Raw genomic sequence first — 72089 nt, 5'->3', positions numbered from 1 at the left:
AGGGGCTAGCATGCCGCCAAGTTGTAAACCTGGCAGTTTGATCAGGTGCCGAGCGACCGGGGCCCCTTGCCGGCCTGCCGTCTGCAGCCAAGCCCCCGTGGGGCCTCCATGGGTCAGCGCCGTTTACCGTGCCCATCTGGTCTGGGTTAGAGGGCCATTGCAAGCACAAGTACATATGGAAGTGCCTTTCCACAGCAGAGGGAGCCGTCCTCCAAGGCTAGCGGTTTGTGGATGGAACAACCCGCGCTCACACCCTGCGTGCATAGCACCTCTCTCCACGCATGTGCCAGAAGGGCAGGCGCTCACGGCAGTGGGGCTGCTGCCCGGACTGGCGTTTCACGGTGCTGTAGGAGTGCTTTGCACTGCAGGCACTGTTTTTCCTTCCTAAACATTCTTATTGGGTTAGTTTACTATGGCAGAATGTCTGCTGAGGTCATTTATGGGCAACCGTGGAGGTATGATAAACGCATTTATAAAAGCAAGACTTCAGCAGTCGGATGACGTCACCTTTGTCTTTTTTCTCTGCTCTCCCTGTATCACTCTCTCTCTCTCCCTCTCTTTCTCTCTGCCTCCCTCCCTCTCACTCTTACATGTTCCATGTATCCTGGTCTTTCCCCCCTTCCCCCTGGTCTTGCTTTGGCCCCAGTGGTGACTCCACAGGTAATGAAATAATCTGCTTGCATGTATATTTGTGTGAGGATACGATGGGGAAGGGAGCTGTGTAGCGGCTGCTCGGGGAGCCAGAGGTTAAGGGTCATTTCACACACACCGAGGCACCTCTCCAGCAGGGTTTTGATAACACAGCCAAGGAAACAGGTTGAAAGCACATGTTATGGAGATGAAGACGAACAAGCTAGGAACAATCGCACTGACAACTAGTGACATTCTAACAAAATTGAAACTGTTTAAAATATTTAGTGATTTAATAGCCTTATTGCATATTAGAAAAAAAAATACACATGTAAGGATTTTAAGAAAATAAATGTAGTAAGTTAGAATTATTAATGCTCCATGAAGACATCAAGTATTATTAATCCTTCAGAACGGGATACACTTTAGCAGCGGCAGATTTCTGTGTGTTGTTGCCTCTCTCTGTGGTGGAAGGCTTATGCAGGCTTGCGGGCTTCTGTAAGGTCCCTGTTGTCCCGCTGATGTTGAACTTGTGACCTCATCTCCATGGAGACACGTGGAGACGAAGATGGACGGCAGCGGAGAGAGTTGGCCGTCAGGCAGGAAACCTGTGTGGTCTCCAGAAATGTGCGGCCCAGTCCAACACACACATTCACGCCTCGCCTGAGACTCTGATTCATATGCCGGGGGGGGGGGGGGGGCGGGGGGGCATCTGCAGAAGCAGGCAGAGCAGCTGCATGTGGGCCCGACCACTGGAAGAGAGAGAGACCGGAGAAGGAGAATCCCTGGACAAGGACTTTCGTTCTCACTGAAGTCCCATGTGAAAAGCTGTTCGATGTAGAGGTAGGGGAGGAGGTGCCTAGTTCCTATGTATATTGAAAAGCAGGGCCTGGTTTATAAAAGTGTGTATGTTTTAAAGTTTTCAAGATGAGTAATGGCAGCATAGGTCATGGTGCATGTAGGGTTGGACACCTCTCAAACAAAACAAAAAGACGTTTCTCACATTTGCTCTCCCCCCAGCAAATTAAAACACAGGAGCAAAATGTGTTCTTGTAGTTGCAATAAATGCAACTGCATGGGGTTTTGTTCAGTCAGTCAGTCGTGCAAACACCGCCATTACTATATGTCATGTAATGTAGGCTAAAATATGAAATATGGTCTGCCTTTGCAAAGCGGTAGAACTTTCGTTGGAGCTCCATTCTTACAGTTGGAACACCACAGGACTGCAGGACACCAGCTACGAAGAGGAAATGTTACTCAGCACTCAAAGGCAGAAATTACCATCCAGCTTGCAGCAGATACTCTGGCCTTATGAGAAACAGCACCAAGGCTAAAGCCGTGGATTTTGTGCCCTTGGTTTGTGTTACAATGCGAAAAAAGGCAGCTGAGATGCATTAAAGTAAATGGCCTTGGAGAGAGAGACCAACCACAAGAGCAAAACATTCACAACAGATCTCCTGCCACTCAGTGTAGAGTAAGGGAAATGCATCTCAAATTCCTTCACTCAGTTCCTTATGTGTATGGCCTTCGCCATATGACTCTCTAATTACTGTAACACAGTTCATTTTATTTAATGGCCTTGCAGTCACTTCAAAGTCACCCCGTGCAATTTTTGAAGACATTTTGCCTAGGTTTGCAGTGTATTCACACTGATCCAGAAATCCAGTTTGAGTGCTTAAGAAGCTCAAAGCAGTCTCGTCCTTGTTTAGAACCCATTGTTTATAAACAATGGTGAAGTAAACAAAGCAAACGGCTTTAAAGTGTGTTTCTTCTGAGTGCTAACACTCATGTCTAGGAATTTAAAGTGGACCCCTTCCTTTCAACGTTAAAGAAAATCAGATCACAACATTTTCATTTTGATATTCTAAAGCCATAGTGTCTACTTACAAAATTCCATGCAAGATTAAATATTAAGTATTAAATATTACGTCTTCAATATTAACCTTAAAACATTAACAATTTTTTAGATGTGATCTTTTTCCTAAATCTAATGCTGAATACATGTTTGTATATTGTACTTTGATCCATGCGTATGTTCCTGTTAAAACCCCTATCTGTTTTGCGTTTTCCATTAAGCAGGCACATCATAAACTACAGATCAAGACAACCTTACTACAGCATGAGGCTTAGCCTGTCCAAACTCTGAACTGGCCTCTAACCTCTTACAAGGCAGCTGCTGGAAGCAAGCACTCTCCTGGCTGCAGGGGTCAGCACTGGGGTAACAGCTGCCATATTGTGCCTCCTTCTCCTTCAAGGCACTGATGTAAAGATCAACAAATAACCATAACCCAAGAGGCAAGTGAGAGCAAGAAAATGAATTATCCATATATATCATTCATATGGAAACCCCCCCCCCCCACTAAAACATGCAGTCATGTGCCACATAGCAGTTTCATCAAGTTAAATAAAACCCAGATGAGTGCAGTCATTGGCCAGATAGCCAGTCTATGGCTGGGTAGCACTTTGCAGGTACCTTGATCAGCAGAAAAGGTTTAAACTGGATTTGCCATGTTGACAGCAGGGAAGGACTGCGAACCACCCATATGGAGAGCTCGTAGATAGAGATAGCTCCAGTCACTGCACACCATCAATGTGCCCTCATTTAACAAATTCACTTTTTATCCAAGTAGAAATCAACAGCTTGTGGTTGAGCCTCGAAGAAGGAGGAGGACTACCATGTCAAAGGCAAACCGTAAGAAAGAGTGATGATATGGGGTGTGCTGGCATAACTATGGTAAATATTGCAGGCATTTTGAAAAGTACAAGGCTCTATATGCATTCATTTATTATGGGCTTGGCGCATATAGGTGATTTCATTTATGTGTAATTTCATTTAATCAAATTCTGTCCGTTTTCTTGATTAATAACTCTCAGTTGCCCTGAACTTTTACCATATTTCTGTATGTATACTTCCTTAAAAAAGTGGTCCTTTTTGCAATGGCAGTATGATTCTCAAAAATTTGTGAGGGTCCTGTTCGAAAACATTGGCAGGTGAACTCCGTGAAAGCCGTTTCTCACTTTCTTAGTGGGAATGACTGGGATGCTCTAATCCCTGGAATCTCCTGGCAAATAGCAGAGCTCTAGAATATCAAGAGGGTCTCTCACAATATTTGGTTAAAGGATTCAGGTAGGAAGCTTTTAGGGTTGTGTCAGCGTTGAGAGAAAGCAATCGTTGCCCTGGTGGGGCAGGTCACATTTTTTACTGGGAGGATTAGAGACTATAGCTTCATGCTTCACGCTTGCATTACTAATGTCCCCTTGATCAAATGTCATGGAGAGAGTATGACCTTCATTTGTGTTTGTTGACTTTATAAGCTGTTTTTTCTATGTTAGGTTATTTTATGCTTTGTTTAGAAGAACTTTTTAGTTTATTCTGTACAGGGACAGGGAATGTAACATCTAGTTGTTTTAACTGAAATATTATTCCATGTTTCAGTGACTGTAAAGACAAGCACTGTACAAAAGACACTGCTATTAATGAACAATTTCCATCTATGTGTAAAAACATTACAGTAGATGAACTGTCTCCTGCATGTTCATATGTGCTGGCTTCAGATAGAAAACATGGTGTTAATGGCCTAAAAAGCTTCCCAGACATCAGAGGCATGTCAAGACAGGTCCTGAATGGCAAAGAGTTTCTTTCAGCCAGCTCCTTATACTTCTAAAACCATTCCCCCCAGCATAATGCAACTATAAATACAAAAGAGTGGATGGGGTAAAACCCTTTTTTTTGTTTAGGATTATCAGGTAATGTATCCAGATGCAGCAATGTCGACACAGTTTTGGGGTTTTAGACTTCTCCATCATTAGATTTTCGTGCATCACTCAGTGAATAAACAAAATATCATTCTAGTGGTTATTTACATATATATCCTAATATGCTTCTAAAACACATATTTCCATAATTATTGACATAACTGAAGTCAGCACTGAAGTGCAGAGTAACAAGTGATTATGTCAGTAACCAAAATTACGTCGTCACATAATTCAATTAGCTCCCAGTATTATGCACAGCTGACACGGTGCCTTAAGCCATGTTTCACTCGGAGTTTGAGAAATCACGGTAGCCCAAACCTGTCAAAGTGCGATTAGTGTCATTACCACGTATATACACCCTTGGGGCAAAACAGGCCAAAAGCAGAGACTTCCCTCTTCCTCTCCTTGTTAAATCAATTGAGGTGACATAATTAAGCAGTCTTCAACATGACACTGCAGCAGTGTCTGGCTGACTGAGTGCTGTTAAGTTGCACGGCATCAGAGCAAAGATTTTTCATGTAATTTACTGACCAGGCTGCCACAGAAAGACTTAACTGCCTCAACGGCTATTAAACATTATTTACTATATCAGCATAGCGCACTGCTAACTACAGCTCCTCTGGCACTTAGTGTGATAAGGCCTCCCTGCAGAGGGGGGACCATGGGGACAGGGGCCATGGGGACAGGGTCCATGGGGACAGGGGCCATGGGGACAGGGTCCATGGGGACAGGGGCCTTATTTTGCCCTCTCAGGCAGGCTGAGATGCCTTTTCAGGATTCCAGTAGCCACCGGGCTTGCTTGTTCTCATTTTATGCGCTTGTTGCACACACACACACACACACACACACACACACACACACGCACACACGCGCATACACACACACACACACACACACGTCCACACATGCATGCTGCATAAACAAAACACACACATATACGCACACGCACGCAGGCATGTACACATACCAGCCCACGTTCACACACAACAATTTCTATCTCCACCTGAGATCAGAACGCAGAGAACGCAAAGAGAAGTGCAGCGGAGGGCCACCTCGCACACCGCATGCTGGAAGGGGGCGTGGGGTGGTGGAAGAATGCTCTAGAAGTGCCAAGTTTGATTTCAGTGTAGGTCCATTACGAGAGTAATCAGCGGGTGTGTGGCATTATGGAGGACGTCCAGATGGTTAAGATGGAATGGCCTGATTTGTTTTTGAGAGCTGAACCCTACCCTCTTTGACATGATCGCTATCAGTCAACACTCCCACTGAACAGAACCATTCATTAAAGATCATTATCGGGGGGGGGGGGGGGGGAAAGAGGGGGTTTTCAGGGGTAGCAGGCAGGGCAAGATCAACCACCTTTCACCTGTTATCTGACTTAACTCCACACCTCATGCCAGTGTCTCCACACAGGCAGGACTCAATCAAACAAGTACAGTATATGTGTGATGCAGTACTGAGTCACGTCAGAAAATTGATGAAGCAGTGTAATTAAGGTCTATATGGAAGAACATCAGTTCAGGAGAAGCGGTGTATCTACATTGGACCTACACAGGATCTGCACAGCTGAGGATCAAAAGGTCGCCAAAGAGATATTTATTTATTTGCTGGGCTGCCGAGCAGAAAGGCATTGCTATCTAAGTGAGTGTCATATGTACCCACGTCATTTTCCATCACTGACTTGCCTACTACATAATAAATCCAAGCACTGTTAAGATCTGACTCCAAAATGTATTCCTCATGGTGATTAGACCTGTTTCATTCAGCCTGGTTTGCTATAATTCATGCATAGACTTACAGGGAAGCAAACAAACTTGCAATCATTAAATACTGATTTTTCAATGATAAGAATTGGAGTTTCCTCAAATCATTTGTATAACATCAACAATCAGATTTTTTAAATTTGAAACAATAACATTACATTGCTGGTTTAAATTAGTTCCTATTAGTGAATGTGCAAATGACCTCAGTGTAGTAACTAGCATTTTTTATAATCATTGTATGTGTGATTACATCATACAAAAAGTGCTGAACTTAGGCCAAACAATTCAAATATCAGAAATGCAACTTTAGTGTTAAAAATTCAGTTTTAATCTATGATTAATTTGAAGAAGGCTGGTTGTTAGCTTTACTATGATCTGAGCGCAGGTCTTTGAGACCTGTCAATAGCAGAGTCACATTACTAAGCTAAACATTGACTAACCAAAGAGCCAGTTGACCTTGTTGCATGGATAGTGGAGAACCTTAGAACTTAAGAAAGTCACTTAAAAAAGATCTCTGTGTCTTGGTTCTTGTGTCTGCTTGACCCCAGAGCCAAGGTTTTCCACTTGAATTTTAACAGTAGGCCTTAATCCTTCACAGATGTTTTATGGGAAATTTTGTATATCCAGACCAGGAACCATGTTCCTTGTAGCCACTCTACTTTCTAGTGTACATTTGTAAACTTTTGCAAGCAGTTAACATTTTGACACAGGAGAAATTTAATGTTACCGGAAATTCTGTTAATGGCTGCATCGGATATCATACTTTGAAAGAATTTGTGTAGCTCTTCAGCTCTTTGTGGTTGTTCTTCCTCATACTTTCATTTATTAAATTTCATAATTGGCCCAAATTTCTGACACAGTGCTGTTTTTTTTACCTGGTTGAACGTACCGTACTGAAATAAAGCCATGCTTAAATTAATTTATATATTTGTAACTGAATAAAAGTAACTGAGAATAATGTCACCAACACTGCAAATGTCATAAAACATAAGTACCATATAAACTGTTGGTTAACACAATCTTTATTGAGTTGTTTTTTATATATATATATATATATATATATATATATAAAAGTATATACTTAAACCAACAAATGCAACACCAGATAAAGTTGTTACTGTTTTGATGTATTTATGTATCTCTATCCATGGACAACCTTGTTGCATATTCAACACAGTATTTCTCAGTATTGTGTTCCAATATTTCTGTGTCAGTCAGTATGTGGTAAGAATAAATTGACATGAAGACTTGGTATGACTGATCTTTTTTGCCTCTGTTCTGAGGGAGATTTTCAGCACTCTGGACATGAAAAAGGGCGAGTAATGATCTTGGTTTGAAGTCTGGCCACAATGCGGTGAATCTCCATTCGACTCTGCTTTGAATAAAATCTGATTTGCCTCCTTCTAAAATTAGGCTTCTAAATTACACAGTCTGAGGCACATCACATGAATGCAGAAGACTTGAAGGCTGTCCTGCTCCCCAGCTTCTAATGAGAAACTGCTTGCAGACAACGCTTGGTCAAAAAAGCAAGCACCTGTAGTGTGGACACAAGGGACATCCATCTTGCCTTATCCCCAACATCAACATCCACAAGAAGCAGTATTTACTCGACCTCTCCATTCTTTCCATATGCTGACAGTAGTGAGAACACTGTTAGTGTTGGGGAGGTGGGTGAAGAGGTGGAGAGGTGCCAGGTTTGGGGCTGGTGTGACCATTATATCTTTCCTTCATGTTACAGTATCTGTCTCACAAACAGCATTAAAGAGAACCATGACAAAGTCCAGCATTTTGTTTACTTTCCTCATAGAAGTGAAGTTCTTATTCCTGTCGAATCGCACCAAGACACAGACTAAGAAGTCCGGGACTTCAAAGTACATCTTCAACAGAGAATTATCTTTTTTTTCATCAGACTAGGCTTAAGCTGTCTATAGGCAAGAGCAGTCATGTTGTTTTGATTAAGTCCTGGATTCCTTCTTCAAGCACTGCTTTTTTTACAGGTGGCACAGAATGGGGTTGTGGGTGTGTAAAACAGGAGTAGTCACCTGCTGACACCCTGAACCAACAAACAGGGTCCATTCCCCAGTGATTGTTTGCTTTGCTTCTTGGGAGTGACAAAAAAAGTTGGAGGGCGGTCTGAAAGAGCGCCTTAGAATTTACTCTGAGGACGAGTGAACTTTGTTGGCCGGAAACTGATAGTACCCTCGGAGACCAAAAACAAGACACCTGAGTCGTGGACTATACGAGGAGCTTAAAAGCACTTCCTCAAGCTCTCTGACGAGCCTTTGTTCACTTGGAAAAGAATGAAGAGACATTTGCAAGTCAAAGATAAAAAGTGGCTAAAACTGTGACTGATGTATTCCCATTTCCCATGAAGCTGATGGTTTTGAGTTGGCATTCCCTGCTTTGTCATCTAACCATGAAATATGCCATGGGGAAACGATTGGGTTAGTTTAGGAGTTCAGTGATACAGAAGTGATAGTGTTTGGTGTATTAAAGCTAAAAATAGCAAAGGACACCCCAGATCAGCATAGTTCAGCTTAAGCACATCAAAGATCTTGATTGGCAGAGGCAGGCCAGAGAGAGGATGTTCCGGGTCTTGTTTGCATAGTCTGATCAGATGATTGTCCACACAAAGGCAAGGTTTGGTTTTGGCAATGATGTGCCCCCACTTAAATAAAAGTATTTGTTCTTGGATCACATTACATCCCCCATTACCATCAAGAAGCAAATGAGGTTCGACAAATAAAGCACCCCACTTTGAAGAAACGCTAACTAAAGGCACATGTAAACTATCTTTGTTTTTGTTTTTTTTGTTTTTTAAATGATGGCAGGTTTGCCAAAGAAAATGCATATAAAAATGTTAATTCTACAAAACTCAGAAATTAATTTAAAGCTGGAACTGTAAATACTATAAAAACAAACAAACAACAAAAAAATTGTTTTTAATGTTTAAAAGAACATAGTGTGAGTAACTGTTTTTATTGTATTTAAAACTGGTCATAACTTTAATATGTTACCATTTATGTTTGACGTTTTGCAAACGGGGAGGCAATGTGAATGCCTCACAAAGTCTTACAAAGAGGCTAGACACATGTTGAGGTCAAATGTGAAGGAACTCACACTGTTCATAGGTGAATCTCACATGATGAAATATGTAAAAAAAAAAAAAATGAGATGGACAAGGTATCTGAGATTAGTGTTAGAGGCTACAACATTTACAAAAGGTTAAAAGCTTAAAAGATCATTTTAAACCCCTTGCATTCTTAAAGGGATTGGAAAGCAATCTAGAAAATGCAACATATACATTTCAAATATCAAAGTAAATTCTGGTTAGAAAATTTTTGCAGCCTCACAAATTCACCCACCAAGATGTATTTTCCAGTGTGGAAAACCCAAATAACCCCAATAAAGCTTGAACCTAAGATGTTGTGAAATTCTACAAATTGGGTCTGGGTTCTCGGGCTTGACCTTATCATGGTTTATATCATGCTACACTGGCAGGCACTTCCCAGGCTGCAGTGGAGTGGCTGTGGTGAGATGAAGAACGAGACTGGACCGTGGAATTCAGGCGAATAAAAGGGCCAGAGCGCTTCTCCACAGCTGACTACACTTACTGCTCTTCAAAGACCCGCAGAGACATCTGTGTGCAAGCCTAAGGGACAGACTGCCCAACAGGCCAACACTTGAAGCCTAAGAGACAGACTGCCCAACAGGCCAACGCTTGAACATAGGCAGGATGTTCTGTCAGGCTGCCTTCATGCCAGTGAAATACTTGGTCAACTAGAAGTGACATGGCGAAATACTGTTTTAAAAAACGGCAACTGTATGTTCAAATTTAACCTATTTATCAGTACTTGCTGCAGTTTTTGAAGCCGCCTGAAGCAATAAGATGATGTTTGTAAGGGAAGATGAATGAGCATACACTCGCTTCCTTGTCCCGTCACTAACGCAGACATTAGACGAGTGAGTAGCTGTCTGAGGAATGATTAACGTACTTCTGCTGTTGTTTGTCTTTCATCTCTTAATGCTTTGTCTGTTGAGTCAATTGTGAGAAGGGTCATTCCAGGGCTCACTGTACATGGTGTCACTGTTTGAGATGCTGTTTCACCGGTTAACAGTTAGGCATGCGTCAGCTCGGTCAAACTCTGCCCACAGGCCTGGATACAGACGTGACAAATCGGTCCATACCAATATTTATTATGACATGGGGATGTGCTTTGTTCAAGGGTGCATTACCAGTAGGCACAGGCCTGGAAGCAATATTAGGACCTGTGATGACAGAGCTTCATTGTCTCATCCTACTTGTTAGAATACTTTGAGTAATTTAAACCCATGAACTTTAAATAATTATTTAGGACTCATAAATGTTGTTTTATATATCTATATAATGATAGCATATACCTCTTTGACAATGTAAAAGTGATTCAACATGATGAGAAGAAGCCCTTTTTTCGCTTTCTTCAGGAGCTATGCAGGAGCTATGGAGGGGTACAATAGGAAAATGTCTGTGCTATCATTGGAAGATTGCATGTTTAATCTATGATGATGTCACAGCCATTTTTGGCCAGGATTTTTTGTTGTGCTCTCAGGGAAGGAGGGGTGTCACACTTGCTCTCCCCTGTCAATTACAGCCACACTGGACATCTGTCTGGGAGCTCACACATCAGGACTGGGTGGATATTGTCATCTTCTGAGGGTGTTACACTCCCCAAAAAGATGTGGGGATTGTCTGCATGTGACTTGAAGGAAAACCCTCCTTGATTGGTACACATATGAAATAATGGGTCCAAAAAGTAGTAATGCCATAGAAATACCAATAACAATTCAACACAACTGAAACAGAACAACACAACTGGTCTTGTTCTGCTTTGACAGGAAGTTGCCCCAAAATGGTTTTATCTTCATGCACATATAATGACATTCAAGTTGGCAAAGACAAATCTGAAGTTCAAAAACTTGCAAGGATCTTCTGAATGCTAGGTTGACCTCTGTGTAGCCGCACCAGCCAGCTATTTGATGGCTTCATGAAACCAGAAGGGTTAGCAAAAGAGCCTGATCCAAAAACACGCTGCCAAGGAACAAACTGGAACACTTGGACTTCTTCCAGCTGATGGTTTAGATTATTTGTGCATGCAGTGCTAATTCTTTCATGTAGTCTATAGTTCTTGCTTTTGTAGCTAATAAATTCCTGAATCTGCTCAAATTTAATCGCCATATATACATTCTGCATATGATAAGAGTAATTATGAAAAGCTTTACTCCATTTCATACATTTAAATATTAATATGATTTTGTGGAATAAATAAATATGTGTTCAATGTTGTTTAATGATCCTACATAAATATATTATAAATATTGAATATCTTTATAATGTTTGCATTCCTCCAACTCACAGCAAAATACTTTAATGAAACTTAAACTTATTCACACCCCAGCGGCTGTTAGGAGAGAAAACTTGTGTCGTATCTGAACAAATTTCTTCCCCCAAACCAGCAGACAGTACAGTGGCTAACCACGAGGACATATTTCTGAGGGAAGTCATGGTCCTATTATCACCTCATAAGAACTAGGGCCAAAAATTAACTTGACAGAGCAGGCAAAATCCCATGTCATGCAGCTCAGTGGTAATGGTGATGGCAGCCTTGTTGCATGGGGCAGCATGGAGCACACGAGATATTTCAGCACGTTCAAATAAATCACAGATGGGTGTCCAGGCCGAAGATTAATTTGCCAGTCTTTGAAAATTAGGGGGGGAATCTTTCTTGTCCCACTGTCTTGTTCCTTCCCAGGATCTCACCACACAGATAGAAATCATTACATTAAAAGCCTTTGACATAGACCCAAGAACATTTACTCTCTCTCTCGCTTTCAAACTTTCTTTCTCTCTCTCTGTGGGATGCATATTTTCTACTAGAAAAGATCTGTGCCTGAAGTTGGAAACATAAAACATGACAATTTGTAGATATTTTCATACCCATTGCTAATATTACACAGAAAAGCGGGTGCAACTCTAGTTTACCAAGCACTCTGAAGGCTGTGTTCTAAAAGGAACCAATTCAATTGTGTATGCAAACATTAGTTCATGCTGCTTTAGTCATTACATACATCTGAATGTAATAACCAGAGTTCAGGCACTGCAGTCAAAGCGATCTGGTGGGTAATGCATGTGTACAGCCACATTGGTTTCGCCCGTAAAATAAATCCATCCATGGATCAGTGTGCGAGGCAGCTGGCTGGGGGTAGGAGGCAGAAAGGCCGTAAAATGGCTTGTTTTAATTGGAGAAGATAAATGTCATCGTCTTGTCTGCTTTTAAAGTAGCGGGTTGATGTGGTGAGTTGCCACGGCAAGTTGAAACACGGTAGGGTGCTGCTTGTTATCCTCAGTAGATCAGGCCTCTGCCTTTACAGAGTTATCCAAGCAGTGCTACACACTTTTAATAGATGGTGTAGCATTAGTTCAAAAACAGGTAGCAATAATTAATAGATTTGGTAATAGCTAATTCAGTGGTACTATATTTTACCCTAATAGGCTATGATAGCCATCATAGTGATGTATGAAAATGCTGAGTAGAACCTAGTTACTAGTCACATATAGAGTAAAACCCTGAAATATAACAAACAAAGGAGATCATTTTCATGAGGCTACTTAAATGCGATTGTGGGTAGTTGTGTATACTTTGTCTTATAAAGGTTTGGTAACGCATGGGCCAGTGAGAGCACTCAGTCAGTAATGCAGAAATAGTTTGTCAGAAAATCACGAGCTCTTGTCCCTGCAGAATTATTCCAAATTTTTCTTTACACACAGGAGACAGTGACAAATTATTCGGCTCTAAAGCAACAAGAGCTGATGTCCCCTTCCGACGCTGCAAAGACATGCCTCTTCCTATTGTTTAGCTTAGCAGATGAGTTTTGTTTTATCATCTGTTTAAGCTTGCGGCTCCAAATGGCCTTTAAGGCCAAAGCTTTCTCCTTCCCTTGGGGAATGTACATTCACTGACCCTCGCACATAAAACTCTCAACTCATATAAGCACCAAAAATAGTTAGATAAAGTAAGGTGATTTCCACGTCTAGGTGCTTAAAAATAAAACAAACACCGCTGTACTAAGTATTAGACTAATGTTATGTCTGAGTGTTATTTCAGACCAAGGACTTCCATTGGCTTTATTCGTTCTGGTTATCAGAAGTGTGATGATCGTCTGGAGTTTGGATGCCAGCTCCACTTTGCATGATAGTGCTGTGATGCTGTTAGGACAGACCTTGACTGTGGCTCACACAGATGAAACTTGACGCACCAAAGCCAACGCTGTTGACCTCCATGATCTGTAACTTCTATGAACATTTGCGACTCTGCCCCATCACAGGTGTGTATAAAAGCCAGCCAGGTGTAGAAACACATAAACCCTTTTCTGCATGTAAGTGAACAAACCACGGAAATCTTGTGGACTACACAGAGTCACCTAGGTTGACCAGCACTCTCTCAGTTTGGCTGCATTGTCTTACTGTAGTTTGGTTACATCCTCTTATGCTTTTCTTGTTTAACTACATTCTTTCTTCTACACCTGTGATTACCAGCTAAAGGAGAGTGACAAATGCATCCGTAACCTAAAACATGAGTTGTGTGCCTCTTACATCACTGGAGCATTAGCAGTTATACAAAGTGTAATGGCTGCATTGTGGCTTTGGCTATGTTCACACTCGGCCATTGTTAATCTTTTCATTAACATCTCAGTTTTGCAAATTTGCAGGCTCCTTTGTGTTTACAGATGATGTTTCATGGACAGTAGATCATTTCCATTTTAATAATTTGCCCTCATTTTAAAGCTTGTACCCTGTGGTATAGGATACAAACAAATGTAATATATTCCTTCAATACTTTAACTATAAATGAATTGATTATTTGGTTCATTTGCTAACTAGATAGCTTCTTAGCTTGCTTAGCAATCAAATATTTCATGTAGAAAACATTTCATTTTATCTAAAATGGGCTCACTAACTTTTTAATTGAATCATTTGAAAATGTGAGGTCAACAAACCAGAGTTAACTTGAAGAAATAATCTATTTCCACAGATACTGTCCCTGCTTCGATACTTTTTAGCCTATAGAGTTTTAAAGCCTACAGAGTTCATGCTAGAATCTGTTCTAAAATGCACTAGACTTTATAACTATCAAACTAACAACACATATCTACTCTTAAGCTTGATTGTTAATGTAAAAACAAACAAACAAAAAAACGAAGTACTTTATACATTTGGCATACAAATAAAATCCAGTCAAATCACCTTGATATTTTCATTTTGTGTATAATAAACCAAAACTCCATTGTAAAAGATATAGAGCTTGTTCTCCTTCCTTGAAACATTCTTGCTTTTGACATTTCTCGTGAACTCAACAGAACTCCATGTGACAGAACTGTACTACACACTAGTATGTAAATATACAAAAATCATTTAAAAAATATTTGAATGGCTGTGCTGCTGTGGTGTTGGCAGGCGATTTGCCTGACAGTAATAGCAACTCCTCATTGGGGCCACGTAACATGTTTGATCTGTTATCTGCGTGGCTAACAGGTTGTGACTATGGAGTGGCCTTGAACAGCTGCACTCTCAACACCCCTTCACAGTCCCCAGGACCCAACCACGACATACAAATGAACCGCTGCATGAAATAATACAAGATATTGCAAACCCAGCAGAGCCTACGATGTTTTCCACTGTGGACCGCAGTAGCTTAAACTAGAATAGAATATGATTAATAGAATATAACAAATATAATATAACAAAAGACTTGTCATGCACCAAGCATTAGTTTTTAACTTGAAGCCACCAGTCAGGTCAAATATTTTCCTTTACATTATTTTTTTTAAACTAATTTTAAGGTCACCGCTACAGCTACATGGCTACGTGGCTACATGGCTACATATAGACCATACCATCATGCTCTCTCACCCAAGCTCTCTGATGCTGTATTTAATGTATGGCATTCCACCTCATTAATGTGAATGTGTGCTTTCAGTAAAATACTTTCTCATTAGTACTTGCTCATAAAAGTGCAACTCCGTCCTCTTCCTCCCTTGAAACCATTACATTAAATAATTATTAACAGAAGAAAAAAAATTCCTGAAACATTATGTGCCAAAATTGGCTTTTTAGCTTCTATGCCATGGATAAATACTGTACAAAGACTTAATCTTCACCAATAAATGTATAACCAGTGCAATTTAAACTCCAGACAGGGACAGCTCAACACATTAGAATACAACACAGCTCTTGTTATATATAAAATCAAGTTTGACATTGCATACATAAAAGGCAATTTAGGTAATAAAGACACATTTAGGTCTACTTATTTGAAAACACTGTTTAAATAATGTTCCAATTTACTGAAAAATTTCATGCTGTGGACTTTGTGTTTCTTACTGCTTAAGGTGCAGGTTTATCACAGCCCACACCTTCCTACAGAAAGACTCTCAGTCATACATCTCTGGATCACTGCTGACAGGTTACCTGTTTACATACACCCCAGCCCTAACTTCCAAAGATGCACTCAAAGTTTCACATATCTCACTTTAGTTGTACTGACTCACTGAAAAGTCAGTTCGATGTACTTGAACTAATAATTTAGTGACACTTATGTACTTTATTACTAGCGATATAAACATTAAACAACGCACACGCTTCGGCGCACTTGTTTGCAGCAATGGCTTTCAGATTCAATTAGCCTCTGAACACCATAGAATTATTGCACCTACTGCAGATGAACTTAGACTTTTCCCTATCCGCGTGTTTTAATATTAACCGAATTTCCCAAATAAAAAAACGTAGACCAAAGAGTTCTCACTGGCGTAGGGGAGGGGCACGCAGGGCACGAGGCACGGGGGTGGGGGCCTCGAGCTGAGATTGTAATTAAAAAATATTAACAGAAATAAAAGAGTGGAATCCACCCTACGTCTCGAGGCGTGGCTACGACACCGAGAGTGCTTATACAACTGAAGTGACATTTTCGCCACGTGGTGCTACATATTACACCTTTGTATTTTATTAACAAACTTTTTAATACTTGTTTCTTTTAAATTTTTGCAGTGTCTGTAAAGTGACTGTAGAGTGTAAAGTGACGACAAATTCTGCACAAATCTGATTTTCCGTAGCTTATCACGATGCCGTATTAAAATTAAACCAACATTTTACGTACTAACAAAAGGAAGAAAGGGAAAAACAAAATCTTTCATAATTTAAAGACGCCTCCACAAACGGTTATACAATATTGTTAATTGCTCGGCCAGTCGAATGTATTGGATAGTATATTCCACTGATTAATTCAATCATTAATTAGAAATGTTTCAGCTGTAACTTTGTAAAATTCTTGAGTTGAACAAGGGCTATTGACATGTTGCAGCGAATACCTAAATGCCATTAAGGCAGTAATACTAATAAAATCTAGACAATTTTTAAGTAGGTCCAATAGACACACTTTTCTTCGTTCATTTACTGAAAATACAACTCAGACTTTGGTAAGGCTCTTCCAGTTTAGCCTATTTATCAGTTGTTCTGTGTCTTTTAGCCTGTTGGGATACGTAAGATAATGCTATCGGGTTATAAATTAGCGAGATGATGCTTGCGAATTAAAAACGCACTCCAGTCTAATGAAAGAAAAAGAAAAGAAAACAAGACAACATACGTACTGCGCCAGTTTTACAAGTGTCATAAGCAGGTGCATCTGAAGATGTTTTATGTGTATTTTATTCCTTTATTTTAAAAAAAGCATTAAGACGAATGCCTAAAATGTCATTCAGAAGCCGTTTAAATACGTCATCTATCTATCTATCTATCTATCTATCTATCTATCTATCTATCTATCTATCTATCTATCTATCTATCTATCTATCTATCTATCTATCTATCTATCTATATGTTCCTTACGCGGGTGTGAAACAGACACGTAAAAAAAAGTTATGATTTTATATGTACACACACACGCGCGCGCGCGCGCACGCGTGTGTGCGTATGTATGTGTTTATATTCCATCTAAATATCAAAGTTTCACACAACAGTTTTATGTTCGGAAGTGGGTGTACAATAGGACAATAGGAAGTATAATATTACCTTCTTTTCGGCATAGCATATTCATGGTAGCATAACTTTTCCCACGAAGCCTTACTTAGCCTTCCTCATCTCATGCATAGACTTTGGGTTGTCTGCATATTTGTCGGGAAATTTCCCATACAACAGACGAACACGAACATAAAATAGATACAAATAATCCCATAGCTCGATACTCATTTAATTTTGTTTTGCAGAGATCTAGCGAATCTACCAAAGTGTTTCCTGCAAAACTAAAGATCAGGCCTCCACTTTAACAAAAAGAAGTATAACTCGAGTGACATGAGCAATTCTAAGGAAATTGCGCTTTGCATAAACATATGAATCCAAGTGATTCATTTCCACCTGCCAAATGTTGCGGAGCAAAATCTTTGGAAAGTACGCCATTTCAAACAATAACTAACATGGAAGACCAGCAGCGCACTGTTCTGAACTGTAGGCATTGTCGAGAAAATAATACATAAGTCATGTATAAATGTGCATTATATTGAAATTTAAATTTAGTACATTTTTGTAACCCGGGAAAAAAGTTAAACAAAACACACAAAAAGTAGGCCGTGGACATACATATCCATAAAACGGCTGAACTGTTCCTTTCATTAGACACATGTAATCTACCTGGGCTGTTATGCCCTATTATCGCATGCATATTATCTAAAAAAAATAAACCTGGTTTTCTGCTAAACGTGCTATTTTTCATTCTAATAGTTCTTAAGTGTAATTTCACTAACTAGCAAAAACCGCTTAAAAGACACGACCACTGGCTAGAATTGTATCCTATAGTGGGTCCCAAAGCAATGCTAGGCTCTAATAATCATTGAAGGTGATCAATCGCATACCGATATTCAATATTTTACTGACTTTGTGGCTTTGTTCCAGTATAAACACCGATAGCATCACATTAGGTGCCAAACGCTGCTAAGGACCATTAAGCATGGTAGCGCACTTGAGAGGAGCGCAAAATAGGCTTATCGCCCGCGTGTTTCGCGCACGGCATATTACGTTTAACTGTTTCGTACTGGAATAAATAGCAGCGCTTTTGTAGCTAATTGTGGTTGTAGTAGGAGTGTACTGGGATACCACCAACTGGGAGGATGGATAATGATCATGGACTCCGTAACACATGACAAAACAGAAAGGCAAGATTTCAGCATCCAAAACTGGGGCTAAAAACATTTAGCCAGTCCTTTACAGTACAATCAACACAATAATGATATAGACTATAGGAGTGTACTTATACCATGCCTTTATTCAGCATATTTACAAATGAATTTATAAAAAATATATAACTAAAGAATTTGTCATATTTACAATAGTAATTAATTACTTTGTTCACATATTTGAGAGTGATTAGGGTACTGATTTTTTTTTTTTACTTAAAAGTTATTGCCGAGATCATGTAACCAATAACAATACACTACCGTCAAAGTAACCCTTGCCAAACCTCGCAAAATATGTTTTGCATTCGCAATGCAGTCGTTTTCTTAAATAGCACAGACATACAAGTAGCCTGTTCAGAAGAACATAAAACAAAATAACCAACCACCAAACTACGCGGCACAAGGACAGTGAGAGCAAAGTAAGACATTACATTCATTTCGTTTCGGAAATATTGCATGGCGGATTATAAAATATGCATTGATTGTCACAGAAGGCTAGGTAAAAGATATGACCACGACAACGCACTGTGAGGAGAAGTAGCATTTTAACTTACTGTTTGAGTTCTTGAAATGCGCTCAACTAAATGTGCGGCTAGGTTTACAAGACAACACTCTGCGCTTGGCAGACACAGCTTCCGGGGCTATGACGAAGAGGTAGGAACGCCGAGTCCGTGTATGCTACTCAGTGCCTGGTGCTGCGGCTTACTCAGGGGACTCGGCGGTTTTCTATCTCCTGTGAAGAACAAAGAGGGGACATTCAGAGAGCAAACACGCTGCGATCATTTGCTCTAGTTGTAGACTGGGATGTTAGGACTGGGATTAGTGTAAGATATCGAAGACAATACCTATTTTGAAAAGGTCTTTTTTCTTCCCCGATGAATGTGTTATAATGACATTACTGTTACAGTGCAAATGAACGGGAATGTACACCGAGCATGCAGAATTACTGTTCTATACAAACAATATATGTGTGCCCCAAAATAAGACCAAAGTATAAATAACGAATAAATACAGATAAAAATAGAGAACTAACCCTTAAGTATAAAATAGTTACATGAGCAAATCAAACAGATTTTCAAGGATACAGCAGCCATTCATGAAACCGATTTATTCGAAGGTGGCAAAACTTATTAAATTTACGATGTTAAAGTATACTCTGAATTCGAACACAGTGACCCCGCAAAAAGCAGAAATGCCATTATTCATTAATAATGCATTTACAAGCAGCAAGATGTTTTTATGATGTCACTCCTTTTTAAATTACGTAGGCTACTTCGCAAGTTCCCGCTGAGCTCATAACACACCAAGCTAACCTGACATGAACCTTTTTAGTCTTCACCAAGCACTTTACAAACAGCCCAGGACTGGGAGTCTAATATTAATTTTCGGTGCTTGATTTGAGCACACCTGATCTGCACATCCATCTCAAGACACTTTAACAGTAAAAATAGATTAGGCTCACATATATGCTTACGATCTCAACCGCCATTCTATCCTCATAAATACAATGAATGTTGCGTATATTGTTGCTTGTAATTTTTTGCTATTTCGCTAAAAGTAGTAAATAAAATAATAATGAAAGATATAATTATTTGTTCTATGTCCAGAGTGTTCCTCACGCCAAAGCTTGAAAATCAAGCTATTATAGCAACATGAAGCCCTAAGCAAATATAAAGATGTATAAAACTTTAACATTAAGTCAGCTAGACTATTACTGACTGCCATTTTAGGATCCAAATCGCTTTGCAGTGTAAAGATCGTCTTGATAGGAAATACCTCTGATCAGCTTTGACGCTTTTTGGCTGGTGTCCAAGTTACTGTCGATAATCATAGTTGTAGCCTATAATATGATCATTTTGGTGTGGAATTGTCCATATTACATATCAACAAAAGTCTTACCTACCGTCTCTTACGGCGTGCTTGAAGGGCATAGAAGAATGGATGTCTCCCGAATGTATGGCCATTCCGCTGCCTGGATGGGGGAGGCTCGTTCCTTGGGCCTGCCAGTGGTGCCCAGGGCCTACATAGCTACCTGCTGGGCCGCTATAAACGCCATACTGATTTGAGGGAGAATAGGCACATGGCGGAACGTAACTAGAAAGAGTAGATGAAGGCTAAGAAAACAAGAGGACAAGAGGGTAACACACACACACACACACACACACACACACACACACACACACACACACACGCACGCACGCACGCACGCACGCATTTAGATATGTATCTTAACGCGCATCATTATACTACTGATTATTCAATCCCCGCAGAATTCTGAGATAAAGTAAGACCACCATACAGACTTCCCGTAATGTGCATAATCAGCCGTAGTTTGGCCAAATCTTCTGCCTCAGAATGCCGTTACCTGGGGGTACTTTATGTCCACATCTAAAGACGATTTGTCTAATCCGTTGACTCCATGCGCGGACGGAAATGCCGCTCTGTTGACGCTACCCCAGTCTTCCAGTTTTGGTGGATACCCTTCGGGGCCAGTCACTGCTGGACAGAAAACAAATAGGGCTATTTCAGATCAACCAGAATCTATGCATGTTTGTTCTTACATTTTATAGGAAGTAAATAATTTAGAAGAACTCCGATTACACAAAAACTTGTATAATTTTTGATTATTTAATGATGTTATGATGATTTAAATTAATATTAAGATAAGATTGTTTTTGACTTAATTGTATGCGGTGAGCGGAAATAATTATGTATATGTTTATTTTTAGCTGTTATATTTATCATGAATTAAGAAAATAAAAATATATAAAATGTAAAAGTAAATATTCGCCCAGGTATTTGCATGCTAGAACTCTGCAAATCATGTTATAAACTAAGAATACAATACACTTATCATAATTCTCCGATTAAATGTACATATCTTGATTGTTGTATTCTCTATGTACGCTAATCATGTTCTCTTTATTAACTGCAAAGTAGCAATGTAGTAGAAACGTGCCCATATATTTATTTTACAGGATATTAAAAACTTGCAATATTAGTCATACATGCATGTTTGATTCCTGCTAACTTTTTCGTTGGAGTGCATCCTAAAAAACTAAAGCCTGCATGGACGAGCTGCGAGGATATCTTAACCCAGATATACGTTGAGCAGCTTCAGTAGCTATTTTTCATTTTCGATTTTGTCATTAAATTGGCCAATTTTGTATAATGACATTACACGATTATATATAGGATATATCCTTACACTTTGAAGATTGCACCAAATTAAGAAGACAGTTTAGTCCTCACGAGCTTACTAGAGTAGCTTCGTATTTAGTAAATCTACAAATTTTTGTGTGAAACGTAATGTCATCTCGTCTCACCTGTAGGATCCATGAAAGCTCGAATGCCCAATATGTTGCTGACCGTGTGTGCAGAAGGCCAGCCGCGCGATATGCTTACATGGCCACCGGTGACTGGAACACCGGGAGGACTGCTCATTTTTGCCCCAGAAGGGGACATTGCGTTAGGATAGGAGTATGGATATAAATGGTTATAAGAAATGCTTGGTTGTGGTTGAGCTTGCTTGCCGCTTTCATACTGCACAGGTTGGGAGAGATTTCCAATTTTGTTCCGTAAAATCCGGCTGATGGAGCTGACGGAGGGCACGTTGTATTTGTCACATACTCCATCTGCTAGAAGTCGGTCCCGAATCTCCCATGCAAAAATCCCGGGGTCTCCTTGTTTGTATTCCCGTATACTTTTCACCACGTTCGGTGTTGTAACTCGTGGTTTGCTGCCTCCAATAGCACCTGGTAATATAGACCCAGTTTCATTGTATCTCGCAAGAATCTTGCTCACGCACCCATGGGAAACGCGAAGTTGTCTACTAATGTCACAGGGTCGGATCCCAAGCTGGGCTAACTCCACTATTCTTAGTCGTATAGCGTTGGGTAGAGGCCGTCCGTTGACAAAAACCCCTCCTAACTGGTTCACCTCCCCATAAGTTTGCTCTGCAGGAGAAAACACAGCAAGCATGGATTACAATAAGTAAAATAGTGAAGGAAATACCAGTTCACAAATCCGCTCATCGAATGACAGGCTCAAACGAAAATGGCGATCAAATGTGCAAACTCAATTACTTTGCCAAAGTTACCTAAAGGGCTAGGTAAGATCTTATGCTACTTATGTAATACGTGACATTTTGATACGTAGACTGCAATTATTTTCTACACGATTTTAAAAACAAATTATTGCTTATTGCATGCCCTTAGCTCACACAGTCGACGTGCAAAACTAAAACCACTAAGTTGTATTAGCTACTTGCGTGTATCTTTTAAAAAGATGTCCGACCGAAATTTGACGTTGACTTTATGGTCATTTCTGTCGTAAAGCAGGCATGTAAAACATGCTCTGCTTCTATCATCCCTTTGCCACTGAAGCATGCAGATGTGAACGAGGGCTCACCCATTTGCCCGTGGTTTTGTGATGCTTTGCTTGAAATCGTTTTCCTTCAATGGCTGAACGCGCTGCCTCTGTCGCGTGCAGTGTGAAGAACTAAAAGGTTTATTAGTATCCGAAGATATTCTTCTCTATTCCACCAGAAGCAAAATTGTAGAATTCCTTTAAAGATAGAGGCAAGAGTGCTCCTCTTTCGTTAAAGGCGAATTTGTCTGATCCCGTAGGCTGAAGTTTGCCCGAATTAATTTGACGCGTCCTCCACGTCAATATCTCTTGTTACGCTCTGAGCGGTGGGTCGATTTCATTGGTCCTTGCGAATTCGGATAGGCTGTTCTGCACACGAGCCATCCGGTATGCGTAATTTAACCTTCTGGACAGATTAATTCACATTAAAGAGAGAAGGGAGCATGCTACGTGTGTCCAGAATAACACAAGATGGATTAATATGAAGATATCACACCTAAAAGCGGCAGTCCGAAAAGTGTAGAGTTAAGAAGTCTTCAACAGAAACGCATGCAGTAATGACTTTACGCTGCAGAGTAAATGAACAAGCTATATAGCGCAGAATGTACAATATCACGAGCAATACATTATTCTATTCAGATGAGCTAATCAGTGAATGGGCTTGAAATTGGCTTGAAATAAGAGACAACGCAGAAATTAGTAAACAAGTAAAACTAGTACACATCTCATTTTGAACGTACATATTTTCCTGGCATTAAAAGAAAAGATGTCCAAACAGAGGCACCAGTGTACACACATATGAATATACAGTGATGCACTTTCGAACTCAGTAACTTAAAGATACATAATATATCTTTTAATACTTCTTAATATTACTTATTTAACAATATATTTGTTTATTTTAAGATGTTATGGCAAAACTGGCGTGATTCAGACTTCACGGCGAATGCACCCGAACAGGTCATAGCATCAGAAATAGCTGGAAAATGAAAGTGCTTCGAAATTGCACCTGAGCACATTTTCAGTACACATTTTCTGTAGCAATGACCTAATGTAATCGATAGCTTTGTCGTTGGTTGCACTATTCTATATAAGCTGTTGAACAAATTCCTAAAGGTTGCATTGTCACAGCACGTTCTCAGTGTTTCCTGAGAATGTAAAGAAGGTGTAGTTTATTAGTTCGCAAAATGTCGCCCGTAAAAGTTTACACTTGACCCATTGATAATAAGGAACGTTGTCACTATCTTACGTGACCCGGTTTAGAAGTCTTTCTAACACATGGAAAACATTAGGACAGAATCGTAGCACAAACTTTGAATAAGGTGTTCAATAAAGGGCTCCACGATTTAAAAATAAATTGTACGTTAATACAATTAAAACGCATAGAAGGTAGATTAAAAATGATCTATTCAGTAGATGCCTCAGTCGAAGTTGACCAGATCTTTGTGTATCAGACTTAACCAATGTAGCACGTTATCTGTACATTATGTTTTTCTTGGAGAAGATATGCTCATTAAAACATAAATGCATTTTGGCTATGTTAATGCTCTGACCAACCGAAAACAATAAAAAGTGTAAATCCACCTGGGGTTACTGGAACGTCGTCAGTCTCCCTCGTCTGGATGAAATGGGGATTGCAATTTAGATCAAATTCTTGGGTACATAAGGACAAGAGCGGAGCAGCAAAGGCTAAGGAATTCTATTTTAAAAACATCGTCGGTCGCAAAGGCGTTTTGAAGGTTGACTGCACCAGATTCTCAGGTATAAATACAGATTTCATTCCGAACATTCATTATCCTAAGACTAAACGAATACGAGGAAATGCATTTTATGATACTGCTGGTCTGTACTGCGCCAATATGGGAAGTAAGCTATGGCTCTCTTTTATTCGACTGGTACCAAGTTCATCTATTACATACAGTTAACGGCAACAATATAGGCCGATAAACGGATCTGTTTAATAGCATTCGTAGATTGGCAGATATTCATTAGGATGTGAGAGGCGAGGAAACTGTTTTTCTTGCCAGGAAAGATATATGTTGGTCAGGAAATATATGTATTCGTCGGGAATGTTTCGGGGAGAGGGAATTTCCTTATTTTAGGCAATACATTATTTACATTTAAATTAAATTATTTTATTATTTTTTGTAAATTGATTTCAGGGATAAAACGTGCCAGGCTATGTTATATAACTGTAGACATTTGGACATGTTCATATATATATATATATATATCATAATGATTAAAAAAAAATTTAAAAGTCAGGAGAGCAGGTACTTTACCTTAGACGCACACGCGCACACGCGCGCACACACACACACACACACACACACATATATATATATATATATATATATATATATATATATATATATATATATATATATATATATATATATATATATAAATGTTTGTATGATCGTTCACTAAAACGATCTCATTGTCTCCTTGTTTATCATTATTCATTTAGTGTGTACAAACATTTATACTTAAATAGTTATTTGGATGATTTATCAGAATCAAAATTATGCTGAAAAGTATATTCAAAACCATAGGAATCTCGACTGTCATAATTAATGAATAGTCGATCAATAACTGAAATAGGTAATACTGAATATGTTTACAGGCCTCTCTGCAATGGGAATTGATACATGACCTAAAAATCATGTGACCGGTGGCCAAACTAAACAAACGTCCTACATATTTTCGTTGTATTTATTGCTAAGAAAATCGAAATGATAATTTTCGGTGTCCAACGTGCTGTGAGCGCGTTTAAAATTGAGATATTCACCTGTTTCGTTTTCCACTATATTTACTGGCTTATTATTATGATCTTACACAACTGATGAATCATTTTTACTCTTTAGATATTTCAGTTGCCTTTGTGATTTTTAATCTTAATTCCGAAGGTGTATTCTTTAGCCCAGCAAAACGTGGACATCCCATTATATCCCATTCGGATTGGATTTGGGGAAAACCACTGCCGCACCTAGAGGTGTTCACTCGGTGTGTTAAGGTTGACCTGCGCTGATTTAACCATTGGAAACGTATTCCAAGTTCATTGACCCAGGGGGCATTTAAGTGCTCTTGGTAGTAACTGTAGCTTAGCTACATATTCTTACAACATCGTGTTTATCGAAATCAACCCGATCATTATTCATGATTATGTCTCTTGCATGAAACAAAGATATATTCATCACCTGTTTAATATTGTCCCAGTGTTTCCTTTAAGTTGTGTATCGGGAAATAAAGAGGCACTACGCGACTGTCTAGTAAGCTATACTAAACATAAAGCACATTGAAAATGTACATCCTCTGTAAGGTCCATAGTTGGATTCGCTTTGTTTGGCGTTGCCAGTAGGATCTTATTTTATCTTCTGTTTGGAAAAAAAACAAAACATTTCTGTCGGTAGTCAATTTAATCGAACTATTTTACAACTGAAATGCGTTATCACACATATGGAGAAGTAGAATGAAATGGTGTTGACGCTAACATTTGTGAAATTTTCCTCTAGATTTGAATTCACAGAAATCTACTCTCTGCGGTTCACAGAAATTTACTCTCTGCGGTTAATAATTATGCTAGTGCAGGCCTGAGTTTCCTTACACACACACACACACACACACACACACACACACACACACACACACACACACACACACACACACAAACACACACACACAAAGAGAGAGAGAGAGAGAGAGAAAGAGACCGAGAGAGAGCGAGAGAGAGAGAGAGAGAGAGAGAGAAATGGAGTGGCAGAGAGAAACTGAGTATCAATTTTAGGACAATATTCTGAAGTGTCTTTATCCAGTTCAAAACAAAAAATCAGAAGTAGAAGAAATAGCATGGACGTAGTACATACTTTCTGTAATGTGGTTTCAATTTTCTTTTCCCCTATGGACGGTCCATGGTGTTGTACTAAAGACCCGTTTTGCCTGAAGTTTTGATTTAGATTTTTTTGTTGTTGTTTTTATTGATCTCATCGCGCTGTATGCATATTATCAGACCGATAAAACCCATAATAGGAAACGTAACTTTGGGACCGTTCAACCACTCACTCGTGATGACTAAAGGGCACTTCTATAGTTATATTTAAACGTTTTGCATAATAATAATAATAATAATAATAATAATAATAATAATAAGAAGAAGAAGAAGAAGAGTAATAATAGTAACAGTATTGTTATGGTGTTGCTGTTAGCGGTCGTGGTGAGGGTGGTGATGGTGTAGTGATGTTGGGCTGGTTAGCACGATGATATTTTCTGAGAACAGTAAGAAAACCTGGCTTGCAATAGGTCTATCTGAATTAATTATAACTGTTTACTTGACTTTGTGTTGATAACATATCAGGACAGATACCTATCTCGTCAAATCCTTAAAATGGGACGCACAAAAATCTGTCTCAAAAATTACGTCACAGGTCGTACGTTCATATTCTGTCACATAAATTATTACACAGCCAGCGCTAAACGTTAGCTCTTTAAAATAACGAGCACCACGATTTTTTGTTACCAAGTGATACCTCGTATGTTTTGAGAAACGTACAATCTTAGAAAAGTGACTTTAAACAATATCCTGGCCCTTACATTTAGCAAGTATTTTTTAATAATGAATTTATGGTCCTTATGTTCGTAATCCTTGTATAAAATTAAATTGCTCTACCAGGGTAGAGCCTTTAAGGTTCAAAGCACCATGTACGAGGTTGAGGGTAACAGCTTTAAGCAACCGAGTTAATTGTTTTTGACCTTTACAAAATGTCTCCCCTATGGAAAGCTAACGACTAAAAGGGTGGAACAGTTTCACTCAGCGGACGAAAACCCAACACAGGACGCACTTCCAGCTTTACCAATAAATGATAGATTATTTCGTGTCAACATGTGCTCCGTGGATTAGCCTTTAGCTGGAAAATCTTTAAAATGTGCTGTTAAGGTTGTATGACCCATTTCTCTCCATATGTAGAGCAATTTTATCATGTACAATTCGAGCATTTAGGCACATTTTCTGTTATTTTTAAGGGACGTTTTAAGTGCAGTTTCGCACTTTTTTGCAGGCAACAGTATTGCCTGAGCAAGCAGAGACAAAGCAGGGATAACCAGGCATACCATTTCACAAAAATGAACATGTAGCAAATACAAACTGATGGTCTCTTCCAGCAAACCAAATAACCACAGCACTCCTCAGCTCCACACAACAGTGTATTGCATTCATTACTACCAACCTTATGACAGAAGAGACTTGCTAATATGATGACATTTTCTTTCATATTGTTCAGTTACTAGTGCAATGTTGCAATGGAATCATAAATTGCTATAAAACTAGCTGTTCAGGACCTAGTGAATGCAAAACTTGAATCTTGATGCAAAACTGCTTTCTTGAGGCAAAGATCTTTTTTCTACATACAAGATGTAGCATATTGGTATAGTGGATGTAAACATAAGCTACCTGGTTGTCAGTGCATTAAAGGAATAAATAGTTCTGGTAATTTACACTAATTTATAAGAGGTAATATTACAAATGGTGCTTTTACAAAATACTACAATACAAAAAAAAAGAATGTAATGTAATGAAAAAAAAACTAGAATAGATGGAAAGAAAACATGGAAAAAAAACCTGGAGTGGTGCAGTACCATGAGGTGGAACTAATAAATGTAGCTTCTATTGAGAAGATAGCCTGGACATTTATCAGTGATAAATGTTTCACATGTATTTAGCTTACTCAGTTTGTTTAATAACCTACATGTGTATTACAAAGGTCCAGCTTTTTTAAAATTCTTAGGATAAATGAAATTTTGCAACACAATCCTCTTCTCCTGTTTCTGCTAACATTACCAACAGTAAGTAAGGGACATTTGAATTTCTCTGAAAGCACCCTGAGGTTTCTTGTCCTTTTCTTGAAGCCAGATGGTGACTAAAGAAGCGAAAGGGGTTGTATGTTAAAGAACCAGTGACTTATCGCTAATGTAGTTTGAGAAATATACAGAGAACGACATATAATGTTTACATTACATTTTAAACAACGACATATAATTTTATATAGGTGGCATTCATTCTGGTGGGCACTAAATTCTCACCAGAATACTGAAAAAACAATACTGAGTCCTTGTGCTGTTTTCGCATTGTCTGGCAAATCAGAGCATTTATTCAGAGCAAACTTTAGTATTTGGGGATTTCGTCTACAGTGTTAACAGCAAGTTGGAAATTAACAGTGCAACATAACACGTAAGTCAAGCCAGACAACCTGACGCATTTTAAAAACTGACAGTTTTTTTAATTAACATTGCTCTTTGAAAGCAGATATAAATGTATGCAATATAAAGCCCTTCAGTAATTTCTCATCTGATTGACTTGTAGTCCTTCATTATTTTTTGCAAGATGCCCTTGAATTGAATAGGTAGGCTAATGACCCTGACATGCTTCTAGTCATTTATGTCGTTGGCAGAATGTTGTAGCTGTGGCTTTCATGAACCTTACAATATGCTAACAGTCTTCTTCAGTTTAACAACTCAACTGAAAATCCAAAAGGCCTGTGACAATCGTGAGTTATTTAAGAAATACGTCATTTGCAGCTGGTCAACAAAACCACTAGGTAAGTGTTTTAGTAACTTATTCTGGGTTTGACAAAATCATGAAGAAGAATGCAGTCTTATATTTTGATCGCCATGCTAGACAGAAAGCAGGCAACAACCATCTTAGGCTTTGTCAGTAACCCTTCGCTTCAAATTAGACTAACAAGGTTTTCATAAAGAGGATGTTTAACTTTAGACATTATAAAGTTAAACTTACATTATAGTCATTTTTTACTGGACTATACTCACCTATGCACATTTTCATTAGGGAACTGGTGCTTAATGAAAGAGGAGAGCCTTGGGGCTCTGGTTTCCCTGGCCAAGGTCAAACTTAGCCTCTCGGGTTATTGGCTAAGCCACCCGCCACAAGGCTACAGATAGCAGGCAGAAAATCTATGGTGAACATTAATGAAAAATACCCTCCCCCCAGTCATATGCTTGCTGTTATTACAATTTCTATAAATCTATGTAATTTGCATATCAAACAAGCAAGCAAACATATTTCATTAATTACTTAAACATGATCGGTATGGCTCTGTTCAGAGTCTTGCAAAAGCTTTAACTGCCCTCCAGTGTAAACCGTGGAGTTACACCAGTGTACACTACAAATGTTTGTTTTTTTTTTAACACTCCTGCTCATATTTACCTCAGTGTCTGAGCCCTGCCCTTCATAGTCTGTCAGCTTGTGTTACCAGTGCATGGATGTTGTGGAGGAGTATTTCTGCTGTCTGTCTATTCTTGGAAAACTTTGCAAGTCCTAAAGTTATATGGACTTTTGCGTCTTTATGAAGGTTACCATGGAGTCTGTGCGTGCTGGGTGACATAAGAGTCAGTGGATTTACAACTCCTCACATGCACTTTTATTGACTTTGCCAGGGTGTTTTTGTTTTGTTGAATGCCATAAAACACATTTAATTTAGATTGTCAATACAATTTGAAAACCACCGACAACGTTTTGGGAGGACACGAGGATGGAAGGATGTGGGTCGAGCGTGTGCACATCGTTAGAGGCCAGCCGCCTCGCGGGATGCCTCAAGGCTCACTGCAGTGAGAGACTGCGTGATATCATTTTCCACCAGCCCAAAATCAAGGCCTCAGACTTGCCTTTCTTATGTCATACATAGGGGTACTATATGCTTTTGACAGTTTAGCCTTTCAAGATTAATGGGCTTATGAAAACCTTGTGTCTTCCCTCAGAAGCCAAAGTCCATATCTGTCAGTGTGACCAGCATAATAGCCTGTTCGTGACATTGGAATCCACAAGAAAAAGTGAGCAAAGATATCACAACAAAACATAGTCAGTGTCCTTCTGTCTTACTCCCTTATAGGTGAGTGTGTATGTGTGCTCGCGCTTGTGTGTGTACATGTGCTACCAGTATGGCAGTGGTTGGAGAAGCTAAGCCCTTACCTTTGGTTTTTCTTCAAGGCCGACCTTCCTTGAGACTAGTTGAGTCTAGTGTTAAACCACACTTTGTTACCAAGATGATACATAATTGAAATAAACTTCTAAGAAGAATTACAAAAATGGCATGAAATTGACTAAATGTGTGTTTCATTTTGTTGCATGTTTTGGAAATACTTTTCCAAACAATGTTGCTTGACGGATTTGATGCAGGGAGTTTTGCCATGTTGAATTGAAGTACAGATATTAAAAACAATTATGTGATTTATTCATGGACTGCCAGGAGTGCATGGGAGAGTTGGCAAGACATGTGGCTTGACGGAGTGACAGAGCCGCTTTGTCACACGGATCGACATGAACTACAGCGGCAAAGTTAAGAGAAGACACACTCATATTCATAATGCACAGCTAGCACCTCTACTAAGTCTCCAGCCCCCAGTTTTTGAAATGCTATGGATGCTGATTTCTCCCACCTCAGTCCCACCTAGCAGCCAGGCATCTGTAAATAACATCCCTTATTTCTGCCCTGGTGTGGCTGCCAGGTGAGCAGGCCAGTGGGTTTGTTTTGGGTGATCAGCAAAAGCCTTGCCTGGGTGTTTCACATAAGAGCGCTACTGACTTCCTGAAATACCCACTGACCTGTGCTGCTAGTCGTCTGTCATTCCGACGATTTGTTGAAAGCTACATAAGTTAAGCCCCATACCTACATAATGCCGGCCTGTTTGTGTAGTTACACATGGATTCATCAAGATTTGCTCTTGAGGCAGCCAATACTGAGTAAATGCAATATCAGCTCATGGATACATTTAATTGGCCAACAAAAATATACATTTGAGCAGTTTGTGAGGTAAATGCGCAGTTAGGTTTGGGTTTTCATAAAAATAAATCATGATAGAATGTCAGTGCTATTACTGTATCTTACCATCACAGTGGAATAATTTTGGATATATTTATAGAATATATTTGTATATAATATACATATTATTTGAAAAAGATTCCATGTGAGTAACTGAAGTGTACTGTAGTAAGAGATGTAAAGATATTAAAAATTGTAGATATGTACACAAAGTTTCCAGAGAAACAGGACACTTCACTTTGCTTGCACAGCTGATGAAGGATCTCTGTCCAAAACATCCTGCCTTTCTGGAATCTTTGTTCACTTCATTCCAATTTTTAATCTCTCTCAACAAGTACAACAATTAATTACAATTAAGTACATTTAAAACTAATTATTAATACATTTTCATTTTTTAACAATTTTTTAACAATTACTTTGAACTATTTTTAATCTCTCGCTCTTTCTTTCTCTCTTTCTCTCTCCCTCCCTCTCCTCATGCATCACTGTGGGAATTGTCTACTGTATTACTTGTCAGAGATGTAATCAGCTTTACATTGGAGAAGCCAAGAGAAGGCTTACTGATTGGTTTGTTGACCCCCTTAGGAATATCAGAATTAAGGATTTGACATTACTAGTGGCAAGGCATTTTAATACTAATGGACGTTGCATTAATGGCATATCTGTTTGCATTACCAGTTGTTGCTATGGCAGCAATGAATTTATGATACTCATCTACACTCTTGGAATGAAAGTAATGACTTAAACATCTACTTTTCATATATAAACTGGCTCCTCCTACTATTAATTCAGAAGCGCTTTGTCTCCAAAGCTGATGAAGAACCTCTGTCTGAAATGTTCTGTTTCTCAGAAACTCTGTGAACTTTACAGGCACTTTACAATTTCTTTCTCTCTCTCTCTCTCTCTCTCTCTCTCTCTCTCTCTCTCTCTCTTCTCTCTCTCTCTCTCTCTCTCTCTCTCTCTCTCTCACTCTTTCTCTCCCTCTCTCTGTATACGTGTATATGTGTGTGTGTGACAGTTCCTGATGGCTCCTTTTTCTTTTTTCTTATGTTGTTGTTATGTGTTAGGGGATCTACAACAACGACTAATAACTGAAGAGGGGGTTTGGGAAGGCAACCAACCGTCTTTACCTCAGGTATGGTCTTGATATACAACATCACCTGTGAAGATGATAAAGTACTCCTCTATGCTCCAGTGCAATTTCAATTCCACAGCATAGAATGGAGAGAATGGCTTGTTAACTGCATGGTAGCGATCCAAACACATCCTTACAAGGGGATTTCCACCATTTGGGAGATAGACAACCTTTTACTATATCTCAGCAGAATGAATGGGAAAATCTCTCCAGTCATGCTGGTAGCAGAGTTGTGCATGTCCTCTTCAAGTCTGAACAGAGATGGTCCTGAGATAATCTGGACTTGCTGGACTGAACATGAGATTTTGCACATCTCCCTCACAGACTTGCATACACGCACACACATGTGCAAGAGAACCCTCACACACACAAACACACACAGAGTCAGACAGGGTGTGGGTACTCAGTAGGTAAGTAGAATAACTAATTCAATTAATCGTTCCCCTGTCATGTAAGTCTGCCTGTTTTGTTCATTTTGTAAATGTAAATGTAACTTGATGTTCCGAACAAACTGCATTATTATGACAGTACTAGTATACACACAAGTAAATTTGCAAGGTAAGCCAAATACTTTGAGGGCAGTGGTTGTGCAATCTTCAAAAGACCTTTAGCGTGTCCTGCAGAAAGATATAATCCATATGTCTATCTGCTTCAGTTTAATGAAGCCAGGTTGTTTCACGCCAACCTGATCTCGTGAGGAATTTGTCAGGGCTGCAGAAAGTGAGAGAAACATCACTGTGCTTCACACAACTGCACTTGTAGGACAAAGGATGACTGCTATAGCTTATAGCTTAGACCCACCATCATACACAGGCATTTATTCCATCCATCCCTGCCTCATAATGAACACACAAGCACAGCATCACTGCCTGTGAAGTGCTAAGAAAAAACAAGGTTTAAGCAATTAGCTTTAATCTTTTGTGGAAGAAAAACGGAATCTTAGCTTGGCATGAGTTCATGGATTTTTGACTTTTGTCTTATTATACTATGTATGACTATGTATGTGACAAATAAACCAAACTGGAAACTTGAAACTTAATCAAATAGCCTGTGGTGGTTGCTGAACAGTCAAAACATAGTGGCTTTTTGCATAAATCAGTAATTACTATGTACATAGATAAACACAGGTTGACATGAGTTTGGAAGAATTAACACTGACATTAAAGAGTGTGCATTATTCCTAAAGTTGTTTCAATATTACATACTTTTGTAGTTAGGTTCCAAGTAAAGCTCGGGAAACCGTGCACTCATAGTGCCCTCTAGACTGAGCACATACAACACGATGAAGCAAGAGCCAGCTGAACAGCTATTGTGCATTCTGCTGCCTCAGAACGGAGCCCTGGGATAGAGGCATGCTTTCATATAGAAATAGGAATAAAGGCTGGATTCTTATAGGATCAGGGGGAAAGTCATTGTTTTATATAGAAACGAGGAAAAAAGGTCTGGTGTTATGTTTATAGAGCAAAGGCTGTTTCATATAGAAACAAGGAGAAACATCTGGGAACCAAAACTGCTTAAACCATCACCTGATTCACTATCTGGAATTCACATATCCTGATTCACATATCCACAGCTTCAGAGAGTGGCATATGCAGGGTTCTCTTACATAATTACTTGCACTTAGACACACATAGACAACATCATAGGCAGAGGTGTTCCTGAAATATCCACACTTACTCACATTAGCTGTTCTACCAGATGTTTAATCCAGTTATATTTTTAGCTGCCTGAATGATTTAATATGTACACAAATGATTTTCCAGAGTGACCCGAGTGACTTAGGACAAATATAAACCAACAAAAAATCTGAACTTGTGCATGTGATTACTATCAGGGTGCCCTCTTGGGTATGGAATGGGTATTGCACTTAGTGAAGCTTGCCATTTTAAGATTTTAGTCCTTTTACTGTTCTCCCCAATTATATTTTTAGAATGCATGTACCAGTGTAAGACCAGGCATGCATTTAAGTCAAGACATAACACACTGATGCAGACTACCTGTTGGTTTAACAGCAGTTACAAAAAATCCAGTTTGATTACCAAAAGTCTAAATCTATTTTTCTGACACTGATGGTGTAACACTTTCATGCGTGTATTGTTTTTGTTTCTGTTTCTTTTTCAAAGCATTATAGCCTACAATAATACAGCATTTAATCGGGGCTTAGTGAAGTGTAGATGTGAATGCCTGATGTCTGGACGCAGTTCTTTCAGAACTCGCTAGACAGGTTGAAAGTGATACATGCTGTCCTGGGAGGCCCAGACTAAATCAAGCATGACATTATTAGCATTCTCAAGGTAACATGTTTGAGTTTAAGTAGGACTGAATTTGTCATTGTCTGCTTTTTGTCGGAGCATGATTCATTGTATCAGTAACCTTTCTTTTTCACCTGTGTTCTCCCACCCCCACTTGGATTAGAACCAAAACAAGCTTAGGCAAGTCCTTCCAGGGAACATTTCTTTGATTCATGTCCTTTTTGGCATTACAAAAATGGGTTTTAAAAGGCCTTGGTAAAAGTCATACAACATTACAAAAGTTCATCTAGACTTCATCTAGACTTCCGCAGTCTTTCACTCCTAGAAGACCTTCTGCTAACGGGGCCTGTTTTTATGAGGCATTTCTCATTAAAATTAAACTCACATTATTCCCCATTGCACATGCGCTCAGCCCGTCCACCTACTGTGTGACTCAGCGTTGAGGGACACCATTCACGCCACCCAACCTAATCCATTATATGAGTAGTGTGAGCAGGAATTATTGCTGGGGGGACACAAATCCCCCTGCTCCCCAAACTACACCTGTGGTGTCACTGCAGGTAATGATGTGTAGACAGAGGGAGGTGCCAACGACACACACCAGTCAGGAGTGTTGAACTCGGACCTGTGGTTATGGATGATGTTGGCCTAGGATTTATGGCTTTTAACTTCAATATGCTACATGATGCTAAACGTAAGGACTGTATTGAAATTATAGTTAATCAATTTGATATTTTATTAGATGGTAAATGTGGCTGGTGGTAAAATTGAGAAAACAACTTGTAGTCTTGTTACCCTGAGTCCAGTCCTAATTGTTAATAAGCTTTGTGTTTTGTTCTAGATTAGCTGATAAGCTTCATTTAGCATCTTTTCATTTGAGCAGGGGAAGGTTTACCTGAAGCTATTTGTACATTACAGGTATTTTCTTTAGTAGGTAAGGTAATGTTAGAAATATGGTGTACAATGTTTCCACAATTTTTCTCCCTTGCTTGGGCACTTCTCATACGAACCCTATGTGAACAGTATTTATTATTATTTATTACACAAAACATGTGACTGTAGTTTTCTGTCACTACAGTTATTGTTTATTGTTTTAGTATGGTTATATAGTGTTTTTGTATACAAATAGCTCATAATTTCTAATAATTTTGCATACTACTGTAAATTCCATATAAAGTACTGTATAAAACATTATAATCAAATCTTTTACTAAAGAGGAAAATATTAATTAGAATTTAAATCTTACTTCATGTCTGAGTTAATATAGCTCTCATTTAGCAATCTGACAACTTCTTGCACAAATGCGCCACCCTCTGGAGAAGAATGGCATTAGCCCATTTTGAAAAGGAAAGCCAGTTATCGCCTGCCTGGAAAATTCCTAAGAAAGATGAGCATACGGAAATATTGCATGCTTCTTCCTTAGAACTATGAGTTACTTAAATATAACAGTGGTGTACAGTCAAGCCCTTTAACCCTTCAGAGAAATAATTTAAAAAGTAGGTGTAAAAAATAATATAACCATATTTCATAAATAAAGTGAAAAAAAAAAGCATGTCAGCCTATGCATATATTATGCTTTACATAGTCTTGCTTACTATAGCATTCAGTTCTGTCCAGGTTTTGAACTAATCAAATCTCCTCATCAGGCTGCAGGAACTCTGCTGTATATGACCCTACTTGCCCCTTCTGGTGATAATTTTTATAATCCTGTAATGTAAAGTCTATTAGGAAAATGACAGAAAATCTGACCAATGAAATGAATGCCAGGGGCTGACCTATAACAGTCCACCCCTTCTGTCATCAGTAATATAGTATTTATTAGTCATAAGTCACTGTTTGCTACCTTAGCCAACTAGCTACGATTGATGACTGCAGGTGAGTCGTACATTATGGCGTATTAATTCACAAGCCATTTTTAAGGGTACCCTTCATTGAAAATTTCGTAATCATTCAGTTCAGCCAACTCCATCTCTAACTCTCAGCCACGAAAGGGAACATTATGTATGTAGTTTCTATAAGGAGAGGGGGGCTATACAGAGAGTACCTACCTGCATAATGGACTGCACGCCACTGGGGAATAAAGCTTCATCACTTACAGTTATTAATTAATGACTTAATTAATGGCTCTTTTTGAACTTGTAGATCTGAGCACATTAGAGAATGTAAACTATCAAAACATGCTTATTAGTTTAAATGACTGATTCAGAACATGAATATGAGTCGTTTTGAAATGGGTATGATCTGCTTAGGTGTTATTTCACCCCTGGATAATTAGACTTTTCCGTTTTGAAATGATTGCATACACCGCACAATACATGCTCCTCTTCCAATTAAAGCATAATGGTTCATAAATCACAGTATCTAGACATGCAGCTATACAACTACACACACAGCTATGCTTGTGGATATCTGAAATGTAATGTCTACCTTGTCTTAATGCTCACCCTGTTTTTCATCTATTATTGTGTCTTGAACTCTATTGTCTTTTTTAATGTCCAAATTTTGCACTTTCTGCAGTGGTGGATGTGTCCAAGCAGAGCTATACCAAATATGAATACCATTTGTTGTGTAGCAGTCAAATACATTTAAACAAATGTAGATAAATTAAAAAAGAACTAGCTTTTTTTTTCTTTTTTCTTTTTTTTGGGAGGGGGGGGAGGGGCGCACCTAAATGTTTTGGATTTTGAGAACCTAAGTGATGGACTCACAATACATTGCTAAATCCCAAGGATGTGCAGAGCATTTCCCACCAATGAAGATGTTGGCAATGCAGCAACAACTGTAGAAAAATGTGAAATTTTCTTAATTTTAAATTTCAAATTAAATGAGGTCTAGGTCAAAAAGCTGTGAACAGTAAAGCCAAATTCAAAGTACTCTTTTAAAATAATGTTGAACTTTGGCTTTATGATTGAACAACCTCCACTTGTACACTTGTTAATGCATGTGAACAATTTTTGTTTCTACCACCAATAGTTGACCTTTCGCCTTTCAAACTACTCTCAATGGCTCTAAATAGTTGTGCAGGTCATAGACTTTGAATGACTTACGCTCAAGGATAGTTAGATAATCATTTAATTAATTTTTAGAGAGGCAGTCTTTTTCTTTTTATAAACAAATATTTTTTATTAATCTAACTCTTTCCCTGAAGGACTTTTTACAAGGCAAACTTGCTCTAATGGGCAATTTTAGACATTCAGATTCCTTCAGCCTAACAAATCTTGCATGTTCCCACTCATGCTTCTATTTTCAATTGTGCCCAGGTAAATATGCACATGTATACACCTACTTCTAATGTTTCTGTTGGAATTTCAGGTTTGGCTTACATGATGACTGGTCACAACTTATCAAAACATTTTGGCCTTGTTAGTACTTGCCTCTTAGTACTTGTTTTTCAGCGTAAGTGTCGTATGCAAACCCTTTTTAATAAGAAAAAATAGGAGACCTTCCTGCTTTTAACTGGAGACATATATCAACTCAGTTGTAACCTACTGTTCTCACATTTATTTGATGTACTAACAAAAGTGGAGTCCATATTGAGTAAACTGGAATGATAATTAAAATTGCACATTTGTGTATTCAGACAGAGAATGCTGGCCACAGAAGTGTAAGCACCTGGGAATAACTGTTGTATTTAACCTTAACTTGTCAGCCTATAATGAAATGGTAAGGTTAAATATAATAGTGAAGTTCTCTCATGCAGTTGAGCTGTTTAGCCAGAAGGTGGCAGTCTTTTCCCATTCTTTTTAGTTTCTTAGCGGTTAAAAAAAAATGTATTGTTTTTTTTGGGGGGGGGGGGGGGGGAACTCTGGAGTTTGTTGAGGTCATTAGGGTAAAGCTGTCTGAGCGAAAATCTCAGATATGGTTTGACAGGGTAATCAAATGTCTCCACAATCAGAAAGAATGGCATAAAATCCTCAGATGACACACTGAAGATGTAAAACACATTTTTCTAAACTTTGCTGCCTTCATGTACTATAATGGGTCATTGCCAGGGGCACAAATCTGTCCAGCTATTTTAAATTCTTTACATTAGTTGGTAGTTTGCTGCATATTAGGTCAGTGCTTTTTGGATCATCATTGTGCAATACAACAAGACGATTTTATTGCACATCTAATTGAGTTCACTGATGGCAGGCTTTGTGCGCATTTATTGTGGGTGTGTGTGTTAAATCCATCTTTCAAACTTGAAAAGAATTGCATCTGATTGGTGTAACTCATCCGATGGTAAAAAAGGACTCGATGTTGTGTATTTGTGATGGAGTTCACAGAGGCGCCGCTCCGGTTCTCTTGTTGCTGCATTCCCTGCTCAACCTCGTCCCCTTCACTTTGAAAGTCAAACAAATCTTCTGACATTGATCCTACCTCTTCGTGCCTCCTAATTTCATTTCAGTCACACACGAGCAGGGAGGCGAGGGAGCAGGCGCTATCTCAGCTCATCTTGACAGACAATTGTATTTACTATTTTCTTTTCACAAGCCAATAAAGGAGAGGCCGTTATTGCATCAGATTAAATGAAAAACTGTTTAATGATTCCAATTTATAACTCTAGAGTGAATAATGCTACGTTTAAGAGCTGACAGGAGATGATAAATGGGACCTCATATAAAACATATTCCGAGTGAAGAATGGCTGGAGATGAATTGCACGCTGATACAAACCCCTGATAAAGACAAACCCTAAGGGCCACTAGAAGACTTAATAATGTGCTATTCATTTTGAAGTGATTATTCCTGGTTAATAAAATTGCACAAATGAAAAATATAAACTATGTTTTGAGGAATACACTGTACCAATTACTTTAACCCAAGCAAGAGCTATGAAGCGCATTTCGGATGCATCCACTCTTGATGTATGACTGTGCGTGAAGGCTGGACCTCGTTCATGCGATTTAATGAGATGGCGATTTCCAGCACACCATCCATCAACTGCTGGTCTTTGCTCTGTGCTTGTCACAGCCTGCTTTGCTGCTGGCCGTTTGATCGCACACCAGGAGCCAAGACCAGAGCGAGCACCGTGCTCTCGCAGGGGGGTTTTGTAAGTGCAGACCTCAAACGCTGTGTTCCACATCTCTGAAGACACTAAATGGGGTTTATCATTCTTTCCTTCGTTTGGCCTTCTAGGTAGCCTACTCCGTTTATAAGTCATTTGTGTACAGCGCATTGTAACATTTTGTATTGTGCTAGATTGCAGTAAAAATAAAGTGAACAGCTTTGAGGCAAATGTGTTGTGTGCTTGAGGTCTGAAGCAAATCTTTAGATGAAAAAGACAATGTTCCACACATTTACATATTACGAGAAAACTGCCCCTGGAGACGTCCCTCAACATCCCAGAACATTTCTTGCTATATGCAACAGTCAAGTAATTGGCACTGGATCACCTCAGGTGGCTTTGGTGTTGGATAGAGCCCTGTCTGCCGCACTCCCTACTGCTTTGTTGTCAAGGGCAACCCATGTTCATCTGCAGGACAAACGATAATCTACAAATTTGAATGATAAAAGTGGCTGGCTAATGAGAAAATGCTAATGCAAGACCGTTTGATGAAGAAACAAGAGAGGGGTACCACTTTTTTCTGTGACACCTGGGCGTCAGATGAGGTTGGCGTTATTGTGAGACAAAGCCAGCAGTTGGGCTCTGGTTGGACCGGACTGTGAGGGGGGTGCATGTAGGGTGAGTGACCCTACCTGAAGTGAAGGAGACCCTGGAGTCCTGAAGAAGGGCACATTAAAGGCAGAGAACCAGAGGTTGACAGCGCTCTGTGGCCCAGCATTGGGTACGCCAGGTGGTGGCACCTTGGTTAAAAGGCAATTATCATTGGGAAGGGGGAGAGCTATTAAAGACTCTTTTCTTCTGAATCAGGACTGACACATAAGAAAAGATCAGCATTGTTTGGCAGCAACTCGAATGATAAATCATTCCTTTGCTCTTTAACACAGGTTCAGCTGATTGTTCTGTGTGTTAAAAGGTGCCACGAACATCTGAAGATGAAAGAGTTTTACCATATCACATGATGTGGAGAATCATGTATTTAAGAGCTGTCTTCGCATCAAAACAGACTGATTTAGCTACACTTTAGCTGCACATTGTGATAGATAGAAAACTGAATGTATGTTTTTAGATGGCTGTTGGTTTGCATGTTGTTCAATGTGAAGAGGCAGCTTCTAGCAACCCCCATCAGCCATCCTTGAGATGTCATCCACAGTAATTGCCTGACACCTCGATTGTTGCATAGAACAAGCGTCGGGCCCTTCAGAGCCACTCGGCTACATCCTAGCAACACCCAGCGTCCTCTTCCCTGGACACGCTTGTCTCCCAACACAAGCCTCCCTCACCCCACCCACAGCCCCCTCTCAACAACCGCTCTCAGTCCTTGTCGAAGACCCCTGGCCAGTCCTCAAGGGACGTGGGCCTGAATGGGTCCTGCCCTGCCTATTGTCCAGGACCTCTCTTTATGTACACAGCTTTTACTTTGTGGGTTTTCGTCTCCTTAATTGCATCTCCTTGGTCAGTCAATACACCCCACTGGTGACATCACCCAGCTTTTATCACCAACCCCTGAACCAGAGGATAGAAGCCCAGCTGTGGGAAAGATTCACTGGGGCTGCCAACTTATGAACCCTGTGGGAATACTTTGCACCCCTTTTCGGCCTTTCTTTCTCAGACGTGTGCAACCTTGGCATGAAAACAAATCTGTAGACACATACTACACACACACTTTAAATACTTTATTTAGATTCACATACAGGATTTCTGTCTTTGCTGCCAACCAAATGCTCTTTGCCCTAGTCCATGTTTGACTTTCATTGAAAACTAAAATGACATACAATTACTTATTTCAGTAGAGAAGTTCATAGTTCATTTTGCAAACAGTGAAATATCGTTTTTTCCAAACATATCCTACTGAATAATATAAAGTTTTTATATTAGCACTTGCAGTATTTGCAAGCTGTTCTGCTCCTTTTGCCTTATGCAGGGGGGAATCAGTTGTCTGTGCATCCTGCACACATCTGAGTCAGTTGGCTCCACATTTCCATCCTTTAGTAGTCATGGCAGCAACTAGTGCTCCATGTACAATGTCCAGTCTCAATCATCAGGACTTCTTTTTTTATAATAAAGCACTTTTTTTTTTTAATGTCTGGATAGGTATGTTAGACCTTGCTGAAAACGTCTCCAGTTTGTTTGGGTGTTCAGTTGTAGATGTGTTCGTCCGACACGTGTGGAATTTCCTTAGCTGCCAGACCAACAATGTGTTTATGTTCTAGCTGAATAGAATCCCGTGGGAAAAAAAAAACTCTCTTCTCTTTAAATCTCAGTGCAAGTCCCAGCGGCTAAAGGGCGTCATACGGCATGCTACGGGCCTCCGGTAAATGGGCAAAAGCTGGAGGACTGGATGACATGTAAGAAGAACCTGCAGTCAAGCTTTCACAGAGAAAATAGAGTGGTGTGCTGTAGCAGCTCTGGGCAGTGGTTGTGTAACCTCTGGCTCAGACCTTGCATACCTCAGAGGAACCATGAGATCATTGCCCTCTCAGACTAGTGGTACTAAGATTCAGCAAATTGGCAAAAGAAAATATATAACTGTATGAATAAATGTGTAGTGCATATGTACAAATAAAGCCCTTCTAGTAATGTTCACAACCAGCAGTATCAACCTGTCTGGTCTCTTGCGTAATCTGTAAAGGGAAGGCTAGCTAGCTTGTACCATTGTCTTTGTAGGGTCTGTTTTTAGTAAGGTCAAGCTTCATGTTTTTAGCAAATTCCATTACAGGAATGTTTCATTATCACAACCTTAGCAGAGGCCAGGAGATTAATCAGAGATGTCTTCTGAGTCATACTCAGCTGAAGACCATCTCAGCCTTGTTCCAGGCCCTTGTACAAGTGCTTTAGGTGAGGCCAAACTGAGCACATTTACAATCAGTGGAAAAATCTATTGCTTGCAGGTAACGTGTGGCTTTGGTTGTAATTTATCTGACTTGCTAGTATTAATCTGAAAACTAATATGAGAGTTTAATCTATCTCAAAGAGCATGTCTAGCAAAGAAACAAGCAGTTGTTTCTGGTTATGAAACAGCCGATGTGGGAATATTGATACATGAAGCTTCACTTCTCATTTGCACTCTGCATCTTATTCATAATGCCTATGGTCTTCTCTGTAGTTGGTTTCAAGAAATGAAAATAATTATCATGAAAAAAGTGCAGCTATTTTATACAGCTTTCACCTACTTATAAAAATATAAGAAGGAAAGAAATCCAGTGCATTATGCCATAAACATTGCTTTGCTTCTCAAATTATTTGTTTTATTTGGTTTTCTCTGAATCCAAGGGCCTGTTTTAAAACCTGAGGTTATCTCAATTGAACAGCCAGGCCTATGTCCCCATATTAGATCATATAATTTTTTATTTTTTTTTATGCAGAAATGACAAGTATCACAGCAGTACTTATACAATGTTAATTCCAGCACAGGTCCTGCCAAACTTCTGCTGTTCTCATCACCGTCTTGTGCACATACACAAGTGAGGTAAAGACCTATGGCTCTACGGTGAAGTGAGTGGATGGCATGTCACATGAGAAATATGTCAAGAGCGATGCGGTTCTTTTCTGTCAGTGAAAACACATCGAGTCCCATCTTCAGGATCCTGGCCAAGATCACAGGTAGGAAGGAAACCTAAATCATGCTTGTAGTAGGCGCTTCTGTACTGATGAGCAAAACTGTTGTGGGATGAGCACACTATGGTGTTTTCATTTTCTTGGTAACTAAGCAACTGATTGACATGTTTATATTTTTACCAAATCCTCTCCTCATGCTTATATAATGAAGATCTCCTACCCATGATCTCCTACAACATGGTTCTTCTTCACCCTGGAGCAGAGCTTTTGTATGTGGGCCCTCTTTTCCAGTTCAGGCGTAGGGAGCATCTTTTCTGGCAGTGAGTTTGGCAGCCTACGTACCTGCTGCACTTTGTCAAATATATGTTGCTATGAACTGAGGGAGCCCACTCTCAGATGGGTGTACGGTGCGAGAGGTGCCTTATACGGAACTCCTGTGAGAGTCCCTTCACATCACATGTGATTGGCAGCTGCAAGTGCCAGCAAAACAATTTTTTGACCCCTGTTCCCTTGATGCTACACCAGAGAGGCAGAGAGGGAGGGTGGACTCTGGCCTGAGTGTGCAGAGCAGTGGCTAAGGTAACTACTACATTATCTATGAAGTGCCATATCCTCTCCAGTTACCATTTCAACGATGACTTTGTAAGTACCCACCACGCCAACATTCAGCAAGAGAACATATAATTATCTTTTTGTTTACTTTAATAAGTAGACATCCGAGCGCTCCTGTATCAAGCATGTGCACTCTAATGCACTAGGGAAATACACCTAAAAACAGCAGGAATGATATTATCCCATTCATGTGGTGTAATTAAAACATTAGTAATTAATTGTCCTTAACTAACCCAACTGCTATGCAAATGTGGGTGACCGGGAGAGTTGCAGAACACAAAGATATTTTTCTCCCCTCCAGCTTGCAGGCCATTTAAAGTTCACCTCTGAAAAATGTTTAGAATGTGATGTGGTGGTGCTGTTTCGTTTCAAGAGGTACTTATCCCAAAGTCAACATCTTACCTCTGTTTTCCCTGACGCCACGTTTCGCCACCTTTATTAGGCGGTAGCCTGGCAACCACAAGAGTGTGGCTTTTGCAAATGGCTGAATTTTGGATGCGGATGGCCCGTTGTGACACTGCGGCCCTGACCTTCACCTCAGTGTTGGCTCTCTTTTCTCTCGCTGCCCTGAAAGGTGTCAGTGATAAACGTTACCTTGTCTCGGCAGGTGTGCCTGCATGGAGAGGCCCGGCGCACTGAGGGGGTCACCAACCTTATGCCATTACCCCCATTTATTCAAATAATGGCCCATTACATGGCGGCCATTGAGAATGTGTCTGTTTGTGGCCTGTGAATAAAGGAAATAATTACCTGGGAGACGTGGTGCTGCGTGCAGTACCCTACTGTACTTTGAGCAGCAGTCCCTGTGCTCAGTGAGCCTAAGACCACTAGATGGCAGCGAAGAGGAGGAGCCGGGAGGAGGCAGAGTAAATGTCACTATGGTGACCAACTAGGGCAGAATTCAGCTTGCTTCATAGTTGAGCAATAAATGCAAATGCGGGGGTTTTACTTTTTACACATACCTGTCCCTGTAGAACAGGTATTACTGATGTTCACGAAGCTGAGATCTACCATGGACTGAGTCAATCCACCAGCTGAGCACAAACCCAAGAACCGACATGATAAGGATGTGTGGTTTCTTCTGTGATTCCCTTTTGCTTTTTTGTTTCAAACCTTGACAGATAAGTACTTACACTTTCCTTTTGACAGATGCTAGTTCCAGAGCCCAGTCTGGATGAGCCTCATAACACACAGGCCTGCCAAGCAGATACATGCATTTGCTTCAGTGTGTATATGTATTTCCACTGTACTTGTCTGATAAAGGAAAGTAGAACGTTCGGCTCAAATTGCATTCCCTCAAATATCAAATCATTTCCGTGGGTTTTAAGGCTTTTTAAATGTACACCTCTTTATCCGGGATCTTCCAGATCCGTATTATGCACATGTTCTTTGACCTCACTTCTTCTCTCTCCCCACCCTTTGCTCATTGTAGTTTGCTTTAAATCTGCTTTATGACTAGACCAGATGAGGCATCAGATGGACTCTTAAAGAGAGGTTGAGGTGTCATACCAGTGACAAAATATAATGAATCATTTTGTGAAATTTATACCCATTTTCAAAAAACCAAAGTATAGGTTTTGTAAATATTATTGTGTTGTTTGCCTGTGGTATGAAGATGCAGTGAGATTTGCTAGATAAATGCTTGAAGGCTTTTATGTTCATTCGTTTTTCTTATTAATTGAAGCTAAAGTGCGCTTTGCCCCACTGTGAATGGTGAATTTGGATGGGATTTTTGGCCTTCATTGTGGAGTTGCAGTTATATGCATCAATAAGAGAAAGCCAATTAAGGTTACTTGAAGATGAGTTCTTCATTGGCCCTTTGCATTTGATTCTTTAATAGATATCACCTAATAAAAGCATCCTTTCACCACTGAAGAATGGACGGCAAATTTGATTCCCTTCACAAATGGACTTCCATCTATCGTCACAAATTGTCATCTTGACCGCTTTAGAGGAAAGTTTTCACCTCTCCACAAAACATGCTAATTGCCATCATAGGCCCAGGATAAAGTGTATATTTACTACACAATTATCCTGAAATTTGTCTGCCCATCTGTAGGACACACAATTAATTTCTTGCTCTTCTTCTCTGCTTTTATTTGGATGTGATAATTAAAAGGCTTCAGAAAAAGCAGATGGGCAATGGATGTCTTTCTGGGGTGATCTCTGGTTCAAGGTGAGTCTTACAACTGCCTTAATACAGGTCTTCTCCCTTTGTATAGCCTTTCTACCTGGAGAAAAACACGAGCCCACCTTTGATTCAAAAAGGAAGTACTCTCATGCTGTCTAATAAACAGACCCAAGCTGAGATACACACACACATACACACACGCACGCTCACACATAAACACACACACACACACACACACACACACACACACACTCACACACACACACACACACACACACACACACACACACACACACACACACACACACACATATATATATATATATATATATATATATATATATATATATATATATATATATATCATAATGACTCAAAAATTTTAAAAGTCAAGAAAGCTGGTAGTTTACCTTAGTCATTAACAAGTGAGATGCTGCATTTCTGAAAATATAATTCTCCACTATAGGAGCCCACTATCTGAAAGTTAATACAACTTAATGTCAGTTGTTCAGTCATTCAACACAACTATTGTGTTCAGTATTATCAGACAAGACTATTAGACAATATTATCATCAGCTTCTCGATTAATGGAAAATTAGGTTACTATCTCTAAAATTATATTTTGAATAGAAGTTTGGATGGACTTGTGTCTTTTAGGAACAAATACTGTCTGAGCATTTGATCATTTATTAAAAAAGTCTAAGACAAGATGGAGATTTTGAAGTACATCAGAAGAGTAAGCCACTGAAACAAAATGAAAGCTTCTTTTGAAATGTGGAGTAAGCACTTGGTACACTTTGATGTTGCGAAGGAAGATTACTTAATGTGCTCTTATTTTGCCCCTGCTACAATACACAGGCAAACGATAATTTCAACCTGAAATATAATTCTGTTTTCCATTTGTTATTTGAGTCTACAGCCTACTGAAGTGTAAACTGCTATGAAATATTTTGGCAGTCCGTCTGCATGGATGGTGGTAGCAGTTTGTGCTGCTGGCATAACCGTCCGGAATCCAGATGCATGGGCAAGGGTTTGCGGGGAAGAACTGACCCAGGAGAGGTGCAGGAGCTACTCTGTGTGTGAAGATGAAGTCTTCCTCACCATTTGAGAGGAGCAGTGGGGATAGAAAGCAGTATGGAGGCTCCAGCTGACCTGACTGGCCTCAGGACCTGGCGATGGAAGGCAAGCCAGCGACTCCGGCAGCCCCAGACGCAAAGTGCGACAGCCTCTTGTACTTATGGCCAGCTCTCGGATACAGTAAACTGCAGAGAATACAGTGAGGCTAAACACCAGGTAAAGCAGCATGATTTAAGGCAGAATGTTTATTTGCATGAAGCATGATTTCTGGTGGAAGATGTCTAATTCCTTTTTCCCCATTATCTTCTAGGTGTATCATAGAGGTTCTTCATAGTTTGGCAGAAAGCAGTTTTACTGCAAAAGAGTTTAGAGTATTCAGGAATTATATAATATCCCAATACCAAAGAGAGCATATTACAATATTGGAAATATAAAGCGGTAGCGCGGTAATTTAGTAATCTAAACACAGATAATTGTTGTCCATTCATTTATTGGACATTTTGTTGATATCAGCCTCCTTGACTTCACTTGATCTGTTTGTGCTCTGTGTGGTGTACATGAGCTGAGTACAGGTAGGTTTTGATTCTCACCCCAGCTGGTACAATAGGTCATTCCAAATTGAGCTGCTCAGCAATGATTGCAGCACACCTAATCAGCAGTAAAGCTTTATCCTGATGGTTGCTATCACACTGATTTTACCCCTTATTGAATCACAAGTCATCTGTGAAAAGGTGCAGCTATGGTAGATGTCGAATATTTGCTGCATTGTTTGTGAATAGTTAGTTGTTCACCCTTACGTATTGTTTGTGCCAAAGTCATCGGATTAATTCACTGATTAATGTATTCTGCTTCTATGCCACACTCAAAGAACTATCACATCTTGCTTCTCTACTATGGCCTCAGTTTAGTTTTTTTCTTTGGCTTCTAGGTTTGTTTTTGTCGATTGACATCAAATTGTGGCCTCCATATCAATATGTCCACACTGAAAAGTGAAAAGTGTAACAGCAGATATATCTGAAATGCACTTGTGAAAACTTCGTTTCAGCAACCCCACGTTGGTTGACCTGATTTGCCTTTAATGATAACAGTACCTTAACAAAGACAACCTTGAGATTGATTTATTAACCTTAAGTTAGATTTATTTTAACATTGAACCTTTATTTTAATGTTTATGAAGGGGAAAAAAATACGTGACATTTCTTATCACTGGATGAATTTTATCTACAAATATGTTTGGTTGGTAGCTGTTTCCAAGCAAGCACAAGTAGTTAGCTGGCAGCAGTAAAAAGCAAATACCATCAAAATATTTTACCTGTTTTGTCACTGGGTAGAGCAATCACCTGTTAATACACCAGGTGTTCACCTTTCAGTTTCCAAAATGCAAGTGTGAAAGCACTGTTTGTAGTAATGCTTTGGCAAAAGTTGCTTTCTGCAGACCACTTAGTTTTACTTTTCTTCGTAACAAGACATTCCTTAGGCCTTGATAGACTCCAATGCCTCAGAGGAAGTTCCCCTGCTAACCCCACTGGCATGAGCAAGATGAAGAGCCATCTCTGGATTTGGCCTGTACAGCACTGGTGGCTCTCCCAGCGCCAGGCACGCTTTTGAATCTGCCGCTTTTGTCTGGTTCACAGAGAATCGAACTTTTCTGTTTGTATCCTCACCCATGGCTCAATATGTGCCGGCAAATCCTTATTCATGTGACCTAGCTTCTTGAGGCACCATTAGGCAGAGAATTTTTTTTTAAATGTGTTTCTGTGAGAAGAGTAAAATGGTGCCTTTTAAGTCGAGAGCAGTGGCCATGGCGCTAACCAAAAAGTAAAGTGTGAACAAGTCCCCAGATCAGGAGTCTCTCTCACACTAAAAATGCACAAGGGTGCCTGGGTGTTAATTAAACATTTTTCCCCAGAGTGCACCCTTGGATGAGAACGCACAAAGCTCTCAGTTGCGCTTGTGTATGGAGGAGCATTCCTTCCTCATGAGTGTCTCTCTTTGAGTGGCTGATATATCGAAACTTGAACCGATAGATTGAAGAATGGCTTGCCATTGGTGTCTTTAGATGCTCTGTGTACTTGTCCAGCTCATCTGAAGTGTCTCAGTCATCAGGCTTTGGGCAGGGATGAGTTCTAATAGCTTGACCGCAAGGGTCTGTCTTCCCCATCCTCGTTCTGGAGGTCTTTTAGTTGGCCCTCTGAGTGGATTTAATGGAACTCCCACAGCACAAGAGGATTCACACACTGGGGTGAGTGGAAGGGATTTTTGTACTGACTGGGAGCTGCGTGAATACATTGCGAGTCCTACCTACTACTTTAGGTTAATGTGGAATCTGAATGCTGTAATGAGGCCAATTTATTTATTTGTATTCCACACATCTTGTCAGTGCTCTTAAGACAGGAGGTGGCATGGGGCTAATCTGGGTCTTTCATCAGCAAAGTGGAGACCTACAAAATCAGTGATGCATTCCTCATTGATTGATGCTTGCTCCCACATTACTTGGCAACACCGTCATTATCATGTGGGATTCCAGGCTGCCCACAATAAAATCATCGATTTAAGTTGTCCTGCTCAGAGGATAGCTGTTAAGTGTTCTCCATGCTTTCACGCACAAATGAATAAATAAGTAAGTAAATAAATAGGTCATTTGGATCAAGGTTAAGGCATAAACGTGTGGAGAATGTATATGATAAAATTTGTAGAAGTATAGTGCCAAAGTTTTATTACAAATCTATTCTGAAGAAAAAGGAATGTTATCCCATCTTTACGTTACCGCACTGCAAGGTGTGACTCCTGGCCCATTCTAAGAAGGCCTGGACCGCATACCTTTAAATCAGTGTTGATAGTTCAGAGGGTTACGAGCTGACGTGCGTGTACTAGAGCTTTAAGGTGCACACCACTGTTATCTCCATATTCTCACCGATATATAAACCTCGCTTCTGAACGCAGAGCGTGCTACGTGGCGTACAGTTCTGAAGCTTTATCTTAAACGCACGAGGGTTCCTCAAAAATGGATGTATATTCAAGTAGGCCTAATATACTTTTTCAACACACAAAACCCTGTAAATGTTATGGAGATAAATACACTGACCTATTAATCAATGAAAAAAAGTATTGGTATAAGGTATATGTATACTGTGACATGACTCAGATTTGACAGAGCTAACTGCAATTTGGGATCAGAATTTAAAATATAAATGCTAAAAACGATCACCTTATATATATTGTTATGTTTTGAGAAGTATTATCAGATTTTATATGTGTTAACACAATGATTCTTCAAAAATTTAATTCGTTGGATTCATATGACTTGCATGTGGGCAAAAATTTCCATATCATGGCATCTTTGGAGCTCCTTTGTCATAAATGTTATTAAAGTTAGGCTCTATCACTTCACTGAGTCTATTGTTTATAAACTGTTCTGTTATCCGATAGATATCACATTGAAATTAAAGCTCTGTGCTCGGGTTCAAATCAGTTGCCGCTGGGAAGTTACTTTGACCTCGGATATCAACAATTGTACCTGGGTATCTTAAGTAAACGGTGTTTTCCCCAAAATAACATGCCACATCTGGCCTTTTCGCTATGCAACCCCATGGTAACCAAGCGATTTATTGGAGAACCTCACTGTTGCAAAGTAATCCTTTATGGTGAGAGATAGAATTAACCAGCAATTTGTTTGTGATATAAGTTACTTTGCACTTGTAAAGAAACGAAAAGGTCCAGATGAATGTGAGACTTTTGTGTAGAAATTACAAATTTGCCGATTTGTACTGTACGAGTTAAGTCGAATAAGCTAAAAGCACAGTCAGGAGGCAGACGTGTTTGCTCTCATGAGCAATTTATTGCCGATGAACATATGGCCAATATTTTGCCTCACGTCATTGCAGAGGGAAAACAAACATCGTGCAGTGTTAGCAAGGCAACTAAGGCAGACCCACTTCGCCAGCTATGCAAACGCACTTGGACAATATCAGGAGAAGAGCACTTGCTCCCTGGGTATATAAAGCACATCAGGCTTATCGGTGCGTGCACTCCTGACTTCCATTTGGAGATATTTCATTAACTGCACAGTGTCTTAACCGAAGCTACACCACTTACCCTCTTCCGTCAGCCGCCAGGTGAGCACATTTACCTTTATCACTCAACCTCTCTCCAGAGCAGTGCAAATCTCTCTCTCTCTCTCTCTCTCTCTCTCTCTCTCTCTCTCTCTCTCTCTCTCTCTCTGTGTGTGTGTGTTGCACGCGTCAGTGCGATTGTGTTCGTGTGCGCGCGCGTTTGCGGTACGTGTGTGTAATGTGTATATTAAGCAAAATTTGACCTCTTAGTGTCCGACCTCGCATTGAGACATACTTCAAATTTTAAAACAAAAAACTTAATTTGTATTTGTAGTAGCAAAACACTGAGGATTATAATCACATATGTCCAAATTACGCATCTGCACACCAAGCGCGATTCATTGTATTTATTTATTTATTTATTTTTGGGTGGGTGTGTGTGTGTGTGTGGGGGGGGGGGGGGGGGCAGGATAGAAGGGCACAATGTGTTCGTTCGTGGTATTCTGTAAGGACGAACTAGATGTCAAACTTAAAAAATTTGAAGTAGCACCCTGCTAATTGTTTGTAAACATGCTCCAAAATGCAATAGCCTAGATACACATCCACAATAAAATTACACATGTAATATTAGACCGAGTATGACGAACATAGTGTAAACTTAATTCTATGTTTGTCAATGTCACGGGAGCCCTACAAGGACATGCTGGTTTTCACTTTTTTGTGTCGGGACAATACGCAGTTATGTCAGTAGAGTTCGCTAGAGCATCAGAGATGCGTCAAGCATGCCACGGTGAACGCACTAGTGTCCATCTCTGTCCTCGTACCATTTCTAAAAGGAAAAAGGTCGTTTATTTGTGTGAGCAAAAGAGTACAGGCCTTGGCTGGATTCTACATAGGGATTTCGTATTGTGAATTCCATAATATAATTTTATAAACCTACACTCGCATAAAATGTATTTAAAAATTAATTTCTAATGGGCTGCAGAGACTAGAACGCAATCCCTAGACAATAAGATATTGAAAACAGGAGTGATTAAAATGATAATCCTTAAACCAATTTGTTTCGGGTGCGCTGATAAAGGTGCCAGAGTGACGAATTTAGCGCCATGAAATTCACCGTTACAAATAAACTGGTAGTTTAACAAACGAAGGCATCTCCCCAGGCCATGGGCGCTGTGTTAATCTCGTTGCGACATGATTAATCATTAGACGATTTGAGACGAATAAAGGCCGGGCGTTTGCCTTTTAGCCAAAGGTGCTAGGATTTCAGGAGCCAAACCTCAGCGACTGCTTTATGCCGCGGGGTATTTTCCAGGGGCAATGGCTTAGTTCCACAACCTGCCGGGCTTATACCAACATTCGGCACTCATGGCCTTTTAATCAGAAGGAAGGCACACGAATCGTTCTTGTCAGTTCACGCGTTTCTCACGAGCACCGAAAGGGAGACGAGGTTATATTATCAAAGCCTAAATGCTCGCCCAAGGCATCGGAACACACTGAAATTCAGCGATTAAAGCAAGAAATTATAAACGTCATTATAGACGACACTACCTCCGGGCGTTCTGCATGCATTTAGTGTGGGGATTTAGCCTACTTCTATATGAAACGTGTGAAGTCTGTTCTCCCTCCCCATTCATCAACAATAGTTCCCGCAGAATTCGGACAGAACAGATGTGAATTATCTGTATACTCTTATGGCATTTTCGTTGTTGTGGGAATTTAATTAGTGTACAGCCCCCTTTTTCCTGTCTCTTCTCACTGTGTCACAGTATAAGCCCATTCCGTTGCATTACCGGCACGTATACATACTGTCTTTAAATTGTAGCTCAATGTTGCTTGCTGTATTTAAGAAAATATTTTATATTATAAACTATTTAGTTTATAAATTTGAAGGCCATGTTATTATTTTGGTTTTACCTTATTCATTACAATTAGCCTATAGTACACTGTTGTAGCGGTAAATTAAAAATGGTGAAAGAATAGAGTCTGAAATATTGGCAAGTAATAATAAGCAGAGCACGCTTGCTTACATACAGGTAATGACTTAGCCTTACTTTACAAAACTGTACTACTGAAACAGTTTACAAGTTGGCGCCAAACTGTTGTCATACATTAGGGGCGTATTTGTTTGCATTCGGCTAAGAAATCGCTGTTCTTCAGTCTGTTCTCTCTCTCTCTCTCTCTCTCTCTCTCTCTCTCTCTCTCTCTCTCTCTCTCTCTCTCTCTCTCAATTACACACACGCACACATACGCGCATACTCAGACAAGGGAGGGCTGAGCATGAATTTCACTAGTCCTGCACCAAAGCAATAATTTAGGTATACTTGGCTAGATATACTAAAACCTTACTCTAATAATAAATTATATTTTAATAATAAGAGCAACAATACTACTACTACTACTACTACTACTACTACTACTACTACTACTACTAATAATAATAATAATAATAACGGTAATAATAATAATAATTGTCGTGATAGTGTTGTTATAGTCAAACACAACACTGCTAGTGTCAAAATACAAATCTGTAAATTATTTTCCTAACCGCATCCCGTCGGTTTCAAGAACATCAAAATAGTCTTGTGCCCTCACGAGGTAACCTGAAGTGCTGGGCTGTTTGGAGAGCAGCCTCGATGTAAACATCGTTGAATCCACTCATCTGGATTTACAAGAGTCGAACTAGTTAACTGAGCTGGAACCTGAGAGTATATTTCCAGAGCCTCAGTGAAAAGACGTGTGGCCTGTTTGAGCTACCTGCGAAAGTAAACAGGTAAACACAAGGAGATGGCTCTTGAAGTGAAGTATGGCCACTTAGCCTGTGAACATTTGCCTCTACTTGCCGAGTTCCTCGGTTCAATTGTTCAAATACGTCCCCTACTAAGTGGCCACAAACCGTGCACGAGCGCTTGCTCCGTCATCGATTGTAATGCGTGTGACGCTCGCGACTCGTGGATCTTTCGCCTCGACTAGACTGTGTGAAAAGGTAAATGCGTCGAAATAAAACAACAGATTCGTTTTTGTACATTATTTCTTAGTCGTCAATAACTCAATAAGTCGTCAATAATAAATGTTATTTCCCAAGTCTGAATTTCTTTAAATACTTAAATATTTAAAACGAGATGTATTTAGATGCTTCTAACAACCTGAATGGCTTTATTTCTGCTCTGTGCTATAGATGTGTTGAGAGTGACCTTGTGAAAGCGCTCCGAGTTCGACTTTGCTCCAGGCCCAGCCGGTTCAATGGTGCTATTGTCCCGCATATGTCGCTGCATGATTAATTCCAAGCAAAACTTCAGTGAAGCATTTACATATCAGGTAACTGATTATAGGATAGACCGAACAGACTAGGGAAAAATGCATTTTGGAGTAGTTGTTATTCAGAATTATTGTGCTGGAGACTGCTCATCGTCTTATATTTTCATCGCATTTCTATAGACCTATCAAACCGTGACACCTAACACAAAAAATATTGTTGTTGTTATTATAATAATAATAATAATTATTATATTTATTATTATTATTATTATTAATAATAATAATAATAATAATAATAATAATAATAATAATAATAATAATAATAAAATTGTATTAATCGGCTGTGAGTGATGGAGAGAGAGCGAGAGAGAGAGAGAGAGAGAGAAAGAGAGAGAGAGAGAGAGAGAGAGAGATATGAAGGACTTTCCTTAATATTGTGGAGGGGCTTAAAAATGAATGAAGAGATAGTCCATTGAATGCAGTTGAATGCCATGACAACTAGAAACAACCTCAGATTTATTCCAAACAGTTAGAACGTATTGTACACGGGCGTCAATCATCTATTATTTTGGCTCTTAAATAAATGCAAAAACTGCGGCCGGACAAAAGCTTCCAACAGGAGCCGGACATTTGTCTACATTTCCTCCATTGTCTGCAGCTTAGCAATCGGTTTGTATTTGTGTTTGCCCGGGTTCGACCACCCAGGATGAGCAGAGGACTGGCTAAAAACGTGCAACATTGTCACCCACATCACATACTAGAGAGGAGGCACAGGCAAAAAGAAAACAGAAGCGGGAGGGATAAAACCGAGAGGAAAGAGCACTGATCAACAATAATGCTTCGCTGTTCTGTGAGCTAGGGAATTTAAAAAACTGGTAAAAGTAAAGCTTAATAAAGGAACAAATCCAGACAGGAATAATTTACCCCGTTCCCAATTTGCTTTGAGCAGAGCTCAAACGATAATGCCTCATGCAACAGATTTCAACCTTACATCCTCTTTTTGGTTTGTTTTGCGAGATTTTAAAGAAACTAGGTTTGCAAACGTGTTTTTCTTATTGTCTTTTAAATTAGACAATAATACGATGATGAAGACTACTGGATCAATAATATTACTGAATATCGGATAAATATAAAAAGAAATATTATAATAATACATATCTGATTTTGTTTCCACTACGATGACTCTACTACGATATTTGATGACTTAATCATGTCCAGTGAAAGTCTCTTCATCCTAATCCCAAACTAAAATATTGACCTAAAAGGTTTACATAAATTATCGTATTGCAGATTATGCGGTCGTTGATATCGGTTGTTAAATAAATAAGCGACAGTATATGTTTCATTAAAGTTATTTTTAAAAAAAACTTGATGGCACTTTTTAGTGTATTTCAAATTTATTACTAGGAATATGGCGATAATTAGCAGCATCGTTTTTTCTCACAGGCAGTTTGCTAAAACGCGCTTTCAAGTAGGTCTGTGCGGTGTATAAAGCTACTTGGAGGTCCTTTGTATGTAAATAGGGTGTAAAAAGGCCCTCCCCATCTTTGTAATTAATTGACACGTTATACCACTCATCATGTTCTGAAGCACCAATGGTATAGGCTCGGATCTCCCCAAAACCCACAATTTCACATCGGCAAACACTGTCTTCATCCACTTGACTCCCAAGACCCGCCCACACGTGGCCAACCTTTTGCGTTTTTAATGCTTTTTCACTGCAGGTTCATGTGTTGAGACCAACCTTATATGGACTGATCAGTTCGGTAATGGCTTATTTCCCCCTAACACCCAGCGGTAGCACAATATCCATGATCCAGATATAGCACTCCGGTGTCATTCGCATTCTTCCTGGACTTACAGAACTGATTCCACCGCTACTTTATTTAGGCAATGGTTATCGACCGAGCCTCATGAGTCGCCTTCACTGTGCTTCGCGCTGAAACGGTACCGAATCTTTTTCACCAGATCTCGCTTGTGTCTTTGTGTTTTCTAAAACAGCGGATTGCCAAACTGGTGCAGCAACTTTCCTGCATTAACTGCATTAACTGCCCCAGAACATGTCGTTGACCAACACAAAGACAGGCTTTTCAGTGAAGGACATTCTGGACCTCCCTGACACTAACGATGAAGAAGGATCTATCACTGGGACTGAGGAGGATACGGAGGGTTCGGAGGCAACAAAAACGCCCGGAGTTCTGGTGCAAAGTCCGCTAGAGAACGTCCAAAGCCTCCCTTTAAAGAACCCCTTTTATGATAACACTGACAATCCTTACACCAGGTGGCTTGCGACTACCGACAGCATTCAATATTCATGTAAGTACCGTAAGAATCCGAGATTAATTTCGTGCACCGCCCTTGTAAGAGTGATTATTTAGACACCAGCAGTATTTAATGAACGTTTTATGTTGTGTAACATTTGTAATCTTACATCTTGTGCAAGGTTCGTTGAGCCTCAGTGTTGTGCTGTGTCTGTCCATTTTCACTGTTGCGCCTGTCGTAAGGCGTAACCCCATTATTTAGGTGTGTTACGAACTGGCTTTAATCGGTTCATATTTTCTCTTTAATAACTAGAGTTGGGCTTGCAAATAATTGTGTGCATGGAAACACTGTACAGCAATTATTTAAATTATTTTACCAATTATTTCAAGCTTTAGAGTAGTTACTTTGTCTTAGTTGATAATGTGCCTTTTGTTAATGAACAAATGTTTGGTTGAGGCAAACCACGTTTCATTAAAAAATAAATCGGTTGATGTCGTTAGTGAATAATTTTGATTGTAGTGAATTAGTTTTCGCAAAATAAGCAAAATCCATTTCCACACTGCTATCCACAGTTATCAAGTGCCCTAAAACAAGATTCGATTTTGATAAATTCACAAGTCAGCATGCTTTCAAAATACTAATGTAAATAGTAATATTCTCTTTGCTGTTCTACTACGCAGTGCACGGTCTATCTGCAAACTCTCAGGACTCGTCTGCAAAATCTCCCGAACCCTCAGCGGACGAGTCACCAGATAATGACAAGGAAACTTCAAGCAGCGGCAGCGACTCTGGTAAGAAGCGAAAAAGGAGGGTGCTCTTTTCCAAGGCGCAGACATACGAACTCGAGCGCCGATTTAGGCAGCAGAGATATCTTTCGGCGCCCGAAAGGGAGCACCTCGCGAGCTTGATTCGCCTGACGCCAACTCAAGTGAAAATCTGGTTCCAGAATCATCGGTACAAAATGAAGAGGGCGCGTGCAGAGAAAGGTATGGAAGTGACCCATCTTCCCTCTCCTCGGCGGGTGGCCGTACCTGTGTTAGTCCGAGATGGCAAACCTTGCCATACGCTAAAAGCTCAGGACCTGGCGGCCACTTTTCAGGCTGGAATCCCGTTCTCGGCATATAGTGCCCAGTCTCTTCAGCACATGCAATATAATGCACATTATAGCGCCGCCACCACGCCACAATTCCCCACAGCACACCACTTGGTGCAAACGCAACAGTGGACTTGGTGAACCCTTAGTGACTTTGCTAGGGCTGCATTTTAAAGACCTCGTTAGGGACTTTTCCAAACAAAAAAGAAAATACTTTGTGCAGCTTGAGTCATCCTCATCGTTTTATTTCGGGGCTGATGTGTGCGCCGTGTTTACATGTTTTCGTTCAGAAAACCGGGTCCAGCCTCTCCCCAGATCTAAGAATGTTACAGCTCTTGTGAAATTTTGTAAAATATGTTTGTGTGTTGTAGAAATGTTTTCTTTTTGTCCCTCGTGTTATAAGCACGTACAAGACCACTTTATAATTATAGAAAATTTTATTTCTTGCTTTTACAATGGACCGAATATATTTATGGCCATGAATAAAACATTGGCAACTTTTAGCTTATTTTATTTGGTTTCTTTTCTCTGTAAATATCTGTGGTAACTGTATGCAATGCAGATATATTTGGCCGCTCAGCTAGTCATAAAGATATAGTCTACCCGGTATTTAGGGCAGAAAAAAATGGAACAGCAGTTGACGATAAATATCCCTCATAAATATGTTGATAGCAGTTGCAACGCGAGTTGATGAAATAATACCCAATTTTTATAAGACTTTTAATAAAATGCTGTGTTTCAGAAATTTCGCTTTGGATTGCGTCTGGTTTTAACGGGGAAGTCCAGCTGAATAACTTGTAAAAGACTGGATTTTTGAGGGAGACCCCCTAATGAACGCTAAAGGGTCGCAGGGCGTTTCACGGAATGCTTTTAGGCTATTTTACAGGAAAGTTTCCCGGGTATGTTCGCTTTGTGCCCTACTGCCTTCAAAACGACATTAGTCGCCTTCGATTTTCTGAATTTATATGTATGATCACTCAAGCAATAAGAAGGCTAAAGTCACTTGTGAAATTGGGGTAAAAACCACTCACTTAATATAAGAGGTCTTCTTCAGCTAAGCAGTCTTTCATTCTACCGCTCTCGTCTTTTCAAGGTCCGCGGGTGCTCGACAGTTCCGATGTTGGAATGGCACATTTAGGAGAAAACATACCTATAATGGAGTTATTGTTCTGCGTTATCCTCTTTTCACTTTTAACCTTATCTATTCAGTCAATGAATTTGTTTTATTTGAGTACTATGGTAGGGCTTGTTTTAAAGGCTCATTGGACATCAAAATAGCCTATGTTAGTATACACTGCGTCCAATATTAAAATGGTGGTCCCAAATTATTACTGCTTTCCACTGCAAATAATAATAATAATAATAATAATAATAATAATAATAATAATAATAATAATAACGTAATCTATTAATTAATGTAACCCTTAAAGAAAGTTACGTAGCCAAATATTACTTTACAAAGAGACTCCGTGCATGAGTTCAATATCTAGAGTATCTAATTTATACAATTGTTTCCCGCAGAATCTTACATAGCTCGTGTTTTCCACGCAAATAACAACAGATGTTAGATCGACCCCCCCCCCCCCCCCCCCCCACTATCATTAAACAAACTTCTGAATTGACACACAGTGCTAATTATTTACAGAACCCAGTCTCGAGGGACCATAGATTTGTCCTAGCAAAGTGATCGTTGCTGGACAAAGTTTCATTATGCGTTAAAAGAAATATACATTTATTTAACACATAATGTGCCAATATCTAATATTTTTTCACTAGATTTTCTATGCTGTCTTATTTTTTGTTTCTTTTTCCGCAGACCACCTTGAATAAAGAAAGTGTCATGAGCATATCTTCGCAAATTTCTGTGTACGCTTAAATTTAGCCTTGTGCACAGATCCCTTAACAACATGGAGGTAAACAGTACATTTAGTTAAGTTTACTTCGGTTCTACTTATCTTTCTATTTATTGTTTGACTTTCGAATAATTATAGGCACTGATTTAAGTTTACAAAACGCACAGTTCATGATGAGAAACGTAAACACGTTTCTTATGTAGTTTATTTTAAGCAGTTAAAGGATACATTTTGATTTATGCAGAGAACCATTTTTTTCAAACGTATTTAAAAGGTAAAAATCTCGCTGGAATCTATCTCGATTCTGTATTAGTCTGTGAAACGTTCACCGGCCTTGCCGTGCTGGTCTAACTGTTGACGACATGTCATAGTGTGACAGAGAAGTCTATCGTTACACAATATACTGTACACGACATAAAAAGCACAAAGCCATAGGCTCGGTTGTTCTGGATGTTAGAGGCGTGCATTTTAACAGGGGGAGTGTATCCTTTATTGGAGAGAGAGACGGGGAGAGAGTGAGAGAGAGTCTCAGAGTTCTTGGTGCTATTCAGTCCCTTTATCTCGGCCAGTGCATCCCGAATCAGGGAGATACATCCTTGGTTTTTTTGTGAGCCTGTCTGTTGGTGCCATTGTGGTCCTTGTTGTACACGTTCTATTCCATATGGACAGCTGGGCCCACGAGAAGAGAAAGGGATCCTGCACAAAACCCAAATTGTGTCCAGCTTTCAAATGTAGCATTGTTGTCTCTCAAAGAAAAACGAATTAAAAATTCGTGCTATATCTATTCTGGAAAGAGGCAAACCCATTCACAGATAACAGGGAGTCCTTCTTCCTTGATATAGCAGTGCTAACAACAGTTCTCTCATTCCCTTTGCCCTCTTTCACACACCCCCTCTTGTCTGCCTGTTAAAAGAGAATGATTATTGTCTGTTCTGCAAAGTCTGTGGCGATGCTCCTGCAAAACTATTTAAGACACTAAATTGCGTGCATTTTTATTCCCTGTCTTGCTCCCGCGTTGTACACGGCGTTTGCGTATCTTTTTGTCGCTATGGAAAAAAATCTCACAACGCAGCGAGAATATACACGGCGAGCGCCGTATTTCATTGTAACTTTACGTATTATAGCTATTCTAATTTCATATTTTCGCTGTTAGGAAAATACGCTATTTGACTACATTATCATGACTATTTTTTCAAAAATAGTTTTTTTACAAAACTGATGAGAGGTACGCCTTGGAATTGTTCTGATTTTTGCTCTCTCCCTTAATTTAAAAAAAAAAAAAACCTATTGTAATACCAGTTATTGTAGTAGAACGCTACTTTATACCTCTTAGGCAGTTTGAAAACCACAAAGTCAGCCACCAATAGTTAACTAATGCCATGTTATCTGAACTAATTTCTAGTCTTAACTGAAGATAATACTCCCAGTTCTATCTACATCTGAAACATTCGTATGTCCCACAGTGGCCACAAGAATATGAGTGCGTTCGTAATAAAATTCCCCAGGTACCCAGGAGACAGCGCACAATCCTGGCTTCCTAATACAGCAAGCCACCTGAACAGAACATAGGGAAAATAACCCATAGTCTCTGCGTCCTTTTGCTACAAGAACTGTGTTTAGCTGAAATGCGTTTCGGTTACAGAGTATTTGAGGTTATAGACTCCATAAAGAAAAAGGCACAAGCATTTTAGCAAACATCGACAAGAATACGCTTAAACTAGACCGTGGATAATACCATTTCATGGCTCAAAATAGAAATTTTCAGGAAATGTGCACTTATGAGTCCGTGGATCTCCGCAGTCGTGACCATTTGAACCTAGACATGAATCATTTTGTATCATGCACATCTCCAAATAACAAGGCTTCTCAATGCCATAACAAGAGGGGCTTTTATTTAAAGGAAGTAATCTAGTATTTTATTGCCTCTCAGAAGATCCAGATTAGATTCACCCTCCGTCACGGACAAGACATTGAACAAACTGCTGCAGTGGGCCTGCTTCGTGCTGGGTAGTGAAGATGGGCGTATTGAATACCGCAAGATGGCGACAGAGCCCTGTGCATGGAAACCTCGTGCTCATCACCCATCTCGACCATTGTCCTAGTTGCATTTCATTCATGAAACACTATAAAGAGCTCTTAAGTGTCCGTCTAAATGAGAACACTAGTCTTTAATTGCAAAGGAGAGTTACAATGCTACCCAAGAGTTACAATGCCCAAGCTAAATTCAAAGTGAATGTGTCAACGTCAGTGACTCGTGTGTATGTGTGCGTGCGTGTGTGTGTGTGTGTGTGTGTGTGTGTGTGTGTGTGGGTGGGTGGGTGCGGGGGGTGTTACCTCGTAGCGCGAAAGCAATGAAAATCCACTGAGAGGCGCAGTTGGCTCGTGGAAATGAATACCTCATGCAGCCCGCATCTTTCGTCACACTGCCAGTTACTCCAAAGAGTACTTATGGACTTCAATGTATCTTCAAACTGCACTAAGGATTTGCACAACCTCAAGGAACAACAATAAGCGTACGATAAAAGGAAGCAGACGTTTACTACCAGCACGTCACAGTTTATAGATTGTTTAAACAGTTTAACATACTTGTATTCTTAAATCGATATTGTCCTGAAAAAAAGCAGGCTACATTTTTTTTTACCCCAAACACAGATTAATATTTATATTGTGACCTTACATAAACGTAGAGACGTATAAAAGATACGATTTAAAGTATCTGATGTTTATTGAAAATACAAAAAATAAAGGTGATAACAATTCAAGTGCAGTGTTGCGCCAGGTGGCGCTGTTGTCACACTGTTGACACAAGTAATACTCGCCACCTGGCTACACTGGTTAAAGCGCTTCCTTGGAATTTTTGCATGTTTTCAGGTTTGTGTTCATGCTTTTCGGCAATATTTTGCTTAGGTTGGCTAGCCTTCAACAGATGGCTGCACTTTGGCCGACCCTCTTGGCCAAGACTGAGTTCAAGCAGTAGCGAACTACAACAGGAAGCGATTTTGGTTGAGTCTGTAATTACAATAAGCCTGGATAGCAGTAACACGCATACTTTTTGACATGACGTGATAGAATATACATTTCGAGACCAACTAGCCAAGATTAAACATGTTTGCAAAGTTACTGGATGGACTTCTTCTTCTTCTTCTTCTTCTTCTTCTTCTTCTTCTTCTTCTTCTTCTTCTTCTTCTTCTTCTTCTTCTTCTTAATTATAACAATAATAATATGTTATATATTATATTAAAATAGAAAAAGCAAACCTCATGGTCTCATTAGAAACTTTATTCAGACATTTGCACTGAAATTGTCTTATATGTAAACACACTCAATTACTTGGCATTCATGCTTGGTTGGATGCTGGAAGTTCTCCCAGGTCAGACTGGTGGAGAGCACTTCTCCACAATCACAACAATGTCATGGCTCAGTGATCATTCAAGTCTCCTTCACTGTTCCGATGCCCATGCCTGAACTTGGTGATGCAAGGAGGTGAACACACTGGACATCACTGACGTCACATGGTACAAGCTGACGAGTCTTGTGCACAGACATGTTTTTTTCCTGTCTTTCTTTCTCTTGTATTATTTCAGAGTTCATATACCAGGGGTAATGATTTAAAAATTGCCTTGATCAGAAGCATGTTATTTTGTATTACTGATTTTTAAAATTTTATTATAACTGGAGAAACAGCCATGGACATTCACATAGGTAGGGTCTGCTGAGTTGTTGTATGATACTATGTTTGAATAGTTGTGCAAGTGGTAAAGTGTGAAAATATTGTTTATTATTGTTTTATTTATTGTTTTTGTTTGTTTGTTGTTTGCTTGTTTTTGTTTTTAGAAGTACTTTAAAAATCATTTCATGAATATGATCTAGTTGATGAGTTGGAACACAACATCATACCATGGTTCACAAAATTCTCAGCGAAAACCGCTTTAGTGCAAGTAATAGAAATTGACATGAAACATCTAGCATTATAGTTGTCAACCTTATGAGCAAACAGAATCATTCAATTATGACTACACTTTTGGCACAAATAAACTGCACATCATATGCTGATGCGAGCATCCCTACATAGCCTACTGCTGCAGAAGAGGAAGAGGAGGAAGAAGACCAACTACACAGCATAGTAAGGCAACGGGTGCTCTCTTCCTAGAGTGTCACATCATTTATACTAAATTACATAACTAAGTGCTCATAAATGTTTTGGGTTTTTTTTCTTTTCTCTGATTTTGTTTTGCTAGTATGATGTGAAACAAAGAAACATGAAGGTGGTCTTCACTGACCTTCAACCCATGAGAAGATACCTGGCAAAAACACATTTGTTTTCACAAATGACATGAACACTCAGAAAGCCACTTTATTAGATCAACGTTATCCCTGCAGTCACAGGCACTGTATGAGGCATACACCTCTTATAGGAGTACCCAATGCATTTACAGTTACAGACTGGACTCCAGCTACTGGCATGCATCATTTGTCAGCATCCCTCTTATCACCAGTTAGCTTCTGACCACCTGATCACTACTGACCAAGTATTTGGGCGATTAGCCACATTGCACTTACGTTTTCAGCGTTTGGCACACACCCTTGTCTAGAGCAACTTAAACTACTGCTTTGTAATCTTACATAGATATCCTCTTTAACACTACCGAGGGAGCAGCATGATGGGGGGTATTGAGCCGGTGTAAGTTCATCTGCGGTGCTGCGGGTTAAAGGCTGCGCCTGGCTGATGAATTCAAGTAGATGGGCTACAGGGTATCGTTGTCCATTTATAGAAAACTCCTGTACAATGTTGATACATTGTCTGGAGAATGTGACTACAAAGTGAATGTTTCTAATAAAGTGGCTGGTGAGTGTAACTGTCCTCTGAAAAACTGCACATCTTTCCAGGCACTGGGCCTGTAGATGAAATGAAAACCATCTTCATAGTTCTTTATCTAGCAGTCCTACAGTCAGATCTTGCCTGTTAATGAAGGGTTAAAGGTTGGCCAAACAATTCTGTTGTTTCTAATAATGAAGCGCCTGGGGAATATCTCTCTTTATGTTGTTTTTTTTCTCATTTGATTTTCATTTTATTGCCATTATACATATAAACAAATGTTCAATGCAATGAAAAGCTTGTCTTGCTCTGCTGCATCTCATGGAAGCTCAGCGCAATGCAGAATATATGTCCTTTACTTCAGATGATGCAGTGTAAAGCTGAGTAACTCTATAATAGTTTCATAATTCTAAAATAACTATGGTACAATCATGAATGGATTTTCCACACACCTTCTGCAATTCACCTGGGAGGGCTAACATTTCTCAAGGCTTCTCTTTATCCTTCCATAGCAAGTAATGTTATGGTTTCTTATGTACCTTTAGATGCTCTGGATCCAGTCCAGTCTCATCACAGGATTGAGTGAAATTAATTATTTGAATTATCAGTGGACAAAGGCCTTAAAACCTGTCAAGGAACAGATCTGTCTCTAGAGCCCAAAGTGAAGAAGCGCCCAGCAAAAACCACACTGGCTCCTGACCAGTCGAAGGCTTAGTCGTAAACAGCTGTGGCTGAACAGATGGTCCATAGAAAAGTTTAAGGGAGCAGAAGTTAAGCTTCTCATGGAAAAATGTTGAGTTTTCAGAGTATTCCCTTCCAAATGGATGGGTTTATTCATTTACCACAAAGGCTTTAATAACTAGAACTGGAATTAGAAAGGTGGCTTAAATGAAGGCTGGTAGCTGAAACCAAGACAGCTTTCTTATCTTGCCCAGTACCATGCTTTCATTCTCATTAAATCACAGTGAGTTTATCACTAGCCACAAATGGACACACCCCCATAAGGTAAGTCAACTTCTGCAGTTACGTTAATGACTTACTTTATTCAGATACATTTATTCATAAGTGGTTCAGTATTGGGTAGCCTACCTGTTTCTTACCTTTTTGCAGTTGAAATTTTTGGAGGGTTTTTTTGCTACTAGCTTTTTGTCATATGGATGTATAGCCAAAACACAACTGCTCAAGAAAAGAATATTATTAAAATATTAATTCATTATGATAATTAGCTCCAGAATAATAAAATTGATGTTAATAATAATATGATACATGTATATATTGCTGTTCTCAAACTGGAAAGATATGATTTGGGTTTTGAAAAAGGTGATGAACGAATGATCATGGAGTGATTGAGATCACTTTAGGTGCTAACACACTTAAAGAAGTACCCTTCAGTAGGGAAAATGAACTTGGGAGCAGTGAAGAGTTTGGAGAGAGAGAACCATTTCGTATGTCTGGAAGTGTAGGACGGAGAAGCACAGAGAGTTGGCACAGCCATGGAAGGCTTTCAAATGCTGCAGTTTGTATTGGATATAGGAAGGTACCAGGAGCCAGTGTAAATAAAAGAGAATCTGAGTGAGGTGAAATGTTCTCCAGCTATGTGCGATAACTGCTGCTTAATGTGTGTGGACTGGAGAATACATAGGGCTTTAGTTAGGATGCCAGTCAAAATGTTATTATAGGAAGCATGTCTAGTCATGATAAAGGCACTGAGTAGTTTCAGTGTCTTTGGTTATAGCAATTATGTAATACACAAAATACATTGTTGATCTAATGGCAAATGTTCCTGTATATTTATTATTATTATTATTATTATTAATAATAATAATAATAATAATAATAATAATAATAATAATAATAATAATAATAATAATAATAACAATTATAAAAATAATTACTCAGACGATTGCACATAGTCACCAGCAATCGCCAATAATGCATATTTCCTAAGTTTTCCTTAGTTTTATTGTAGCGCTCTGGACATACTCAGGCAGCATATAATCTTTAGATGGTATACAATGTCACATTGTTATTCCTTCCCTTGAGAAGAAGTATGGAGTTGGACACTCATTGCAGCTAATTCACTTCAAAGCAAAAGTAAAAAAAAAAAAACTCTTTTAATAAAAGTGAACAAGAGTCTGGCAGAATCAAAATTTGAATGAGATTCAGTTTTTTTGAGAAAAAACATCAAAATTTGACTTGAGGCTTTGACAAACATAATTACAAGGCATATTAAATACGAAAAACAATACATTACAATATATGAATAGTTTAAATAAAAAAGAGACAGAGAAAACAGGACTGTGGAGTTTACATATACATATGCACTGGTATAGCTGCATTAGTTTTCAGGTAGAGGTGGGATTGATACATATTTGCAGACTAAGTAGGTCTAGGGTGTTGCAGGTGTTGCAGTTAAAGAATATTTATCTGTGGAATTTAGACAATACAGTTGACTGTACAGAACACATTATTTTGAGGTGATGCTAAAAGAATTTGACCATCATTTGTCAGTTATTGAGGAGGTCCAGAGTCTGGAGAAGCTGCTCCTGGCCCTTGCTGTTTGTGTTTTGATGGTCTGCTATGCCTTCCCTGAAGACCTGTAGGAAGGTGTGGGGACATTTTAACATTTCATTGAATCCTTTTTAGTTTCACATACTAATGCACTCATCGTGTTAACAGGTACTTATAAACTTTGAAGAATTTCAACTTATAGTTTGCATATCCTCATAGCAAGAAATGATAATGATAGCACATGATTCGTGTATTATAATATCATCAAGATATAAAAAAGACAACAACTTTGTAACTCTGCTTATCAAACAACAAACAGGCCCTGTCTGTCTGAAGGCAAGGGGAACTATGAAGTGGTTACAGAAGGACATTTGTACCGTGTGTGGCAGAGAAGTGCTATACTTGTTGTGTGCTCACAGCTCGGTCCCGCAATCTGGATTGTTGAATAAACAGTCTTTGCTTACTCAGGTACAATGCATGTCCTTAAACAGGGAACTGGGGATTTTGAGAAAAGATTCAGCGATGATCATATTTGCTCTCTTTCTGGAGTTACACAGGCCCTTCAGAGAGAGCAAGGTGTGGACAGAAGTCATTCCTGTAGTAGGTATTATATGTTTCGGGCTCTCCTGTGTGGTCCAAAGCAGACGTTTAGAAATTATGTGAGGGTGTACTCTAATGGAAAAGACGTACTGTGCTATTAATGCCTGTGGTAGGTGGAACTCTAATCACCACAGGTTATAGAAATTGTAGTTACAGAATTTTTAATTTACATCAGGCTGCTGTACAGTCACCACTGTATGTGAAACTAATGATCATTGGGTCATCTGTACACTCTGGGAACTATATGCAGTCTATGCAGGTGCAGCCGTTGTGCTGAGAGGGAAAAGAGTCTGTGATGTGCTTTTCTTTAGACTGAGGGTTTCCTGGAGTCCACCTGCTGCTCTCAGACAATGGCACCTTTGTAAACCTTTAATCCTCTACGTTTTCTTAAAAAGTAAAAGGAATTCCAAAACACAGAACTAAAATACAGCTGGTGCATTTGATATCACCACCCAGTATCTTCACAGATACTTCTAATCATCTGATCATTTTCTTGGAGCAATGTGCTTGCTGTGGCTACATGAAGGCATGAACACTTGGCTCGATATCCCAAGCCTGTTTCTGTAGGAAAACAAACATATGTTTCCATATGGTTCTAGAACGGAACCAGTGGATATGCTGACTCAGGTGGGCTTTTTGGGTCATCGTCAACATTTCCCCTCGCTCATTTTTGCAAGCTTGTTGTGCTTTGCAAATACAAGGTCACCTCAATCTAAGCAGTGATTATTGTTGGGCTTCTTGTACTTTCTCCATGAGTACACATATGGAGAATACTGCTTTGCAAGCAGCAACGAGGAATGGAACGCCATGTTTCTTTGTTCTTTCTTACAATTACTGTGACAAAGGTATTATTATACTGCCTTACACCAGTTGCGTAGTCCATCCATCTGTTTAGAATTATGTCAGCTCACCCTATATTAGTCCACATTTATTTGCTTGCTTGCTTTTTTGTTTGGACAGGAGTCCTCTTATACATTGCCAAGGTGGGTGATGATGGCTTTATACTCTAAATCCCTCAGGCCTGTGTCTAACAAACTGCCGTTGCACCATACACCAAGCAAAGCGTGAGCATATTAATACACAGACCCAAGCGCAGTCAAGCCTTGAGAAGGAGAAAGGAGATGGATGTGTAAAGAAGAGCAGACCTGGACTCCAGTGCAGAGGTACGTCAGCAGTCACACTCACATTCATTATGTCTCAAGTTGTCAGTTTGCCCTGACGTAAAAGAGAACTGATGTCTGTATATTACTGTAAGTCTCATATTTTGTAGGTTACTCTCATATTTACAGCAAAGCTTTATCACCAACAATTTTCATCTGCTTCAGAAGTGCAGCACTAATGATGGAAATATAATCAAATATAAATAAACCTTCAGTAACTTAACCTTTTGTACCTATTTGTGTGTGTGTGTGTGTGGGGGGGGGGGGGGTGATCTCACACACACAAACAGTAAGAGTCACTTGGTATAGCATGGTGCCTGGGCTATGTGTCTGGATCTAGGTTAGACTGCAGGAACAACGATCATCATAGCCCATACAGAGCTTGCTGCAGAGAAAGAAGTGGATAATAAAGTTGAGTTCCTCATGTTGATCTAAAGCATGTGAAAGCTTGGCAGATGTCCTGAAAAGAAAGGGCAGCTTGCTGAAGATATCACAGAAGTATCTGTTCATCCTTAACTCTCTAAGTGTACAAATGACAGCCCCACTGAGCATTTTTGATACTATGGCCTACAGAACTCTATGAAAGATGAGCTGAAGATAACAAGGGCCTGTTTTCAGCAACAGAGAACCTAAAGGAGTACTTTTCAACTAGACCCACAACACCAGTAGTGTATGTTCATTTACCACGGACAGTCATTCCAAAAAGGCTAACTGTAGTGGCTCAACACACAAACCTACAGAGAGCTTCCAAATTCCGTTAGTTAACATATGAAACAGGTGATTATAGAGCTCATATTCAAAACTGCTCACACTGCACTCCAACAAAAAAAAAAAAAGGTCTTAAGATGAAACAGAGAATGTCTAACCAAAACTGTAAGACTGACTTCTTAACCTTTACCAAAACTGTTACTTGTGTAGCTTTTTTCAGCTTTCAAACACTGGAGCAACACAATAAAAACAGTTCTGCTTACTCTTGCTTCACCTGAGGTTTTGTGATTTATACGAAAATATAGCATATTTTCATTGAGCTAAATCACAGTAAGCAAGCAAATCATATTACTAATTACTAATTCCTCCCTCTGGCAAAGTACAGCACTGAAAGAACAGATTTACAGCAAAATTTACAAATTCTTTTGAATGAAGAATTCATGAAATTGTGCTTTACAAAACGGGTTTCGACTAAAATGAATGATAGCCCCAACAACTTCGCCCTGGCTGCCATTATTTGTGAATTTCAAGGCAATGCCTTTCCTGGTCTTTGTGAAGTGCGAGGAAGCACGTTGTGGTGAACCCTACACTGCAGATGCAGCAGAGAGATTAGGCTGTAAAAGATGGAATGTTCTTTTAATATTAAAACTTCAAATAACATTTGCAGGTACACTCTTAAGAGTACAATAAGCTTTGGTTTGTGGAGTGGAAAGTTTGATATTTTAAGCTGCAACAGCATTTTGAAATGAGTAATCTTTTTGTTTGTTAATAGTAGGCCTAAAATATTCTGCACCTTAAGACAGTGAATACAGCAGTAAATGGGTTTTATAAACACAGACAGAACTTTATTGTCTAACTTGTAGCCTGAGATAGATAGGTTCATGTGAAGTGAGATATACGCAGAAGCCATTATAAAATGATTTAAAAAGAGGTTTAAATGGTACGACACTGTCAGGAATTCTTTGTCTATGTTATATAAGAATTCTGTGAACTGTGGGATAGGAACCGTTATCAATTCCTGACAACTTCATTACACCAAAGTGTTTTGCAAAAACCTTCAGTTTTCAGCCAGATGGTTTTGTGTGGCCCTGATTTAGGCCACAGAGTACATTTTCAATCTTTTTATCAGTCTTTGACTATTTCCCATATATAGAGGCTATCAAAGTTGATTGCTTATACTAAATATAGAAAAAGCTTGTATGCAAATGCTAATCAGTGCAAATACCAATCATCAGTCATATCATATGCATATAGTCACATGCAAATACTAATCATTGTACATTCTAATGCATTTTAAATAACCAGTTGCTTTTTTTGGCCAAATAACAACTAACAATAACAACAAAGAATTAAGGTCCAAAAGTCTTTTTATTGGTCAGTTCTAATAGTTTCATCCATAGACTTCCTTATTCTGTTTTATCAGTGACACACTGAAGATAGCAAATGTCTTTAGTGAGGCAGAAACTGTGCAGTAGTGGGAAAGTGAAAATGCTGGTCCAGTGTGTAGCACCACATCCCTGTGGAGAAAAGACGTCAGAGTATTATTAGTATTTATAGTTAGCAAATCAGGGTGACAAAACAACAGCAACTTTTTTCAGTGAATTTCCACCTATGTAAATAAATTAAATTTATTGTGTTTTTTCAGTATTGCACTGGAGCAACTAGGCTAATGTAGCTAACAAATAAGGTAATCTTACAAATTAAGTCTACCAATTAGCATCTTATGAACTATGTGCCAAATCATCACAATAATCATCTCAAACTAAAATAAGCTGTTACATAAAACATCAAATAGACTTGCCTAGTCAAATAAATTTACTTATGTGGTGTGACATATTGCTATCTATAAAAAATGGATTGCTAATTTACTACTGGTAGTCATCTTAAAGTTGGAATCACTTTCTTTTTTAAAAAACCAACTGGTTCCAGTGCACTTTAATGACTGGCTCAGGTAAGAGAGTGGCTTAAAGGCAGAACTGTATGAAAGTTAGAAGTGATGTGGATGATGAAATAATTCAAGTTTGATTTATATATGTAACATTTTACCTACAGACGTATTCTTCTTCTTTACAAACCTTAGCATAGATGATCTTACTTAGCCGAAGGAGGTCTTTATTTCATTTTGCACAGTGCTGACTGGTAGATATGAGCTTTTGTTACTTGTAAGCTACATTAGCTTAGTGGCTCCAAAACAAAACACTTGACATGTCTTGGCTGATCAACTCTGTTTAAGGTGAGTAAAATGTTGCATACATTTTCACTAAACTATTTCTATAACTTTTCATTTGAAGATAAAACATTCCTAACTGACATACAGTATCACAAAGTTTCAAGTTTTTTGATCTACTGTGTACAGTCAGTA

The 72089-nt window shown here is 39.4% G+C and overlaps 2 protein-coding genes across 10 annotated transcripts; one reads left to right on the top strand and one right to left on the bottom strand.

The window, feature by feature from the left end:
- Positions 1-18476: 18476 nt before the first annotated feature.
- pax1a (paired box 1a) lies at positions 18477-23036 on the bottom strand. 4 transcript variants are annotated; one of them, XM_081721749.1, is made up of 5 exons: positions 22818-23036; positions 21734-22363; positions 20773-20906; positions 20307-20521; positions 18477-19140 (listed from the first exon to the last, which is right to left on the bottom strand). In XM_081721749.1, exons 1-5 carry the CDS (start codon positions 22819-22821, stop codon positions 19134-19136), a joined length of 990 nt encoding a protein of 329 aa, XP_081577875.1. In that variant the 5' UTR covers positions 22822-23036; the 3' UTR covers positions 18477-19133. The 4 variants fall into 4 exon arrangements, with proteins under 4 accessions (XP_081577875.1, XP_081577873.1, XP_081577874.1 ...); XM_081721747.1 differs by having other exon boundaries at positions 20311-20521; XM_081721748.1 differs by having other exon boundaries at positions 20311-20521; positions 20773-20903.
- Positions 23037-24467: 1431 nt separating this feature from the next.
- On the top strand, positions 24468-58582 carry nkx2.2a (NK2 homeobox 2a). 6 transcript variants are annotated; one of them, XM_081722349.1, is made up of 9 exons: positions 24468-24536; positions 32671-32738; positions 42301-42384; positions 43446-43639; positions 46047-46382; positions 47295-47630; positions 51299-51529; positions 56726-57040; positions 57667-58582. In XM_081722349.1, exons 8-9 carry the CDS (start codon positions 56785-56787, stop codon positions 58218-58220), a joined length of 810 nt encoding a protein of 269 aa, XP_081578475.1. In that variant the 5' UTR covers positions 24468-24536; positions 32671-32738; positions 42301-42384; positions 43446-43639; positions 46047-46382; positions 47295-47630; positions 51299-51529; positions 56726-56784; the 3' UTR covers positions 58221-58582. The 6 variants fall into 6 exon arrangements, with proteins under 6 accessions (XP_081578475.1, XP_081578474.1, XP_081578473.1 ...); XM_081722348.1 differs by lacking the exon at positions 51299-51529 and having other exon boundaries at positions 43451-43639; XM_081722347.1 differs by lacking the exon at positions 51299-51529.
- Positions 58583-72089: the final 13507 nt, after the last annotated feature.

The sequence above is a fragment of the Electrophorus electricus genome, chromosome 10 (genome assembly GCF_041902795.1).
Source record: "Electrophorus electricus isolate QZ-2024a chromosome 10, ASM4190279v1, whole genome shotgun sequence".
In the NCBI taxonomy this organism is placed as follows: Eukaryota; Metazoa; Chordata; class Actinopteri; order Gymnotiformes; family Gymnotidae; genus Electrophorus; species Electrophorus electricus.
The sequence above is the reverse complement of the archived record's forward strand: the minus strand, read 5'-3'. Positions and strand labels throughout refer to the sequence as shown.

What these genes read in the sequence shown, in the direction of transcription:
- pax1a (XM_081721746.1), bottom strand. Translation starts at nt 22,388, where the DNA reads ATGCTTGCTGTGTTTTCTCCTGCAGAGCAAACTTATGGGGAGGTGAAC. An exon ending in AGCTTTCATGGATCCTACAG is followed by an intron (nt 20,907 to 21,733) that starts GTGAGACGAGAT and finishes TTTTCTGTCCAG; the next exon opens with CAGTGACTGGCCCCGAAGGG. An exon ending in TGGACATAAAGTACCCCCAG is followed by an intron (nt 20,522 to 20,772) that starts GTAACGGCATTC and finishes TTGTTTTCTTAG; the next exon opens with CCTTCATCTACTCTTTCTAG.
- nkx2.2a (XM_081722348.1), top strand. Translation starts at nt 56,785, where the DNA reads ATGTCGTTGACCAACACAAAGACAGGCTTTTCAGTGAAGGACATTCTG. An exon ending in CGACAGCATTCAATATTCAT is followed by an intron (nt 57,041 to 57,666) that starts GTAAGTACCGTA and finishes TCTACTACGCAG; the next exon opens with TGCACGGTCTATCTGCAAAC.